The sequence below is a fragment of the Camelus ferus genome, chromosome X, assembly GCF_009834535.1.
Source record: "Camelus ferus isolate YT-003-E chromosome X, BCGSAC_Cfer_1.0, whole genome shotgun sequence".
Taxonomy (NCBI): Eukaryota; Metazoa; Chordata; class Mammalia; order Artiodactyla; family Camelidae; genus Camelus; species Camelus ferus.
Genome location: NC_045732.1, coordinates 73,629,166 through 73,701,254, shown reverse-complemented (window position 1 = coordinate 73,701,254; position 72,089 = coordinate 73,629,166). Strand labels below are relative to the sequence as shown.

At 35.2% G+C, this 72,089-nt stretch overlaps 1 protein-coding gene across 4 annotated transcripts; it reads left to right on the top strand.

Moving 5' to 3' along the window:
• The first annotated feature begins 20,141 nt into the window (after positions 1-20,141).
• Positions 20,142-66,505, top strand: IL13RA2 (interleukin 13 receptor subunit alpha 2). 4 transcript variants are annotated; one of them, XM_032474921.1, is made up of 11 exons: positions 20,142-20,183; positions 22,932-22,983; positions 52,422-52,548; positions 54,253-54,404; positions 55,424-55,577; positions 56,100-56,220; positions 59,075-59,259; positions 60,174-60,319; positions 61,724-61,868; positions 65,410-65,525; positions 66,268-66,505. In XM_032474921.1, exons 1-11 carry the CDS (start codon positions 20,176-20,178, stop codon positions 66,316-66,318), a joined length of 1,257 nt encoding a protein of 418 aa, XP_032330812.1. In that variant the 5' UTR covers positions 20,142-20,175; the 3' UTR covers positions 66,319-66,505. The 4 variants fall into 4 exon arrangements, with proteins under 4 accessions (XP_032330812.1, XP_032330813.1, XP_032330814.1 ...); XM_032474922.1 differs by lacking the exons at positions 20,142-20,183; positions 22,932-22,983 and adding an exon at positions 33,413-33,644; XM_032474923.1 differs by lacking the exons at positions 20,142-20,183; positions 22,932-22,983 and adding an exon at positions 45,924-45,942.
• Positions 66,506-72,089: the final 5,584 nt, after the last annotated feature.

The following is a 72,089-nucleotide window of genomic DNA, read 5'->3' as shown; positions in this document are numbered from 1 at the left end:
ATATGACTGAATTACCCTTAAACTGTTTCGTAAAAATTTAATCTTTCATTTTCAAGTAATTCTGATTTTTAAAACATTCACATGTTTTATTAAAATGACTGTTATTTATTCATGATTGTTATTTATCCTAAAAGTAGAGAAGTTATTTAGGTAATAATTAATAAAAGTAATATCACCTCTGTTTTCTACTTACTCACCCGAAAGTCTCAGATTTAAAGAAGTACTTAAGTAAATAAATATTTGGCATAAGTTGTTTGAAAATTATTCTAAGTTTATCACAGAATTTTGAATTGTCTTTAGATAATGGTACTGAGCTTGTTATTTGCTTTAGTAAATTTTTATATTCTACATGGAATGGTCATAAGGGTCTCAGGAATCTATTGCAGTGTCCGTAGCACTCTGAGAGACTAGGTTCCCCTTAATTCCTTACTGTATATTAGATTGATTTGGAAATGTCCAGATGGCTTCTGTTCCTTAAGGTGTAATCCTTTCTATTCATGTGTTTTAAGACATGAAAAAAAAAAAAATCCTTCTGCTTACGGTGTTTAAAGCTTAGATTTTCCACCACAAGTGTGTGTGTGTGTGTGTGTGTGTGTGTGTGTGTGTGTGTGTGTTTAATGCAAGGCTCCAGCTACTTTAGTGAAGGAGAGCCTTACTGTATTGGAAAACAAGAGTTTAGAAGCTATGAGAATTCTGGCATCAGTGTTAAGAATGGAAAACTGCCAGTTGAATCATTTGAAAGTTACCAAAACTTATAAAAGGGAAGATTCTTTAAAATGTGATCTTTTAAGAATTTTAAAGAAGTTATTGCATACTATATTTTGCATTCTCAAATATATAATTTTGATTACCCTGCCATTTATAGTTAGTAATAAATTCATTTTTACTGTACTCGACTATATGCATTAAGTACCTACCTAAATAGGTGAGACATGTATTAGTTATGTACATTATGTAAGTGCGGAGAAGTAGATTTTTCAGATAGCAAATTGAATTTTCCAGAACTTTGTTCAGATACCTCAATCACTTCTAATGCAAAGAAATATGAAGTAATGCTGTGTAATTTATAAAGTGGTAATTAAAATTATACCTTAGGGCAGTGACTCTTTTTATTATATATGTTTCAGGTGTACAGCATTATAATTCAACATTTATATATACACTACAAAGTGATCATTACCACAAGCCTAGTTACCATTCATCACCATACAGTTTACCCCCTTCACCTATTTTGCCCTTCCCCAGCCCTCTTTCCTTCTGGTAACCACTAATCTGATCTCTGTAACTATCAGATATTTGTGTTCTTTAGATAAATACCCAGAAGTGGAATAGCTGAGTCATAAGGTAGTCCTTAATTTTTTGAGGAATCTCCATACTGTTTTCCACAGTGGCTGCACCAATTTACAATCCCATCAACAGTGTACAAGGGTTCCCTTTTCTCCCCATTCTCTGAAGCATTTGTTGTTCTTGTCTTTTCAATAATAACCATTCTAACAGGCAGATGATACCTCATTGTAGTTTTGATATACATTTTCCTAATAATTTGTGATGTTGAACATCTTTTCATTTGCTTTTTGGCCATCCGTATGTCTTCTTTGGAAAAAATGTCTATTTAGATCCTCTGGCCATTTTTTAATCAGGTTGTTTTTCTACTGATGTTAAGATGTATGAATTCTTTATATATTTTGGGTGTTAACCTTTTATCAGATTTGGAAATACCTTCTCCCATTCAGTAGGTTGCCTTTTCATTTGGTAATGGTTTCCTTTGCTGTGTGGAAGCTTTTTAGTTTGATGTTGTCTCATTTATTTATTTTTGCTTTTGTTTCCCTTACCTTCGGATTCAGATCCACAAAAATATCACTAAGACTGATGTCAGTGAGGCTACTGTCTATTGAAATTTATCACTTTTCATGCTTATATTTTACAAGCTGTATTTTTAAAGTTTACCTCTCAGTACTACATTTGTCACTGAGTATTCATTTCTGCTAGCTGGACTCAACAGTCATGTTTCTTTGAAAAATCATTCTTTTTATTTTGAATGATTATATATTACATTTGCATAGAGAAAATTAACATATCTGTTCTGCAGATTTGTAAAATACTCTATATAGAAAACAATGTATTTCATTAAATTTTATATTTTATATTTTAGGAAATAATTTATTTCTAAAGCAGTTACCTTTGAAATCTTTCTCTGTGAAGTTTTAGACTATTTCATGTTAAATATAATGCTTTTATGTTTATGATTCTATTGTAGATATAACATTAATACAGCTTAGAAGCTCTGGTAATTTTTTTCTGTGGAAATGTTAATCAAAAGTATTTTTTAAAAACAAATTATAAAGTACTGGGAAATCTTTCACTATTTTCTATACTTGTTTCTTGGTGCTTTTGATATTTGAAAAATATATGGGTAAGATTTAATTGATCTTTTACTTTGACTTAGTTATTTCCAAATTCCTTTTCTTTGTATGGAGAAGTTTCAGGTGATAAATGCAAATGGAAATTTTTTCTTTCCCCTAGATCTTTTCATAAACCAAGGTCTCTTTTTAAAGTTGCTTTTGTACTTTTAGCCTGGTTAATCTGCAGGAATCAAAGAGGAGACTACCACAAATGATCTTGTTTTGCTCTGTGGCCTAGACCCAAGTGTTTTCCAGCCAGACTTGATAAAATAAGGTTTTGTTTACAAAGGGATGAGGTGGGACTCTAAATAGTAAGATCTAATATTTAGTGAGTTCTTATTATGTGTATATCATTGTACTGTATATTTTCAAGCATTATCTAATGTAATCCTCAGAATAACCATATGAGATGGGTACTGTAATTATCCCAGTTTTGCACATGAGGAAAATTTGACCAGAGGTTAAGTGATCTGCCTAAATTTTCCCATTTCATAGATGGGAAATCTAGGATTCTAAGTCTGTGCAACATCAAAGAATGTTGATTCTACTACATCATCTATAGGAAATATAGTTCTTTTTTCCTTCTAAGGAATTAATTGTTAGACATCCTTCATTTGCTTATTTTCGTAGTTTAAACAATATTTTCTCTGTGGCCTATGTGTACATTTCTTTTCTGTACTTACGTATTTGCATTTTAATTATTTTTCTTGTGTTGAGAAATTTGATGAGAAATTTGAAATAATAAACATAGGTACCATGGCATGTCTTAACACTTGAGTTGTAAAGCACTCATGAAATACTGAGTATCTATTACTTGCCAAGAATTGTGTCCTAGGTGCCTGGTATGCACTGGTCAATAAGACAGATATGTATACCCTGAAGGGGCTCACAATTATTGCACTATTCCATATAGAGTGCCTTGTTTAAGAGTTCTGCTTTCTCAGCCTTCTGTGACTCTTAAAAATGTTAAGTACTTTACAGAGTTTATCACTAACTATTTGATTTGTAACTCACCTACTCTTAAAAATAATAAGATGACTTGCAATAAAAGTAATCAATGAATTGTATTCAGTTGAACAAGAGCCAAGTAATGAATGGGATGGTGGAACAATTACAGCAGAAACTGAGACTCAAGTCAGTTACTACAGTTTTATTCAGAACTTAACTCTGAGTCTCCTGCGAGATAAGAATTACATTACTATATCAAGATCATTGTTTCCCTAGGCTTTGGAGATCATTTAGTATTACATTTACTGAACCTGGCCTCAAACACATTCATACCCATAGAAGTATAAATGTTAATATCCATTCAACTGCTTATGACAGGAAATAGCTAATCATCTTTGATTTTTTTAATGTTATTTTTCATGTTCAAGTCATTAATAAGACTTGTCACCTTTATTTTTAGAATACATATCAACTCTGTCTCATTCTTTCCACCTCCACTGCCAGGACGCCAACCCAAGCCACCATCATCTCTTGTCTGGACTGCTGCAGCAGACTCCTAACTGACCTTCCACACTTGCTTCTCCACTTCACACTCCACATGCCAAACTCAGGTGACCTATTAAAGCCATGAATTATTACGTCATCCCTGTACTTAAAATATCTCACTTATAATAGGCCTGGGCTTACCTCTCCAGTTCAACTCTACCTCTCTTCTTACATTTCACCATGGTCCAGCCACATAGGTCTCCTTTCTGTTCACTGATCTCACCAATGTATCAGGGCCTTTGTATGCTGCCTGAAATGCAATTCCCCCATGGCTGGCTTCTTATTATTCAGCCTGGAAGTCTTCTCCTCAGAAAGTTCCCCCCCTATTATTTTATAACTTAACACCCTGTTTATTTCTTTCATAGTACTTTTCAATGTGACATTTTATTTTATGTGTTTATAATACTGCCATACTAGATGGTAAGGTTCATTAGGGCAGGGATCTTAATATGTCTTGTTCATTACATACCTTCAGTCAGTAACACAGTGCCTGGCACCTAGTAGGAATTCAATACAAATATGAGTTATGAATAAGTCAATTTAATTAATATCCCCAGATAACTAAATGAACCTCTCCTCCCTTCTCACTGAACCTAACAAATCCCAAGTCATCATTTATGTTCAGGATTTCTTACAGCTCCCTTTGTCAACTGCCTCCCCTCACATTAGTTTAAGCTTCCTTTTACACCCTCTCATACACAATTTAAAAAATTATTTACCTAGTATTTGTTCAGTCAATGAACTATATATCAAAATAACCTAAGACTACATGAAGTTACTTAGAAATGTTAGAGATGGGGTCATTCCTACCTATTCCAGTTTTAAGATAGTGTTACAGTAAAGGCTGTGAAGAAATATTAAACCCTGGGAACTGTATGTAGATCATTTAGTGTAGTTCATAGATGGCTCCATTCTGTATATTCACAGATCAGAAGTTTTTCATCAAATTATGTAAAATTCTTATGTAGTTACTAAGTTCCCAATTGCATGAAAACAGAGAGGTAGTAGTCAAAAGGAGGCCATTTGTGTTCTTAACAGAGCATTTTTGAGAGGGAGAGAGGATGGAAGAGGAGAGGACAATTTAGAGGAAGTATTTAGAAAACTGATGAATTGTAATCTTGGAGAGAGAGGGCTTTGAGAAATGGGATGAACTGTACTGTGATTCCATCCTGCCTAAATTATGCCTCAGAATTTAGAGTAAAATGTTTTCCAAAGATTGGAATTTCCAATGATTTAGATAATTCTTATGACAGATCTTCCTTGGAGATTTTAAGCTTTGGCACAAAGTTTTAAAGGGTTCCAACTTTAAACTTAAAGTAGTTAATTAATAAATTAATTAATAAACTAATAAAATGAACTGTAACTGGTAGAATGATTAGTTTTCCAGTAGGACGGATTCTGGAATCTGTAAAACATGGGGCTCAGTCTACATTGTGCATTGGTCTTGTCACTGAATGGGATCAAGGGAAATGTAATTATAGTAATGATAAGTTGAGAAAGACTAATTACTAATAATTTTTTTCACTTGATTAAAAATGTGAGTGAGCGCCTATCTTGACCTGTTCCACAGATTATCATTTAACTAGATTAAGTTGTGATTAGATAGATATGACCAAGCATATGTCTACATGTCTCTAACTTGGAAGGTTGGTGAACCATCAAAGAAGTGTTTTGTTCACATCTCTTCATTAAGATAATTCATTCTACAAAGCAATTGTCAATAGATACTCTATTCAAAAATATTAGCCAGTGGTGGTAGATAGAGTTTGCAGGTGCTGCAAAAAAGGCTGTGAGATTGTAAAGGGGGCTGATTTCCTTATTGCAGAATGTGATGCCAAAGCAGAAATATTACTTGATCTTGTACTATAGTTGGTACAAGTTAGTACAAGTTTAAAATGCCTTATATTTATAACACTTTTAAAATGTGATCTGGGATATATTACTATATTTTTATAAAGGCAATTTATTCAGAAAAGGAAAGATTATTGGTCAAAGTAGAATTCTCAAACCTACTTTGATTACAAGGGTTTAGCAGAGATAACAGAAAACCAACCAAGACATGAAAAGACTGGATATTGGAAATAGTGGGCATAGAATATAAAATTAAAATTTAGAAAATGTTTAAAGAAATTAAAAATGGAAATTGACAGTTTGACAAAGGACTATAAAAAGGGCCAGGCAGATATTAAAAAAAATCATCAAAATGATCTACAAATTAAAGTTATAATCACTAAATTTAAAAACTCAGTGAACAGATTTTGGAACATATTGGAGATAGCTGAAGACAAAATGAAGAAGAAATTACCTGGAATTCATCATAGTGAGAAAAAGAGAAATTTAGACATGGAAGATAAACGGGAGAACATCTAATCTTTGTGTAATGGGATTTCCAAGAGGAGAGGTGAAAGAAAATGGGTGAGAGTGAACAGTTTAATAGATGAAACCTGAAATTTTCCAAAACGGAAGAAAGGTAACAATTCGTAGATTAAAGAGCCCAACAAATCTCAAGGAAAATAAATAGAGGCCACTATTTACAAACCTTGTGGTAAAATACAGAATACCAGAAGAAGGGAAAATGATAAACCACCTAGAGCGAAAAGAGCTACAAAGCATCAGTGATTATGCTGGTTGCTTATTTCTCCTAAAAAAATGAAAGTTAGAAGACAATAGGATAATATCCTCAGTATCTGATAGAAAATCATTATCAACCTAGGATTGTATAGTTAGAATACTTTTAAAAATTGAGGCCAAAATAGTATTTATAGACATGTAACAACTAAGATTGTTTACCACCCATAAAGTCACATTAATTAAAGTTTTAAAGGAAGAACTTTTGGCAGAAGGAAAATGACCTGAAATCGTCTGAGATTTAAGAACAAATGATAAATAGGGGTAAAGGTAAATATATAGGTAAATCAAAAGAAATACTGATTCAATTAAATAATAGCAACAATGGCTAAAGACTATATAGGATACAATTAAAATACCAGACCATATTTAACGTATCTTGGAATGAAGATGCGATTTCAGTTAATGTTCTATGATGCTTTTCTTTTCAGGAGGAGGTAAGGTTTTTTTTAACTTTCGACTTTAAACATGCATGAGAAAATACCTAGGGTAACAACTAAAAGATTAAAGAACAAGTATTTTAAAATAAGAGGGGGAAATTGCATGAGAAAAAAGTCAATTGAAATGGGAAGATGATGAGAGAAGCACTTTCATATTGATGGAGTGAGGACATCTGAAAATCCACTCCTTCACAGAAGAAATGGGAACACAGCAAAATTGTCGAAATTAACTTTTTCACAACTCTGAAAATTTACCAAAGGCTTGCGACAATCCAAGGAACACTTATTTATGAAAAACAGCTGAATGTCCGTAAAAAAAAATAGTGAGCACTGTCAAATTTTAACTTGCCCTATTCCCATCCTGTTTTCCTGAGCTCTGGGATAGCCTTGAAAATCAGCAGCCTCAGGACCATGTGTAAGCTGTAAATCACTGCAGCCTGGCAGACACAGAAGGGAACAGAATTGGTTTGGGGCTCCCAGATGAGCTTCCTCCCCAGAGAAATGTCACCATTTAACCTTATGGGCAGTTCCCTTGAAAATCCTCATTATCAGGACTGGCCTTTATTTGACCTGACTCTTGACTTGCTCAATGAGGAAAACCCTGTCTTCAGGACATTTTTCATTTAAAAAAAAATAAATAGAGGCAATTGTTTAACATCACATGTCCTGAGGGTGCAATAATATTTGGGGCAAACAGACAGAAGGCCAAAAAACTTAAAAATCTGGGGAACGAAATGTCCATAGGGGTCTTTGAAAAGTTCTGACATATTCCTAGGGATCTAGATGACCATGAATATGTGCACATCTGAGCATATACCCAAGAAAGAACTGCGAAGACCGCAGTCTCTTCTCTGGCTGACCTTAAAGCTCTGCAGAAGCAGGAAATAAAGGCTAAGGTGGGATTGTAAACTGCCAAAATATTGAAGGCATTTTTCAACAAATCATACCTCAGCAAAAGATCAGAGGCTTACTAGTTTGAGGTGTTTAAGGTAATCTCTGTTTAATCATTAGCTGACCACTAACGTATCTGAACAGAGACTTCAATGGCCACAAAAACCAAAGAATATAAACTCTAAAGAATTAGTTCAGAGAAGTCAGTAAACCAATAGCAACAACAAATGGTGGCAATAACAAATTCTGGGGAAGGAAGAACTGATTTCCAAGTTGCCACATTATATTATTTAAAACATCCAATTTTCAACAACAAAAATTTACAAGATGCAGAAAGAAACAGGAAAATATGGTACAGACATATAAAATGTAGTCAATACAAACTACCCCTGAGAAAGCCCAGAATTTTGATATACTACACAATGAATATAAATAAGCAATTATAAAAATGTTCCAAGAATAAAAGGAAACCATATCTCAAGAATTAAAGGAAGTTTGAGAATAGTGTTCACCAAATAGAAAATATCAATAAAGAGAATTTATAAAGTAGAACCAAGTATAAAGTTTGCAGTTGAAATGCGTGATTCATTAGGGGTAGGCTGAAAAGTACATTTGAGCTGGCAGAGATAATCAGCAATCTTGAAGATAGGACAATTGAGAGGTGAGGAACAGAAAAAAAGATGAAAAAATTAGTTGAAACCTGTGGGACACAATTAAGCATACTGACTTACACATAAAATTTCCCAAATTTGATGAAAACATTAGTCTACACATCCAAGAAGTTCAACAAACTCCAAGTAGGATAAACTCAGAGATCTACTCAAAGACAGATTATGGTCAAACTGTCAAAAGACAATAAGAGAAACTTGAAAACAGCAAGAGAAAAATGACTATGTACAAGGGGTCCTTAATAAGAGTAACAGCTAACTTCTCATCAGAAAGAATGGAAGCCAGAAGGCAGTGGGATGACAAAGTGCTAAAAGAAAGATTCAATTAAAAATAACTAGCAAAATTATTATTCCAAAGTGAAGGAAAATTAAGATTTTTCTGAGATAAAAATAGAATTTGTCACTAGCTGACCTGCCCTACAAGAAATACTAAGACCTGAAATGAAAGGACATTAGACAGGAGCTTGAATCCACATGGAGAAATAAAGAGCACCATTGAAGGTAACTACATAGATAAAAATAGAAGTCAGTATAAATGCAACTTTGTAACTCTTCTCTTACCTGACTTGAAAGACTTCTGCATAAAGCAATAATTAGAAAACTGCGCTGTTGGGCTTATAATGTATAAAGATGTAATTTGTATGACAATGATGGAACAAAGTATGGGAGGGACTGGGAAATATTGGGGCAAATTGAATACTATTGAAATTAAGTTGGTACTAATCTGAGACTACATTGGTTTAAGGTTAGATGTTAATTGTAACTCTCATGACAACCACTATGAAAATAAATAAAAATAGGTTAAAAGAAACTAGGGAATGAGAGTGGTACACTAGAAAATATCTATTTAAGAGAAAAGAAAGGCAGTAATTGAGGAACAGAGGAACCAAAAAGACACAAGATAAATAGAAAATATTACATTTACATTTGTAAATACAAAACCACAGTAAGATACCACTTCATGTCCACTGGGATGGCTATAATCAAAAGGACAGACAATAAGAAGTGTTAGTGCAGATGTGGAGAATTTGGAACCATTGTATATCGCTGGTGGGACTATAAAATGGTGCAGATGCTTTGGAAAACAGTCTGACAGTTCCTCAAATGGCTAAATATAGAATTACTATATGACCTAGCAATTCTAATATATGCCCAAGAGAAAGGAAAACATATATCCACACAAAACCTTGTACATGGATGTTTATAGTAGTATTATTTATAATAACCAAAAAGCAGAAACAACCCAGATTCATCTATTACATGATGAATGAATAAGCAGAGTTTTATATCCATACAATGGAAAGTTATTAGACAGTGAAAAGGAATGATAAACCTTGAAAACATGCCAAGAAGGCAGTCACAAAAGACCATACACCATATGAACTAACCATGAGTCAAATCTTCATTGAATGGAGGCATATTAGCAGGAATTGGTAGTTCCACAACCAAAGAAGGTGTGCTTAGAGCTGGATGGCATGAATCAAGGTTTTCACAGGCAACTAGATGTGTGAGGCTCTAAAAGTAGCATGAAATGAAGAGAACACTGGTCCTATCACTTACCCAGAGCTAAATTGGATGTGGGAGAAATAGCCTCTACTTGACAGTATGGCGAGAGAAGTATTATCCAGAGTTAAACCTGTTTAGATCCGAGAAGAAAATTGCAGTCAGTGAAGGAGCTTAAATTGTAGCACAGTCTGTTAAAATACAATGGAGATTTTAAAAGTATAATGGAGAGGTACTTTTCCCCTGACTGAATCTACCACTGATCTATCTTTATCTTTATGGTAGATTCGGTCAGGGGAAAAGTAACAGTTGTTAGAGGAAGAACAGACAGCTGAATGGGACTCGATGAAAGATGACAGGGATGTGTGAATTAAGCTGCTTGACAATTATAAGAAATCCTGGCTTTCCCCTAGTGGATAGTGTCAAACAAGTGTAGGTCCATTACACTTCTGAGAGGATTTGTGTCTTTGCTGGATCCAAGGGAGGGAGTTATTATTTGGCTTGAATTCTAAGAGGTCTGGCTCATAGCTCTAAAGATTCTGAGTAGATGTGGGGTTCTCATCACCTCTTTCTCATTTCATTAAGTCTTTTGAAGAATCCAGACTAGATGTTCTATGGAATGTCCTACATTCTGGATTTACCTTAATTTTTTTGTTATGATTAATTTCAGGTGAAACATATCTAGCAAGAAGATGACATGAGCAGTGTGTGTAATTCCCACATCATCATATTAGGAGGCACATTATGTCAAGCCATTCCATTATTGTTGAGGTTAAGCTTGACTACTTGATTAATGTGGTGACCACCAGTTCTGTCCATTGTAAAGCATTATTTCCCCTTTGGTTCAGTCAGCCATAGCTTGAGGGTGCACAGAGTCATTTGGTATAAACCATGGTAATATATACCGAGCAGGGATGTGAGAAACAGGCAATAAGCCATGTCTGGTGTATACATATAATCCATGTACAATATAAATTGATGAGCTGTAAGAGAATTGCTTATAGGAACATATACCAGGGAGTACTTATTTCTGTGTGCCTAGGGTGGGGATGGTGGCTGTGGAGGAAATAAGGGAAAGCTGTGGAGCAAAAGTAATATTTGAGAGTTGGATCTTCAAAGATGAGTTAGAGTTTATTAGTGGTTGGAAGTGGTGAGGGCATCCCAGACTGAAAGGAAAAGCATGAAGGGAAAAACAAAACAAAACAAAACAAAAATAGAGGCCTGAGATTACATGGTTCAGCTGGGAGGAAAAAGCATCTTGAGCATATAAGATGCATAGAAATGAGTGACTGGAGATGAGGTTGGAAATGTAGACTAGGATAGGTTATGAAAACCTCTGAATTCCATGCTAAGGAATTTAGCCATGATTCTGTAAGTAGTGAATGCTAACGAAGGTTTCTAAGCAAAGGGATCTTCATTTTGGGCTTTTAGAGAGATGTATGGATGGCAGTGTGGCAAAATAAGAGGGAAGATTGGCAAGAAGTCTGAGAGACAGGTTTTTGTGAGTAATGATGAGGGCACAGACTAGGTGAGTGGCAGTGGCTAGGAAAGGAAGGGACTGGTATGAGAGATTTTTTTAGGGATGAAGTCAGAAGTTGATCAGAGGCTACACGTAGGCACTGGGAGAGGAAGTCAAGAATATTCTAGGCTTTCTGACTTGAATCATTTTAATGGTGATGCCATTACCAATATAAGGAAGGTAGTAGAAGAAGCAGATTTGGGATAGGGGAGATAAGTTCTATGTATATTGTATTTGAGTTACCTAAAATGTACAATTATCTGTTGTAGTTTCATTTGATTTTTTCCTCTTTTTTATGAAGCTTTTTTTCCTCCATTTTATTACATATTTCTGTTTGGATCACAGGGAGTAAACTGGAGTGATGTGAACAACACAAATTTCAATTGGGCATGCAGAAAGCAAAATATTTTCTTTGACCAAAAGATAACCAGAAAGGAATCAATTGTTCCCTGGGCTATACATTGGCAATCTGATTTTTGTGATATCTGAACAAGCTTAGATTGTTCTCAAAGGATTTGTGTACCTGTTCATTGATGTGCTTTATGAAGTGACTTGAACCATTTAATCTCTCAGTCAAATGAGAAAATCAACCCACAGTTTAATACTTAACTTTTAAAAATTTGTAAGGCTTAATCAGATAAAATGTTTCCTTAGAAGCCACGGGTTTGTTATACTAGTCCCAAGCAAGATAAATCAAGTGTTTTTTCCTCAAATTTCTTTGTTTTTCTGACAAAGCTGTTTTTATTTATTATATCCAATTCCACTGAACTCTCTAATTCAATAGATGCTAAAAATAAATCCCCTAGAGGAGAAAGAAAATAATGAACAAAGAGAGAAAATAAGCCAGCAGTATGACATGGAGCTGCATGCACAGCTGGCTACACGCCGATAAACCACCTCCACGAAGACTGGGTTCTGAAGAACATTTCCTTAATTATGGTCACAATCTGTGCCTTCCAAGAATATGTGCAGGCTTTGAACAAAGAGAAGACGTTAGTAGCAAGGTCTTTATTTTTATTAGAATTTTTCAGGTCATGACATATAAAGATGTCTATCTTATATATTCCTAGGAGAGTAGGATAATAAATCTTTAAGCTGTAAATGGTTGATGATTTTGAAAATATTTTTAAATGGAAATGATAGATTTATGAATCTAAGTAAAACCTCAAGATTTTTTGGATGCTCAGGAGTTTCAAGGTGTGGGTGTTTCTCCCCCTTTTAATTCAATGCAAGTTCCTTCTTTTGGGAGTTCCACTGCCAATTTCCTCCTTGTTTAATTTAAGTTATATTGTGTAATTGACAGAGTTTATAACTCAAGCTTCCCAGATGTATTTTGTTTTAATGTTTACTCTGGACTATCTCCTAGTTTTTTCTAGTCTAAAGATTGTCTAATGTAATTGTGATTCTGAATGTTACTTGGGGTGAGAAAACAAAGATTGAAGCACTTTAATGGGTAAAAAAGAGCCATAATACTTGCTTGCCTGTGCTTAATATTTTCTTGCTTATAACTTAGCTTTCTACTCTTGTATACTTCCTCTGTTGTGCCCCAGAATTTCACAATGATTCTTTATCTTCCAATCTGCTAGGTCAACCTTGTCTGGATTAGGAATTAAAGAACAGAAATTAGGAAATGAAGTATAGAATGAAGAATCTGCAGGAAAAGCAAAGCAAAGGGGGAAGAACATCTGGTACCCTAAACAAACTAATGAAGCAGACAAACACGTATCTTTGGTACCTTCTATTTGCCTTGTTCAGCTTCTCTCCCCACCGCCACCATCCTACTCTTGCTCTTTCATCCCCTTCCTGCGTAGCCTGATCTTCCTTTCTAAAGGGCCTTGCCCTTTGCTGGTTTGCCAACTGTTTCCTCTATGATAGTAACAGACACATCTAAAAGTATCCTTCACACATGCATTTTCATTTTTCTAAGAGTATATTACTGAGTAGAATTCTTTCTAGGTCCAAGAATGCATTCCTAATGATTTAATGGAATTTGCTTCACCATTTGTATATGGGTGTACTTTGTGCTCCTAACTTTCATACTTCTTACTTTCATATTTCTTGCTTCCTTCCCGAACTCCATTCTTCCAGCTACCTAGTCTGACGAGGCTTTGTACATGTTCAATTCCCAGAAGATATTGCTACTTTCACCAGGATGGTCAAAGTGAAGTGTGGCAGATGGTATGAGGAGAGTGGACAGTACCTAAGCATACACACGCATACCTGCACACATACGTGTGCAGGGACGGGCTTTACTAAAAGTTACAATGCTGGTCTCTGAGGCATAAAGCCTTTTCCAGTCACTATGAATAACAACACAAGAACCTGTCTCACAGGGGATGACATCTGCTTGACCATTGCATTCAGGAAAAGAGTATCTTATTTTTTTCAGGAAACTCTTCTTGTATCTATTATTATTCTTGGATTGTTTTCGAGTAAAATATGACTATCAGATCTGTGAAACAGGCTTGAAAATAACCTTTTTTTAGTTACTCAGAAACTATTTAGCAAGTCTCCCTCAATCTTTCTCTCTCCTTCTCTCTCTCTCTGTATTCCCTCTGAATTAGCTTTTCTCCCCTTTTCCATGGCAACAGTATGTATTTGCAGGGATAGAAATTATTCCCTATTGCTTTAGGAAATGATAGGAACTAACTAAAATGGCCTTGGGGAATGTGGGAGGGAAAAGAGAATACATAGAGGCTTAATTCTTTTGAAGGCCGCTCTGATTATAAAGATGGACTGGGGGTAAAAAAAAGAGAAAAAAATTTTAAACTTGCCAGACCATGCGGTCATCATCTGCTTTAGTATGACGTTCATCTACAATCCCTTTGGGGAAAAAAGCAGCTTGAATGAATAAAGGTACAGATGAGATTATTACAGGCATACTTCGTTTTATTGTACTTTGCAGATACTGTGGTTTTTACAAATTTTGTTTGTGACAACCCATCACTGAGCAAGTCTATCTGTGACATTTTTCCAACAGCATGTGCGCCCTTCATGTCTCTGTGTTACATTTTCATAATTCTCAAAAATATTTCAAACTTTTTCATTACTGTATTTGTTATGGTAATCTGTAATCACTGATCTTTGATGTTACTATTGTAATTATTTGGGGGCACCATGAACCGCACCCATATAAAACAGTGAACTTAATCAATGTTGTGTTTGTTCTGACCGCTTCACCGACCTACAGTTCTCCCATCTCTCTCCTTCTCCTTGGGCCTCCCTATTCCCTGAGACACGATATTGAAATTCGGCCAATTAGTAACTGTGCAATGGCTCCTATGTGTTCAAGTGAAAGGAGGAGTCACATGTCTCTCAACTTTAAATTAAAAAACTAGAAATAATAAAGCTTAGCGAGGAAGGTGTATGTTGAAAGCTGAGATAGGTTAAAAGCTAGGCCTCTTGCACCCAACAGTTAACCACGTTGTGAATGCAAAGCAAAAGTTCTTGAAGGAAATTAAAAGTGCTACTCCAGTGAACACACAAATGATAAGGAAGTAAAACAGACTTATTGCTGATTTGGAGAAAGTTGTAGTGACCCAGATAGAAAATCAAACCAGTCACAACATCCCCATAAGCCAAAGCCTAATCCAGAGCAAGGCCCTAACTCCCTTCAATTCTGTGAAGGGTGAGAGAGGTGAGGAAGCTGCAGAAGAAAAGTTTGAAGCTAGCAGAGGTTGGTTCATGAGGCTTAAGGAAATAAGCCTTCTCCATAACATAAAGGTGCAAGGTGAAGCAGCAAGTTATCCAGACCATCTAGCTAAGATAATTAATAAAGGTGGTCACTCTAAACAAGAGATTTTCAATGTAGATGAAACAGCCTTCTGTTGGAAGAAGATGCCAACTTGGACTTTCATAGAGAGAAGTCAATACCTAGCTTCAAAGCTTCAAAGGACAGGCTGACACTCTTGTTAGGGGTAATGCAGCTGGTGGTTTTCAAATGAAGTCAGTGCTCATTCTGAAATTCCTAGAGCCCTTAAGAGTTATGCTAAATCTGCTTGTGCTTTATGAATGTAACAGCAAAGCCTGGATGACAGCTCATCTGTTTACAACACAGTTTACTGAATATTTTAAGCCCACTGTTGAGACTTATTGCTCGGAGAAAAAGATTCCTTTCAAAATATTCCAGTTCATTGAAAATGCACCTCATCACCCAGAAGATCTAACGAAGATGTACAGCAAGATTAATGTTGTCTTCATGCCTGCTAACACAACATTCATTCTGCAGCCTATGGATCAAGGAGTCATTTTGACTTTCAAGCCTTCTGATTTAAAAAATATATTTTATAAAGCTCTATAAAGCTATAGCTACCATACTGATTCTTCTGATGGTTCTGGGCAAAGTGAATTGAAGACCTGGAAAGGATTCACCATTCCAGATGCCATTGAGAACATTCCTGTCAGGAGAAGAGGTCAAAATATCAACATTAACAGGAATTTGGGTAAAGTTGATTCCACCCTCAGGGATGACTTTGGGGAGTTCAAGACTTCAGTGGAGGAAGTCACTGTAGATGTAATGGAAATAACAAGAGAACTAGAATTAGAAGTGGAGCCTGAAGATGTGACTGACTTGCTGCAATCTCAGGACAAAACTTTAATGGATGAGGAGTTGCTTCTTATGGATGAGAAAAGAAAGTTGTTTCTTGAGGTGGAATCTACTCCTAATGAAGATGCTGTTTAGATTGCTGAAATGACAACAAAGGATTTAGAATATTACATACACTTAGTTGATAAAGCAGTGGCAAGGTTTGAGAGGATTGACTCTAGTTTTGAAAGAAATTCTACTGTGGGTAAAATGCTGTCAAACAGCATTGTATGTGACAGAGAAATTGTTCATGAAAGGGAGTCAGTCGATGCAGCAAACTTCACTGTTGTCTTATTTTGTTTTTTTTAATTGAAGTATAGTCAGTTTACAATGTTGTGTCAATTTCTGGTGTACAGCATAATAGTTCAGTCATGCATATACATACATATACTCCTTTTCATATTCTTTTTCACTATAGGTTACTACAAGATATTTAATATAGTTCCCTGTAGTATACAGTATAAATTTGTTGTTTATCTATTTTATATATAGTAGTTAGTATCTGCAAATCTCAAACTCCCAATTTATCCATTCTCTTTGCCTCCTGGTAACCTTAAGTATGTTCTCTATGTCTGTGAGTCTGTTTTTGTTTTCTAAATAAGTTTATTTGTGTCTTTTTTTTTTTAGATTCCACATATAAGCAACATCATATGGTATTTTTCTTTCTCTTTCTGGCTTACCTCACTTAGAATGATGATCTCCAGGTCCATCCATGTTGCTGCAAATGACATTGTTTTATTCCTTTTTATAGCTGAATAGTATTCCATTGTATATGTATACCACATCTTATTTATCCACTTTTTTAAACTCTTTTTATTGAGTTATAGTCATTTTACAATGTTGTGTCAAATTCCAGAGTAGAGTACAATTTTTCAGTTATACATGAACATACATATATTCATTGTCACATTTTTTTTCACTGTGAGCTACTACAAGATCTTGTATATACTTCCCTGTACTATACAGTATAATCTTGTTTATCTATTCTGCATATGCCTGTCAGTATCTACAAATTTTGAACTCCCATTCTATCCCTTCCCATCTCCCTCCCCCTTGACAACCACAAGTTTGTATTCTATCTCTATGAGCCTGTTTCTGTTTTGTATTTATGTTCTTTTTTATTTTTAGATTCCACATATGAGCGGTCTCATATGGTATTTTCCTTTCTCTTTCTAGCTTACTTCACTTAGAATGACTGGATAAAGAAAATGTGTTATATTTATTAAATGGAATACTATTCAGCCATAAAAAACAACAACATAACGCCATTTGCAGCAACATGGATGTCCCTTCTTTATCCATTTTTCTGTCGATGGACCTTTAGGTTGTTTCCATGTCTTGGCTATTGTATATAGTGCTGCTATGTACATTGGGGTGCATATATCTTTTTGATTTAGAGTTTCCTCCAGATATATGCCCAGGAGTGGGATTGATGGATCATATGGTAAGTCTATTTTTAGTTTTTTGAGGAATCTCCATACTATTTTCCATAATGGCTGCACCAAACTACATTCCCACAAATAGTGTAGGAGGGTTCCCTTTTCTCCACACCCTCTCCAGCATTTATTGTTCATGGACTTTTGAATCATGGTCATTCTGACCAGTGTGAGGTGATACCTCATTGTAGTTTTGATTTGCATTTCTCTGATAATTAGCAATATTGAGCATTTTTTAATGTGCCTATTGGGCATTTGTATGTCTTCACTGGGGAATTGCTTGTTTAGGTCTTCTGCCTATTTTTGCATTGGATTTTTTGGCTTTTTGTTATTAAGTTGTATGAGCTGTTTACATATGCTTGAAGTTAAGCCTTTTTCAGTCACATCATTTGCAAATATTTTCTCCCATTCCATAGGTTGTCTTTTTGTTTTGCTTATGGTTTCCTTTGCTGTGCAAAAGCTTCTAAGTTTAATTAGGTCCCATTTGTTTATTTTTTCTTTTATTTCTATTGCCTGGGTAGACTGCCCTAGGAGAACATTGCTGAGATTTATGTCAGAGAATGTTTTGCCTATGTTTTCTTCTAAAAGGTTTATATTGTCTTATGTTTAAGTCTAAGCCATTTTGAGTTTACTACCATTATATTTTTGATATTCACCCATGGTAATACTTGTAACTCTTCTTTATTTTAACAATGATATATGATTACATAGTATGAATGTACACAATTTATTTCTTCTTTTACCTCTTCATGGATACTTAAATTGTTTACAGGTTTTCACTGTTTCAGACAAAGCTGCAATGGACATATTTTATTGACTATATGTGTAAGAGTTTGTCTAGGGCAGCAGTTCTCAAACTTTTTGGTTGTACTCTTAAAAATCATGGAGGACCCCAAAGAGCTTTTGTTTATGTGAGCTATGCCTATTTGTATTTATTATATTAGAAATTAAAACTGGAAAATTTAAAAATATTTAATTATGAATTCATTTGAAATGATAAATATCCATTACAAGTTAGCACAGTTATTTATTTTATTTAAAAAAAAACTATATTTTTCAAAACAACAAGACATTTGGTGAAAGAAGTAGCATTTGCATTTTTGCAAATCTCTTTACTGTCTGGTGTAATAGAAGAGAGCTGGATTCTCTTATCTGCTTTTGCATTTACCCTGCTGTGATGAGTTTTTCTTGTTGAAATATAGGAAGAAAATCATTTCTCACTCACATATGGAGTTGGAAAAGGCAAGAGTATCTTATTAGCCATTTCAGATAATTGTGGATATTCTTTGATAATACACCAAAATTTGACAAGTGTTAGTTTCTTAGAGGTTACTTCCAATATGGAATCTGAAACTGTGTCAGTGAATTTTTTGTGTTTTCATGCATGAAAAGTCCATCAGTATATCCTCACTTTGAATAGATTTTTTTTACCCATGCATGACTTTGTAACATCATGCATTGATCATCTGAAAAATATTGCTTCACTGAGTTACGCAGATCTTCCAAATATTGACATATTTCAGGATACAATATAAAAATATTACATTTGTTACTATAATCATTGATCTCATCAGGAAATTATTCATGTTTTGGAAAGCTGTCAAGCTCATGGTGGCAGATACAAGTTTTCTAAAATTCTCATTTTTACTTAAGAACTTGAATTTTATAATTGGGAAGAAATGCTGTCAGTTGTTTTCCTTGAAGTGATAAGCTCACTTTGTTAATTATAGAGAAAATGTCTGCCAAGAACCAAAGTCTGAATAATCAAAGTTTCTCTGTCGGTTTTTCTTTTATGTAAAAATGGTGTTTTATGGGTTATAATATAACCCCTTATCTTACTGTATTAGCAATATTTGTTTACATATCTGTTTTCTATACTAAATACTAATTTCCTTGAGGGGAGAGAGACTGGGTCTTATGTTTGTATCTAGAGTATGCAGCTCTTGGTTTTTCAGTGGTAGGTGCTCAATTAACATCTATTAAATAGAAATAGAAGAATACAGGAAGACAACCAACATAGACAATTTCAGGTCATGTGATCTTGAAAAATGCACTTTTATTTTCCTCATTTGGAATATGGGATGAATGCTTCCTATTCTGCCTGTCTCAGTGGTTTCTTACGAAACTCACATGTAAAAATAAATATAAAATGTAAAGTCATGTACAAATCTGATGTGTTCATACTGTTTTTCAAATATCAACTACTCTAGAAGCTTAGTACCATGAAAAACTAAGAAAATGACAGAGGAGAAAAATATTAATTATGTCATAAAAATTAAAATAAATACCTTTTAGTGTGTTTTGCCTTTGCAATGCTGACACCTTCCTCCAACTGTTCAAATTGTTTTAATGAACATACAGTAAATGTTACAGGGTTTTCTTGAAAAGGAAAAAGAGGGAAATGCAGATATTGCTTACCATTTCCAAATGCCTCCTATAGTCCAAGTGATGTCAGCATTCCCTTTGTTCTTGTTTTAGTCAATTCTACTTAAAAAGAACTCATTCAGAGATAAGAAATGGAAATGCAAAGCATAAAAGGGAAACTATTAGGGCAAGTTCCCCATTTGGTTTGAGACTCATTTCCTGAGCGTGTGAAGGCTTATAGTCACATGAGAAGGCAAGTGTAATAGTTCATTTCTATTTTGTTAACAAAGGTAACTGAATATTTTTGTTTGTTTGTTTGTTTGGTTGGTTTTTTTTGAGTGGGAGGAAACGTACTACAGTAGTTTAATGAAATCAGGTAGATGTAACACCTTGAGAGAAAGGAATTCGCTATTAAAATCTCAGGTTTGTAATGGGTAGGGATCCCAGGAACCAGAATATAAAAGGAGTGAGGTTTATGTGGAGTGAGGCTGACCTATCCTACCTGACTAAAGTTAAGTTTCACGAGAGATCCAGGGGAGATATTTCCTGATTATGTTCTGATATCACCTCTATATTTTTTCCTGAATTTTTATACTCTCTTCAGCTACCCACAAACTACTGACTATCCTCTCACTTCTCAAATCAGTCCATGATTGTCTCCATTTTATTTTCACTTTCCTTCTGCTATTCTCCTTTACTCCTTTCGCTTCTTCCATGTGTGCCCTTGTCTAAATGTTTATAGGTAATACATATGTGATTCTGTATGTGAATAGATATATCTATATAAATGATGAAGAGAAACTTGTAAGCACTATATAAATGTTTTGAAATAAATGAAAGCAACATCCAATAGTAATTTGCAGTTGGATAAATTATACTCGCTATTTCTGTTTTCAATTGATGATTTAACTGATGATTGATGCCTTCAATAATATATCAGTATAGAGCATGTCATAGTGCCAATCTGTATACAGGCTATTTCTCAGGGATTATTCAACTCATTCATTCATTTAGAACATACTTACTGAGTGCTTAATTGAGTGCTCAAGTACTGTTTTAGGTACTTGGGTGTCACCAGTGAACAAAATAGATAAAAATACCTGCTGTATAGTGCTTATGGTCTAGAAGAGGGAGACAGGCAATAAATGCCAAAATAGCCAATTCATTCATTCATTCATTCATTCATTCATTCACTAAATGATATTGTATATTAGAAGGAAATGCATGCTTTGAAAAATACAGGAATAGTGGATGTGCTCTGTGTGTGTGTGTGTGCGTGTGTGTGTTTGGTACAAGTTTCAATTCTAAACAGTGTGGACACAGTATAGGTCTTACTGAGAAGGAGACATTTGAGAACCCCAAAGGAGCAAGTCAGGTGCTGAACCAGACTGATCTTTTAAGGCCCCTCAAATCTCACTACAAAGGTTATACCTAGTTTGCCTATGTGTAGGGTTGGTCCCAATTGTAAGCCATGTCAGGGTTAAATCTAGAGAGCACCATTCCTTTCTCTTTCTGAGAGTCTGATTCAATAGAAGACAGAAGCCTCAGAAGGGCATTAGTTCTTGTACTATTGTGTAATATATAGGAAGACAACTTTTATATTGACAATACCTTCATACATTCCAAGAGTTGAAATTTCAAATATATAGCACATGGCAATTAGATCATAAAAATGCACCTTGGGATACACTACATAGTTCTCCAAAGAATCTAACTTCACAAAATGAAGTGGTCTGAAAATGAGGACGAGTATCTAGTGCTCAGCCAAAATATTTCTCTGGTGACATAAGAATTAGGGAGCCAAGAAATGCATCACCCACTCCAGATTTCTGGCTTCGCCCCAGGAGTCTAAACATTTCTTTCCTGAGAAATACCACTTGAATAATGTCTTGGCCTCTGGACAGGATACCACAAAACTGAAACTGTATTGTTCTTATTTCAAGCTGGAGTCAGGGCTTTTATATGTTTTAAATTTATAGGTTTTTTGCACTGTGGTAATACAGCTGTATTTTGGATAATCTGGGAAAATTCTGAAAGAGAAAATCTTACAGAAAGAGCAGAGACTATAGACCCCATGGAAATTGTAAATACATTCTAAAGAGTTATACGGTGTAAAAAATAAAAATAGAAACTCAAATCCAGGCATACCCTACTAGAATCCTGAAGCACAGCTATTAAAGCAAGACATTTACCTAGAGAAACAGAAAATAGGTCACAAGACATAAGAAATGTATTCTGAGGGAAATGCTGATGAACAATATTCATCAACCCAAAGAAGGGAAGTCTGAGGGCTAATCTAATAACTGTATTAAAATATCAATAAATCAGATGCAGAGGATAGTCAGTAAATAGTCTCTTTACTCTTAGATGATTAAATAGACTTAAGAAAGGGCATGGGAGTTTTTTGTTAGACCTTAAGGAGGAAACTTGATTGTGTAACACTGGAAATCAATCCTGAGGAAAGTTGTGGAATTTTCTCTCTAAAGAAGTTTATAAATAGGAGAAAGTCTGATCTGTCTATGATGGTTTGACTATAGCAGCAAGGCCTAGGAACCCTAAGGATTCCTCTGTAGTATTACATTTGGAATCATATTGTCTTTATATAATGTTGGAGTGTACTGGCATGATTTGCATTTAAATTATTGGTTAAGTGATTTTTTTAAAAAATACTGTTGTAAATAAATTATAAGCTTTAGTAATTTTTCTCTCATTTCAAAACATGATGATAATCTGAGTAATATCTCAATATGTTTCTTTACTGTGTTGGTAATAAATTTCATTGGTGATGATTCATATTAATATTACTAATTCTTGGAAGGAGGAAAAATAATGTGAACTATGCCAGTCCACACAAGTTCTGTTACTTTAAGCATTTTGTGAAAGCAAATGGTATTTATTTGAATAATGTTCTTTCCACAGATATCATCAAGAGGTTACCACATTTAATATTTTTTCCCTATAAGTTCATTTGCTTTTAACCCATATTACTCTTTCTACATAGGTCTTATAGAGACAATTCACAAGGAGTGGCTGGATCTCACACATTTGGAAAGGTAAGTTTTAATTTTCTTAAAATTTATAATAAACTTGTATAAAATAAATGTATTTGTAATAAAGCAAATTTTATTTTAAAGTTTTTTTTGAGGATTATTAGAACTGGATATGACTTTGTAGGTCATCAAGCTTATTTTACTGTTGAATAAATTGAGGTCCTGAGGAAGTGAAATTTGTAGCCAATTTAACAGTGATAGGATTAGGGCCAAAACTCAGATCCCCTAACTCACAGTCTAGTGCTCTTTACAATACACATCACTAAATCTTTCTCTGTTTTGGTGGTTATTTGTCTGGTGAGGTGTCATGAGTATGAGTATGTTTGTGAGGGCTAAGACTCTACTGGTCCATAGAAATGTGACAGGTATATGAAAGAGAAAGATGATTCGGAAGATCATGTTCTTTAAAATGAGGGACATAGTAAGGGTACCATAGCAGAGGGAGACTCACACAGAAGATATTACTTATGACTTTAGAGATGAACTTTTTCTTTTGGGACTCTTCTAGAATAAGGAGTGAGGAGGAGAAGGGAGAGATACTAACTTACCATGCATGGAAATGCAAAAAAAAAGAAGGTTGATATCATGGAAATTTGCCTCATTAAATATCATAGATGATAGTTAAGAAGTTAAATACGGCATACATTGGTCACAACAAATCCCGCCAAACCTTGCGAAAAAGAGTGTTCACAGCTATTGAATTTTTTTCTAAGGTGTTCATAGTAAGTAGCATCTATGTAGCTTGGAATTAGAGCCTGTCTGTGTCATTAAATATTTGAATGAAATAGCCAACGAGAATTGTCAAGCAGTGTGGCATTCTAAAAGACTCATGGTAATGTAGAAGGCCAATAACACTGATACAGTAAATGAAAGAAAAGGTGGATAGCTCAAATTTACACACAATCAAACTACCTTGTCCTAAATAAAAACTGTTTGCTAGACTCATCTCAAGTCCTCCCTTCCTAGACAACTCAAGTCCTCCCTCATATTTTTCTTGTGGGACCAGAGAGGATGGGTCAGAAGAAAGATAGGGAATACTTTCAGTAATCCAAGGAGAAGATAATGAGATCTCCTATTTATCATTTATTTCCTATTTCTCATTTAAAACTACTCAGACATCAGCCCCTTGCTGAAATCCATAGCCTGGGTTTCCATAGACCCATATGGAAAAAAGGTTTCCCTCCATTATAATATTTAGTAGATTGTATCATAATTGTTTCTTCACCTCTCTACATCCCTGGACTGGACTATGAGCTTCTTGAGGGAAGGAAATATATTTTTATGCCTTTCCTCTAATTTAGATTTTCCAACCTTTAGGAAGAAATGGAAATGATAACTGCTTTTCTACACTTGCTTCCTTACAATCCTTTATTCTATCTTCTGGGTCGCTGAGATTCTGCAGTCCACTCTGGCGTATGGAATTGATAAACAAGAGAAGGGATCTGGTCATTGTTATGTAACGTTTGGGACTTATAATTATCTGCGGGTGTTACATCCTGAGACACTCTGCTTCATTTTCTCCAAAGGAGGGGCCTCTTTTGTATCAACAGTGGAACTTGAGGGATTTCTGTTAAACATTTACAGAAAATTGTTCCTCTTAGTTAAAAAAAAAAATGTAGGAAGCACAGTTGCCAACTGTGGGAATGAGGTCTTTGGTGGCTTAGCAATCCCTACTTTCCCATGTCCCTCCCTTTCAATGTCTTTTCATTATGCTTATCTTCCTTCTTCTAGGATTTTGTTTTATTTCATTCATTCGTGCATCTATGTATTCGCAACTTCATTCTTTACACATCACTAAAATGTACCAGTCCTAGTCTCTCTATACTTTGCAAAATACTCAAGCTAAGAATGAGGCATACTGTGCAAATGTGAAAGACCAACACATACCTGCTTCCTTTCCACACAGACTTCTTGAGTACTTTATTTGAATATCAATGGGTTTTCAAGAGAAAATAATTCCTGTTTTGGGAGCTTGTCACAAAGGAGTGATACCGAATTGGGACTTGTAACCCTAGTAGGTGGCAAAGGGTAAATCTTAACAAGTAAATGGACAGATGGAGCTTCATTTTATTCAACCCCTGCCTACCCTTCTGATCAAAATCTTCTATCGGCTAATTCACACATAGGCTTACTGTGCACCAGACACATAGTAGGTGCTTTACACATATTCATTTAATTCTCACTACAATCCTGTGAAGTAAACCCTATTACTATCCCCATTTTAAAAGATGAGGAAACTGGGGCATAAAGATGTTTAGTACATTCTCTAGGTTGACACAACCAGTAAATGATGGTCCTGAGACTCAAACTCAGACAATATGAACTCCCAGATTTAATGTTCTTAGCTACTACACTAAGCTCTGAAACTGTTATGATTAAGTATGTATATCTGTATTTCTTTTAGCTATTCTGTGTCTTCTAAATGTGTGTCACGTGTATATGCTAGAGACCAGCTTCAGAACCAAGGAAAATGGTATGCAACTTTGCTGTCAACATTTAACTATAGTACAAAAGGATTAATGAGGAATCTACCAAAAAGATCAATTGAAACCAGTAGTTACAGAAAATCAGTGCAACAATTTTGTGACAGAGGAATGGAGGAAGATTTTTTAAAATTATTTTTGACACCTTAATGAGGTATAATTGATTTGCAAAGAACTGTATGTATTTAATGTGTACAATTTGATAAATTTGGAGGATTTTTTTTGAGATATCTTTTGAGCCCTGAAATTATGAGTCTTTGAACAACTTTCTCTTTGGGAAAATTTTCATTTATTGCCCTCTAGTTGTCACATGAGCACAAAAATTTTTTAATTGGTCTTCAAACTTGAATAGAAAAGAAAGAGAATGAGGTGTCTAAAAGTAAGAAAGTTTCATATTTCAATGCAGTAATGCCACCATCCAGGCAAGGAAAAGTTCTAGAAAGAGCTTTGTAAAAACGAGTCTTATAAATAAAAGACTGTGTGGCTTTTAGAAGCTTAGCGATTAGCAATGTAGTGTTAACATTGCTGAAACTTTGACTATTTAAAATAGAGTAAGTTAAAAGAAAGAAGATTGAGTTAGTTCTGACAGGTTATCCTGTGAGATAATAAGCTTTTGTAATTGAGAATAAAGGACAGAAAGATTAAAACCAATGAACATCATTTGCTTTATCTAGTGTATCCATGTACATATCATTAACTCTCAAATTTTATCTCTAGTACTGTACTATCCCCTACGTTCCAGGCTTATGTATCCAGCTGGCTACTCTGTATCTCTACTTGAAAGTTTAATGAGCAACTCAAAGTTATCATGTCCAAAACTGAATTCTTTATTCCCACAGCAAGCCTGCACCTCCCTCAGTGTGCCTCCTTTCAATACGTGGCACCGCGATTTATTAGAATCTTGGTGTCATTTTTGATTACCCTCTCTTTCACATCTAATCCTTTAGAAAATCACATGAGTCCTACCTTCAAAATATATTCAGAATAGGGCACTTCCCATCATCATGTGCAAGCTGTCATCATCTCTTTGTTAGAAACTTGCGAAAATGTATTGGCTAGAAAATTGCTAGAGAGCTACTTCCTTTTCATACCCATCCAGTTTATTGTCTACTCAGCAACTGGAGTTGTCTCTAAGACATAACTAATTTCATATACTCCCGGGTCAGAACCGTTTGATGGCTTTTCATCTCACTGAGAACAAAAGCCAAAGTCTGAAATGCCCTACTGGGCACAACACAAACTGTCCCCTCTTCGTGTGTGACATTTCCTTTTCCCACTTTCTTCCTTGCTTACTCTGCTCCAGCAACAGAGGCTTCCTTGTCAAAACCCACTAGTCTTCAGGGCCATTGCACTTGCTATTCCATCTGCCTGAAATACTCTCTATTTGGTTATCTTCCTAACTGCCTCCATCCTTTTATCCAGATCCTTCCTCAGTGAGGGCCTTACTGATCATCCTTTCTAAAACAGCCTTGTTTCCTTACTCCACCCGTCACTGTTTAGCCTCTTATCCTGCCTCTTTTTTATGGCATTTATCATTACCTAATACTTTTGCTTGTTTATTTATTATGGTCTATCTCCATTACTGGAATGTAAGTTCAGTGAGGGCAGGAATTTGTTCATTCACTGCTGTATCCTGATTGCCTAGAACAGAACTCAATTATTTGTTGAGTACAAGACTGAGTGACTGAACGAATCAATCACTAAATGGCAGTAATCTAGGGAGAAAGTAGGTCATAGTCTGAGGAAAGAAAGAAAACATCTCTTCAAAGATATGCTACCAATCTAAAATATAGTTCACAAGACCATCTCAATATTGGTGTAAAAGATCCAGCTGTTCTCTGTTTAGGTGATACAGCCACTTGGAAGTCAAATGTTAATATGCAGTAAATCTGATCCATAAAATCTGTGGTTTTCTTCTAAATTAAATGCAAAGATTAATAGATGAGATGGTTTTGAAACTGAGTGTAACAACTGTTTAATCATTTTAAAACCCACACACCACTAATAGAATGACAACTTGAGAGAATTACTATGCATTGTTGATCTTTATTTCTGCTAAAATGATGCTGTACCCTGGCTGTTAGGAATTTTCTGCTGTTTATCCAGTCTCCAGCTGGGACTTAACTTCCTAATTTTATTAAGGCTCAATCCAAGGATACACATGTGTATGCTCTGGTTTCCTGTTAATAGTTCATTAACAACTTCATTACGTGTTTGTTCCTGTCTCAGTATTATCAAGAGACAAATCAGGAAAGATTGTGATGTTATGGTGAAATTCTATATGATTGTTTCTATGAACTCTTTTGATTGAAAAACTGTTTATTGTATAACACATTTAGATGTTAAAGGAGATATGGGAGAGTTGTTTTGTAACTTGTATTCCTAGAAAAAAATTTAGGTAGAAAAGACTCATCTGGAGAATGGCCTAGTCTGCTTTAATACATTTATGGAAAAAAGGCTTTTTACCATGTTTAATCAATTATTTTTCAAAAGATTCAAATAAATTAAAGAGTATTTAATACTAAATAGCAGTGTGATATAGTGGGAACTGATTTTTATATAGGCTGTTACTAAATGACCTTGATTAGATCATCCCTGCTTTCAGGGCCTTGGTTTACTTGGCTGTAAGAGGGAAATAGGCTAGAATTTTTAGATTTGTTTCAGCACTTCAGCAGTGAACATGATAACGTGAACAGGATACTTTCTTATCCTTGAGAGTAGGAATATCAGTTCTCATGATATGATTAATAAAAATTTTATCTTGATAATTGTTGAATCTAGATAATGGGTAAATGCAATTTCATTGTACTATTTCTACTTTTATGTATATTTGAATATTCTTAAACAATAAGAAATTTAGAAATAATTGATGAATAAAATGCTTGAGAGCAGATAATATACTATATTCAAACTGATCTTGTGAAGTCTATTTCATGTCTATGCTGTTTCCTTCCAGTGTTCTCTATAACATTTATATAAAATAGCAATCTCTCTTATGATCATTTCAAAAGCAGTTTTCTTCAGCTTTTGGGGACTGTGCCAAGGTTCAGACCAGATTAAAAATATCCCCATGTACAGATTTTCAATGTGAGGGTGTTCATTTATCAGAAAACCAACAAGAGTTTCTCACAAGCATGATATAATTTATATTGACTTGGCAACTCATAACATGTACTTTAGATTGGCTTAATTATCTGTACCTCATTCTTAAATCCAAGTTGATTTTTTCCCCCTTGCCACCCTATACATTGCCAGGTCATTCCTGGAAGATAATATGGCAGACTACATTGCAGTAAGAAAGTGTCTTTTGAAGTTGAGCAATCCTGGGTTCAAATCCCTATTTCAACTGTTTCCTAAATGTGAGACCTTGGAAAAGTTTTTTAACTTCTCTGAGCCTCAGTTATCTTTTCTATAAAATGGGAATATCAGTAGTAGTATATACATCATGGGGTTATTATGAGGACCAAAGAACATAATCATTAAACATACTTCCTGACCAGCAATTTAAATCAACATCATCAAACTGTTCTGTCATTATTATTTTTGTCGCTTAGTTATTTGCATTAGTAGAATAAAGCTGTGTGGAAGAATTTTTTTTTAAGGGAGGAAATATGGCTATTTTGGTTACCTTCGTTAGAAGTAGTCAGGACATATCTATTGAACATCTGCAATACTCTAGGAACTGGATTTATAGAGGCAAGTAAGGCACACTTCCTGCTATTAAGGAAATCACATACTAAGGGGAGAAACTAGACATGTGAAAGCTTAAGAGTCAGGGCTAAACTTAAAGGAATAACAGAGTAGGCAATTGTTGGCATGCTGAGATTTAAAGGGAGATAAAAACAAAATAAAATCAAGACCAGAAACCTCTGTCCTATCACTATATCTGAAACAGCAATAACATCTTTTTCTTTGGAATTTATACATTCTTTGATTTTTGGATTCCATGTGCAAATGCCTTTGGGAAGAATAACACATTAAGTAATATCAATTATACTTTAAAAAAATTGAAGTATACACACACACCCCAGAAACTAACATTATAAATCAACTGTACTTTAATTTTATACACACACACACACACATATATATGTACATATATATATTTTGGAAGTCTTGTTACTAAGGCATGATTGATTAAATCATTGGTGATGTGCTAGGAACTGGGACAAAGACCAAATGTATCAAGAGTGGCAGTGGCTCCCCGACCCATCTCTGCCTGAAGATACCTTTTTCACTACAGCACAGGTAGAATGAGTTGTTCTCTCCTCTGAGCAACCTTAGCTGCCAATGATTCTATCATAGTGTACTGTTCTTATCACACGGTATTGTAATTACCAATAGTTTCTAGTTTCTATCCCTCTAACTAGAATGTGAGCTACATGAGATAGTACCTAACTCACCTTTGTACCGCCAGCATCTAGTGCAGTGCTTGGCACATGATTGCTCTATAAAACCTTTGAATGAATGTGAGTGAGTAGAAAGCAGAGGCTGGCCCCGCTTGCCTTCGACAGTCCGTGGGTCTGTGTTTAAGTGTGTTTGGTGTTAGTCTGGGGACTGGATCGTGGATCATGATGTTGCTAACTGTATTTCCCAACTCATGTGGATTTCCTGAGAATCTCAGCTCTGGTGTCCTGCTGTTGAATCTGTGGTCATCTGGAGGGGAATTCAGAGTTCATAAATTTAAAATTGGATTTGGAGGAACGCAGGCAGTCTAGATGTCCTCTGTCTTACGGCGTGTGTTCTTTATAGGACACTGCTTTTCTGAATATACGTCAACTCTACAAAATAACTTTTGAAATCAATTTTCTGTAATGTTAAGACTTTCAAAAATCCCCACAACACCAAGTAAGTTTGACATTTGCCTGAAAGTTTAAAAACTGTTCTCAAATTCAGAGAATTTTTTAAAGTACCATGTGTATACATATAAACTAAATAGTCAATGGTTATTTTTATTTATTTAAAAAATATTTTTCCTGTTCATGGTTATTTAATGTCTTTTAACATTACAAAGGAAATAACACTTTGGGACATTAGATAATGCCTTTGCTGATTACCTCACTTGAACAGCAGTTCAGTAATACCCATTTCCTGTTTTGATAGTTAACAGCTTTACACAATGAAAGAGATATCTCAGTCCCTGCCAGTCAACTATTTTACCTGTTGAGATATCAGGAAGAACCCCAGCAGTAGTGTGACTCTTCAGGAAGAGCTCTGCACGAGGTGTCTGGTCTACCTAGGTTTTAGTTCTTTTGAATTTTTGACTTCTGGAAAGTAATTCAACCTATTGAAACTTGAGTGATATCCATTTGTAAAACTGAAATATCTACTTAGCTATCTCAGGAGGATAATGGATAAAATAAAGTAAAATATATGTTCCTGCTAAAGAGCCCAGGGATAGTACTTGTCTACCTTAGGCCCATCATGGCTTCACTTCTCGGTGTCAGCCTAAGTCTCAGTTCTGACATAGCTCTGGCCCAATGAAAATCATTCTTTTTTAGCAGGTGGAAGTCTGGAAATAGCCTAGTGTGTGCTATGCCTCTGAAATTGATCTGGGCCCCTGGGAAAGTTTGTAAGCATCAGGCTTTAGCTTTTATCTCTTACCCTACCCTCTGCTATTGGCTCTTTCATTGGACTTGGGATGCAGTCTGGAAGCTCAGTTCTTCCTCTGTGTCTCTGTTGAAATTGGGGCCCAGGCCTTAATTTTTTGCCTAGTTTCTGCTGGCCCTCTTCCAGGGACTGACTGTTGATTGCTTGCAGAATCATATGTATCATCTTGCCCAATTATCTCAGAAGAACATGACCTCAACTGTTCTTAGAAACTTCCCTAGCCTGAGGCTTGATGAACCTCTTCATTTCATGTCCCTTGGGTCACACTGACCCTGGCCTGCATCAGTGTGGGTTTATACCCTTTCTTGATTTTGGCGTAGACGAGCTTCCAGCTAGGGGGAGACTCTAACTAGTTTTTTCCAGTCTCCTTTCTCTACACCAATCAGGTTTACTCCCAAATTCTCTTTTTCTTAGCAGTTGCGACATGCCTTATATCTGGGGTAGAGTAATGAGTACTAAGGTACAAGCACACAGATATCACTGGCAACTTCTATTGATGTCACTAGAAAGCCATCAAATAGGACTTCCGGTATATTAAAATGAGTTGTCTTTTTAGTGTCTTTCTCTTCACACCAAGGACAAATCTAAGCCTATGGTTTCACTGATTAAGCTATCAAGTCAAAGTAGCAGTTCATGTCTAATCAACTTAAACATCTGAGACATGGTACATTATTGTTTCCAACTGCATTTTATTAACTATGCAGTCAGCCCTCCGTATCTGTGGGTTCTGCATCCACTGATAAGGAGGGCCGACTTACTACACCATTTTATATAAGGAACTTGAGCATCCATGGATTTTGGTATCGGTGGGGGGAGCCTGGATCTAATCCCCCACAGGAACCAGGGGATACTACTGTATTTAATTTATCGTTTGCATGTCTACAAATAAATGCACTGTGTTATTCCAAGATATTATTATACTTCTATTTCTTTGAACTGTACTCCATTATACTATAAAGTATAGTATAATAAAATATTTGTAAGGACCAGAAGATTTGGAGGAAACAGGAAGCTTGGAGAAAACTTTCTGGACAGTTTTTTTTTTTTTTTTAAATAGAAGAAGATAAATGAGTTAATTGTAACTGTAATCACAGGGGAAGGAAAGAAGATTTTGAATCTAGATCTCATTTTTCTTAACATCATGTCAGCAAATTCTGATTATAAAATTCCTCACGTAGGCCTGATAAATAATTTCTGACAACAGTGATTGTGAAAAAGCCAAACTAGCTGACATCTGAAAAGCAGATACCAAACTCTAAACAATTCTCAGTTTCTTCACACCTTCAAACTTCAATTTAGGGGAGAGGCATTAACTATGCAAATAAATAAAAAGGCAAAAAAAAAAAAAAAAAACCTTTGATAAAACATAAAGTTAATAGTGGAGAGAATACCATAATCCATGATCCCCTCTGAATTCAGACTCTTTGCTTTTTGTTTATTCATACATTTAGTGTGAAATATATCTTTGGTATCTGAGAGAAGTTAAGTCTGAACCTGTGTTTCAAAGCAAGGAAAATATTTTTTACCCATTGGAATGTTAGATGGTATATAGACTGGATCCAGTCTCAATTCATTCTTATTTTTAAATAAATCACTGTCATCATTTCATCTACTTTAGAAAAGCATCAAAAGTATCCTGGCTTCTTATGGCTTTGCATAGCTCCAGGTCATGGAGATTAAATCAGGGGTGGATTAAAAATTCCGGAGACTTAAAAGATAAGGGACAATTTGGTGATGATCTGAGTTTCTTTCTTTAATTTTATCTGAGCCAAAATAAAATTTTGTTTGGTTATGTAAAGAACCATTTGATAAACTTTCAACAGGAAAAAATATAAATGACACTTACTGAATTTTAATTACAACACCAAGGGCTTTAGAAATCAGGGAAACCTTAGACATCATCTAGTTCTAACTGCTAATTTTACAGATGAGAAACTGACCATTTCTGAAGGAAAATGCAGAATCGATTTTTGCTTGGAATTGAAAGTTAGACTAGATGACTTCTGAGGTTCCATTCAATAAATTTTTTTAAACTGAGGCCCAAAGAAGTTAAGGAAATTGCCGATGATCACCTCACTGTGGGAAGGAGAGCCTAGGGTAGATTCCAGGTTTCTGGATTCCTTGTCTATTTTTGGCTCTTTTCATACTGTAAGGTATTTGAAACTCAAGACAGTGACGTGCTTTAGATATTGCACTCTGAGGGAACAACATAGTTCTGGCAACACATACTTACCTTTGGATTATCTTCTGATTCCTGATGTGGTGAGTCACATAGTAAAATAACATTAGCAGACTGAAATGCCCTATCAGGAATTAATTAAAAGGGAAAGAACATCACTCAGATGAACTTTGTGATTTCCTCTGAATCTTCTGAAATGCTGACCTGTTTCGAATGCAAATTTCCTCCTGCTGGTATGTTCGGTGGATAAAACAGAGCCCCTCCTATGTAAACTAAAGACTTCAGTTCTAAGGCCATTTAAAATCCATTAAGCTAAGAAGCTGTTCATTGAGACAGATTTCACTGTTATTCAAGAAGAATTTGATTATGACTGGACACATTATTCACTTATAGTAAGTCTGGAACTTAAATTTGCAGGAGAGAGTTTTAGGGATTGGAGCTAAGTAGTTTTGAATAATTATTTGTTTCACTTTCTTCACCTCTTTTCAAATGGGCTCATAGATCTCTTTTGTGGCAAAAATTGTGTGAATTGACATAATTTGGGGAAATATTGCAACTTTTTGCATGAAGCTAATTAATAGGTGTTGGATAATCACTGTAAGTAACATTATTGATTTTAAATTTTATTGTTGTTTTCTTATTAGCCTGTATTTTCTGTAAAAATCATACCTCTTATAAGCAAAACTGGTCCTATAGAAATGGTAAGGATAGTTGCATTTTAGAGTTAAGAGGTTTTCTGAGACTATTGTTTATGTGATTTTTTTTTCTATAAATGAGAATCTTCCACTTTGCAGTAACTTTCTCTCTTAAGCTCAGAAATAACCATATAGCTTCTCTAAAATGAATGATTTACGTATATATATATATATATATATATATATATATACACATACATATATTATATATATGATGTTTTGATTTAATTTATAGAACATGCATACCTCTATATATGGTGATTCCATTTATTTGTCTATTATAGTTACACATATAGGAGGGTTTTTTAAATAAAAATTCCAACTTTCACTGTTTTTACTCTGAAATGAACTAGCATTTTATACATTTGATGCTTATTTTCCTTTGAGAGATTACATAGTTAACAGTTAAATCTGACCATCACTTTTATATACTGCACTCATTTTGGATGCTTCTACATTTAGTTTTCTTTTTTTAATATATAAAAGGAGGATATATAAAACCAGAACGTGAATACAGGGTATTTATTAGCTGTTTTTGACCGAACTTTTATTAAAATATAGAATTTTTATAAAATTCAAGTCTTAAGTAAATTGCATGGATTTTTTTTAAATTATTGTTATTTTATTATTACTGAATAATAAACTAATGACTAAGAGATCTGGTTTTCAGTTCTACATCTTCTCGCTATAACCCTGTGACCTAGGGTTGGACATCCCACTGTGAAGGAAAAACCGGGCTGGTCTGACAAGATAACTCATAAGTCTAGGAATGTGAAGGAGAGGCTGGGCTGGGCTAACAAGTCTAAGTATTGGAATACTGATCTGAGTTCTGCTAGACTAACTTGTAAATCTAGGTTAATTAGTGTTGGTTTGCTGTTTATGTGCTTTTGCTAGCCAGCTGGATTTTCAAAGATACATATCTGGCTTTGGAATGTTGGTTTGCTGCCTCCCGCCTCCACTTTTGTGATGATGATGCTGCTAAAGCTGTTCCATGCCTATTGGCCGAATACCCCAAGCTTGTACTTTACCCTATAAAACCTCATGTGCACATCTTGAAGGTGCTCAGAGCTTCGGAGCAGAAGCCCCTCTGAGCCCGCCGGCGTAATACATCTGAGTACTCCAACCCTCCGAGTGGTGCTTGTTTCTTGACTGGCCTGTCGTTTCCGTAACACCACCTCCTCTCCATCTTAATTTCCTCATCTGTAAAATAAGCCAGATGTCCTGACTCTGCCTAATGTGAAAAGCAATAGAAATGTTAAAAATGATTAATCAGTAGGATTAAACAACTATGGGATTCTTGTCTTTTTCTTTTCTTTTCTTTTTTTTTTTTTTAAGTACCAAGACCTTGCTTGTAAACAAAAAGCTGCTTTGAGGGGGTATTTTTTGAAAACTAGAGAAATATCACCTGTATTTTGCTACAACTGGAAGAGTGGGCATGGGTAGGTTGCTAGTTCCTTTTGATGTATTTTTCAGAGTGTCTTCAAAGAATTAATAGGAGGTGGCTCCTGGATATGGGAGAAGCGGAAGGCAGCTAATAACAATTGGGTTATTTTGCCACTATACTGCAGACATTTAATGTGCACTATCCCACTGAATCATTCCCTAGACCCCAAGTATTACTGCCTTCGTTTTATAGATAAGAAAATTAAGGTACAGAGAGGCGAAGTGTCTTGCCCAGATCTGTGTGGCTGCAATGTCTGTGCTCTTTCCATTATTTCATGCTGCTTTTATGGTCTTGTGGAGGCAATGCTGAGAAGGTTTGAATTATGTCTTCCATTCTCACTATGGGACCAAGACTTATACTGAGAAGATGGATTATGTACAGAGTCATAGAGTAGGTAGGCAGCTGCCTACATCGTATGATTTTGAGAAACCATTGACAGGTGCCTGCCCACAAATATCACCTTCAATGGCTTGTCACAGTCATTTTGCGTGATATTTTACCACTAAAATCATTACTTTGCTTCTTTTGTTTTTCTTTTCCAGTGAGGAGGTTGGGAGGACTTTCAAATGCACATAACCTTAGGAGGGTTCATGTGTTAAATCTTCTATTATTTAATACCTTAGCAGGCAGTATGGAATTGGAGAAAGAGCTCAGATTTAGGACCCAGGAAGACCTGGATTTGAATTCTGATTCTACCATGTCCTAGCTGTTTAATTTGCATGTGATACTTAATCTCTCAGAGCTTCACTTTCTTCTTGAGTAAAACAGAGATAATAATGCATATTCAGAGCCCCTTATTACAATAATAATAATATATTAAGCAGCTACTATGGGTAGTTGTGGTAAAGAGGGAAGAACATTGGAGTGGAAGTCAGGAAGTCAGGAGACTTGGTGTCCTGCCTTATCAGTTCCATTCATCTAGGTAAGTATTGAGCATCCACTATGCGTCATTCACTGTGCTAGGCACTGAGGGTCCAACAGTGAACAATTTGAAGTTCCTGCTTTCTTATAGCTTAAATTCTAGTTTTGTGCTAACCTAACTATATCCATATCCTAGTCATGTAAAGAAGGATTAATGTTCTTCACATTTTAGAGGTGGGAACTGATGGTGAAAGGATACAGTGGTGAGCAATAATCCCTGACCTCACTGAGTTTATAGTCTAATAGAGTAGAAATTAATCAGGTAATCTCACAAATTAATATAAGTTTAAAACCATTATAAGTCTTTAAAGGAAAGGTGATCAGTGCTCTGAGAGGCTTCACTTCAGCTTCTCTGAGCAAGTGACATCTGAGCGGAGATCTGAAAAATGAATAGGAGCTAACCAGGTCATCCTTCTACATGTCCTTATTCAGGTTCTTCTGGATTTCCTTCAGCTCTTTTATACCCACTTGGTTGGCTTTTGCAAACTTTCTCCTCTCTTTTTAAGCCTCCTACTCAGCTACTACACATTTATTCTCAGGAGGTGGATTTGCCTCCTATTTCACATGGAAAATAAGAGCCATCAGGTGTGTCTGAACCTCTTCTCCACCTACCTCACCATCTTTTGTGCACACATTGATTTGTATCTTTACCTATGCTTTTGGCCTGTCTCAGAGGAAAAAGTAGCCCTCTGTCAATCCAAGTTCAATCTCCCCACCTTTGTTTTAGATTCCATGCCTTCCTCTTGCTTTTTCAGGGATAACTTTTTACATAATTATCAACTTTCTCTTCTGTATTTTTAACCTCTTCCTCTCTATGAGTTCTTTTCTCAGCAAAGGGAAAAAAAAAAAAAAGACCTTTTTCTTCACCCTTCCTTGTACAATCAAACTTCAGTAAAAAGTGGGTCCACACATATATTTACCATTTACATTTACCATTTACCACATACATTTACCAAGGCCACCAATTACTTGTTATTTCCAAGTGCAACAGATACATTTCAGTTCTTGCTTTACTCCTCCGTATGCTTTCCCTTGTTTGGCATGTGAGGCACTTGGCTTTTGAATACTTTTTCCTTGAAATCTTCTGCTTCACTAGTTTCCATGATATGTCTTCCTCCTGTCAGTATCATTTATTACCCTCAGGTTTAAGATCTGGAGGTAGGAGATGAGACTGAAAGTGTTGGTAAGGTCCAGATAATAAAAAGTGTTGATTGCTATGTTAGAGTTTGTACTTTATTTTATGGGAGGCAATACTGCACAGAGGTTAGGGCACAAACTCTGGAGCAATGCTTGCCTGGCTCTGAATCTGGTTCCATCACTTACTGCCTGTGGGACCCTGGGATAATCATTTAGCTTTTCTTTGCCTCAGTTTCCTTATTGGTAAAACAGGATGACATAGTACCTATCTCATAATGCTGTGGTGAGGATTAAGTGAATCAATACAGTGAAGTGTATATAAAAGCACATGGCCCACTGTAAGCATACTGAATTGTGAGCTATTATAAATTATCCTGTAGAGCAATGAGAAACCAGTGAAGGAGTTTGAATGGACATATTTGTGTTTTGAAAAGGTCACACTGGCTACAACATTGAAAATGGCCTGCATCTGACTTATTGTAAGGTGGAAAATGCATCAGGAGGTCATTGTAGTTCATCAGTCAAGAGATGGTGATGATTAGGATTAGGGTCATGACAGTGAAGATGAAGTGATATGGATGGATCACCAAGGTATTTAGAGAAGGGAATCCGTGATGTATGTGGGTATGAAATGATGGTTGAAGATAAATAAGAGAAAGGAATCTAGGATGACTCATCTGTTTCTGGTTTAGGACACTGCTTTGGAAATCATGCTACCGTTTGGTACTGGAAATAGAAGAAAGGGAGATGATGATAAGTCACATTAATGTTCTGAATATTAGTAATCCCCATGTGTATTCATATTCTTTGAAACAAAACTGAATTACATCAGTCATCAGTGTTTTGAAATCATGTATTGAAAGATTACATAGATATTTTAAGAAAATTTGTATAAATGGAATTTGTCACTGTTCTAGGGAAGATATACTTTCTTCTCCAGGCCTTTCTTTGATAAGTACAGATTTATTATTTACATAGCTTAAAAATATTATTGGTGACTGATATTGTGGAATTATCAAGATACCAAGATAATACCAAGATGATGGAGCACTGGTAACTTTGTTTTGAATCAGGGGTCTGTCAGCTTTCCAAAATGAGAAGATTTCTGGAAATAACTCATTCAGAGTCTTAAAGTCATGCCAGTTTATTCATTCATTCATCAGACATTTATTGCCTACTCTGTGACAGACATTATAATAACACAAAAGCAGAGGCCATTTCTGCTCTCATGAACCTTACAATTAACCAAAGTTGATGGATATTATTCAAATAATAACAATGATAAATGTATAACTTTAAATTCTAACTACTTTGAACGGAAGTTTCCAGGGGCAGTATATTATGAGCTAAAAGCAAAGGTTCTAGAATCAGACTGATTGGGCTGGAATACTGCTTCCTCCTCCTTACTGTCTGTGTGATCTTGGGTCAGTTATTTAACCTTTTCGTGTCTCAGTTTCTTGCATAAAATGGAGAAAATAAAATGAGGAGAAGTGAACTTGTCAAAGGGGGATAGAAAGATATACGAATATTCCAGGAAGATGGAACAGCACGTGCACAGGCTCTGTGGTAAGTTTACAGGGCACAAAATAGGAGAATGTAGAAAAAGCATCTGTGGAAGTAGTCAGGTGCCACAATACTTAGGGCCTTGAGAACCAAGTCAAACATTTTTATCTTTATCCCAGCATAAAAAGGAAGCCATGAAGAATTTTTAGTAGGGAAGTTGCATAATCATATTTGCATTTGGAAAACAGAAGGAAAGCACTCTGCCTGCAGTGTGGAAATTGAGTAGGGCCAGGGTAAATTCAGACACATGTATCAAGAAACTATTGCAATCGTCCAGGCAAATTATGATGGTGATTTGAACTGGCATGGGAGGGGAGACAGATATAAGGAGTTTCATGGGATGTACTTAAAAACATTAAAACAAACAATCAAACAAACATAAGCTAGAATGAAAGGAGATGATGGGAAAATCTGTTTTCTCATCTGTATATAAGCCATGGTGATAGATGGTAGAAGCCAAGTATATTTTGTGTTTGTATACGTTTTGTATACGTTTATACATGTATCTCATTGTCTTTTGGTAGTAAGTATCAAGAGAATCAGGAGGGCCTAGGAGTTCCTGAAGAGCATCCTGCCCACTTCTATGGAACGAAGCAGGGTTGGACGGTAGGAAGTATTAGTCATTCTAACTCTCCCATGGATGCTCACAGGAAGACAAAGCCATGCTTCCATAGGTGTGATTCTATACAAGTAGTTCTCTTTTATCTAGGCATGTTTGACTTTGCTTATCCAGCACTGATTAGTCTCTAACTATGGAATCAGCCATCTCCTTTATCTGGAGCTTTTGCAGGAAGAACAGTGTACATTATTTATGGAATTAGTACTGATTCATTGAGAGGAAACTTAAACCCTAGGGCATTCTGATAATATCCAAAGCATGTAGGATGAGCTGTCAACATATGGAAAATGTGGAGCAGCCTAAGACTGAAAATATGTAAGTGCACCATCAGAAAGAACGTCATTCAGAAAACTGTGGCAGCAGCTCATGGTGGTAGAAAAAGTGCTGTGGTACCTGAGAGCGGCTCATATTAGCAGAATCTCCAGATGGCCAGAGAGAGTTCTCTAGCACTTATTTGGGACAGTAAGGACTTTGAAGTATCAAAGGGGGACGTTGAATTGTTGTCACACTGTATTTTGTCGCTGTGAAAAGTTTCCACTTTAGCAGTTTGTGGTTATAGTATTTAGAAGTGGGATGGTTCAGCATGATTTTTTTCCCCTTAGGTTGGAGGCTTTAACCAAGGAAGTGCTACATAGCTTAAATGTAACCCTTGGAAGGAATGAACTTCTGACTCAAAGGCTATGTAGAAAATGAGAGGTTGTACTGTATAAGCAAAGTGCATACTTTGATTACTTGGAAATTTGGGCTTAAAAGATTACGAATTTTTAAAGGATTTTATACACAATGCTAAATACTGTTCTAATTAGGTTTCAGGCTCTCCTTGAGTTAGAAAGTGGTTTATTTTGCTGTCATATAACTGTCTGGAGGTAGCTAATCCAGGGCTGCAGGAAGAGTATGCAGCTTTACTGCATGAGGTCAAAGGTCCTGGACTACTCCAGACTCATTCTGCCATACGTAGAGTGTTTCTCTCATCTGCTTGATCACAGGTGGCTCACTGCCAGGACTATGTTCTAAGCAGCAGGATAGAGAAAGGGGAAACGGGGAAGAGGAGAAATGATCCATTCTCTTTAAAGGCATGACCCAGAGACTGGAGATAATACTTCTGTTTATATCTTAGGCAAGAACTTAATCACATATCACAGTAGCCTTCATTTTGTGTGGCCATGTGCCCAGCTAAAACATGAGGGTTTCATTACCACTGAAGGAGAGGAGAATGAATATTAGGGGACAGCTAGTAATCTCAGCCAGACCACCTCCAAAAAAGATCTTACCAATTCACATTTCTGCCAGTAGCCTAAGAGAAGGTTCACATTTTATAGTAACTATTTTGTCTATTAATTTTTGCTTAGATTATAATTAATTTAGCTGTAAGTTTATATAATTTGATTTTTAAAGGTTTTAGTTTCTGAAGTAGTTTTAGGTTCTTAGCAAAATTAAGAGGAAGGTACAGAGATTTTCCATATACTTCCTGCCCCCACACATGCATAGTCACCCCTATTATCAATGTCCTCCATCAGAGCGGTACATTTGTTACAAGTGATGAATCTACATTGACACACCATAATCACACAAAGTCCATAGTTTCCATTAGGGTTCATTCTTGGTGTTGTATAGTCTATGGGTTTGGGCAAATGTATAATGACGTGTATGCATGATTATAATATCATACAGAGTGTTGTCACTGCCCTAAAAATCCTCGGTGCTCTGCCTAGTCATCCCTCTGCCTCAACTGATGTTTTTACTCTCCCCAGAGTTTTGCCTTTTCCATGATGTCATATAGTTGGAATCATAATGTATATTGCCTTTCCAGATTGACTTCTTTTACCTAGTAATATGTACTTAAGTTTCCTCGACATCTTTCCATGGCTTGATAGCTCATTTCTTTTTAGTACTGAATACTGTTCTATTGTCTGGATGTACCACAGTTTATTTATCCACTCACCTACTGAGGGACATCTTGGTTGCTTCTAAGTTTTGGCAGTCATGGATAAAGCTGCTATAAACATTTGTGTGCATATTTTTGTGTGAGCATAAATTTTCAACTCCTTTAGGTAAATAATTTAAGGAGTATGGTTGCTGGATCACATGGTAAAAGTAGGCTTAGTCTTGTAAGAAACCACCAAACTTTCTTCCATAGTGGCTGTACCATTTTGCATCTTACCAGCAATGAATGAGAATTTCTGTTGCTCCACATCCTTGTCATCATTTGTTGTTGTCAGTGTCCTGGATTTTGGCCATCCTAATAGATACGTAGTGAGTAACTTCTTTTTCTTTTCTTTTTTTTTTTTTGCTGCTCCTTCAGTAAACTTGAGGGCAGGGTACTCTGTGTCTTGCTTGTTTTCGTATCTGCAGCCTTGAGTGCAAAATGGATGCTCAGGAAACGTCTGTGAAATGAAGATTTGGATGGATGCCTATGTCAGCGTAGGATGGATGGATGTCCATCCATGGATGGATGTCAGCACCAATAAAGCAATCAAAAGCACCAGCCATAAAAATAGAGACTCTGAGGTTCTATTTTGATAAGAAGATTCTGAAGTCATTTAGGAAACGTTATCTAACCCAGGCTCAAAAGCAGCTATCAAAAACAGTGAGAAAGAGGGTGAGAAGGCAGATTTACCACTTAAGATTATGAAGTGGATTTAGAGCTTTTAAGCAAATAATTATAAAGAACCAGTTCCCTTAAAGCAGGAAATTCATTTTTATGAAGGACAATCACTCAAGTGAAAAATAATAAAGCTCTGCCCACATACAAGTAAAAAAATTTTTTTGTCATAAGCACTTTTAAAAAGTAAACTTAAAAGGTTACAAAACTGGTCTAACCTTCAAGTGACACATGGAAAATATTCTGAAGCCAAAGAACTAATTAAAATGTATTGAAAAGAGAGAATGCTAAGGTATTTTAAAAATAAGGACAGCCAGTGATCCTAAAATATATTTATTTCCACTTAATGGAAAAGTGAAAACATCAGTAAGAAAGAGGAAGAGAGGGAGAAAATGGAAAAAGAAAAGTAGAGAGAATAAAAAAAGAAGAGGGGGCCGAGAGAGAGGGACATGAGGGAATAAGAGCCTGAAGGATGAAATAGGACCCTCCACTGTCTGAGTCTCAAATAGGCTACCTATCTAAGCCAGAATACAAATCATCCTGCCTAGAGGTATGTACTTACTGGAACCCTTTGGGAGCATGTGCAGTTATATTGTTTGATCCCTCAGTTTCCAAGTTTTCAAAATACAATCAAGGCTTTTTTTCCCATTCTGTATTTTGAAATTGGGACTAGAACCAGAAATTCTGGTATCCCTTGATTCAGTTCTTCAATTGTGTTTCTATACCAACAGCCAGATTTTTAAAATGCTTTATAGAAATACAGCTAAAGTTGTTTCTGATGACTTTTGCTACAGAAGACAAATTTAGAAGAAAAAATGAAATCTCAGATTGCACATAAAAAGTAAAGATGTTCTACAGTCTGGGGAAATGGCAGGTTTTTTAAAAAATAATATTTCTTTGGAAATGTGAGAAGATGGAGATAACTTTACAAAACAATTTGAGCAGATGGAAAGTATTTACCGGTGAAACTAAACTTTGATAGTTTCTAATTGTCTCAGAAATATATTCTACATTGGTATGGTACCCTTTGATAAGTACAATCCTAAAATACTCTGGCCTGCATCCCTCAAATAAGAACACTCACTGTTACTAAACAGGTGTAACAGAAGTCCAAGGAACAGCATGGTCAAGCCTTTATGTGAGATGTTCTTCATTCATGTTATCACGATGGAAGAAACGAGTGGTTTTCTCCTAGCAAGAGTACCTTATGTCCCTTCGTAGCAGACTTCTCAAAAGAGTTATTCATATTCATTGTCTCCAGTTTTCACCCTTCCATTCTTTCCTGAACCCACTTCAATCTGAGTTTTGCTTCAGACTTTCCACTTACTCCCTTATCAACATCACCGATTATCTCCAGTTTGCCAAATTCAGTAGACCATCCTCAGGCCTCATCATACTTGGCCTAACAGCGGCTTTTGGCATTGTCTAGCACTTGAAACATTAATTTTTTTTTACTAGAAATAGTTGTTTCTTTTTAATCAGCTATTGATGGTGTAATAAAATAAATTTAAATGGCACCTAATTTAAACATTTAAAATAGTTCATTGAAGGTTAATCTACAGCACAGTATGTTAATCCTAATTGTCAAAGTAACGCCCTTTTTCAAGAAAGATGAAATAGAGGCATGATCAAAATTATGACCAACAATTTGGGTTCATCTGGACATTTATAGATGACTATCCTGGCAGGCACAATGTTGAAAAATCAGTCCATTTGACTTAGAAATAATGTTTAAGATAAAAAAGAAACACTATGTACATTTCAGAATTGACACCTGAAATTAAAGAAAAATATCCACCAAATATCACAACAGATCTTTTAATGACTATTTTTTTTTAACATTAAGATTGTTGTTCTAGGGGACACTTTGTCTCTTTGAACATTTAACTAAATGTTCAATGTGTTAAATAATTTACAGGGAGAAATAAGTTTTGTGTTCTGTACAAATTAAAGGACCCAAGAATATAACCCCCTCCCACCACCCAAGCTCAAATTTGCAATAGTCTCAGCAGAAAATAAACAGTTCACAATTTAAACAGAATTTATAGCATTACAAAAATTTACAGGACTCCAGATTACAGTGGCAGAATTGAATGATCAGAATGTAAAAATATTTGTGCAAAACTGCTTTTATTGTTCTTACCATTTAATAGAGATAAAACCTATGAACACACAATGCAATAATGTAGAAAAACAACATTGAAAATAATTCTATCCTTGAAACATTTTCCTCACTTGGTTTCTAGGACACTACAAACTCTGGGTATTTTTACCTCCTTGGCCTCTCCTTAGTGTCCTTTGTTGCTACCTTCTCATCTCTTTGGCCTCCATATATTGGAGGGTCCCACATCTCAGTCCTTGGTCATCTTTTCTTTATGTTACCTACACTATACCCCAGGTGACTTTAACTCTGTAGCTTTAAATATTATCTATATGCTGATGACTCTCAAATATGTATCTATAGCTCTGGTCTCCCCCTAATCTCCAGAGTCAAGAGTCAAGTGTCCAGCTGCCTACTCATCTTCTTTCCTTGGATGTTTAGTTATGCAGTTCAAACTAAACCACCCAAAACTGAACTCTTGTCCATCATCCCAAGGCCCCATAAACAGTTATTCAGTTGCCCATGACAAAACTGGAAGCATCATTCTCTGCTGCTCCACGCTCAATCCATCAGTAAAATCCTATCAGCATCTTCACTGCTGTCACCTTGGTCCAAGTCACCATCAGCTCTAACCTGGATTATTGCTTCTACCGTTTCCTTCCATACAGAGTAGCTTTTCAAATCTAGGTTATATCACGTCACTCTACTCACAACTATCCAATTGCTTCACATTTTAGTATAAATAAATCGGAAATTCACTACCATGACCCACAGTCAGCCTATCTTTGTGACATTATCTAACCTTCTCTGTTTCCTATTCTACTGGTCTTGCTATTCCTGGCACTGCTAAGCTGATTCCCTCCCCAGGGCTTTTAAATGTGCTGTATCTTCTACCTGGAACCTTCTTCACCTGTATCGTTACCTTGTTCACCCCCTCACTTCGTTGAGGTCCTCAAGGTTACTTTTTCAGAGAGGCATTCCCTGACCACCCTATCTAAAATGAACCCTCATTACTCTCTTTCATATTATCCTGCTTTATTTTTCTTTATGCAACCTTGGATTATCTGATAGGTTTATTATCTGTCTCCCACACCAGAAAGTTAGTTCCAAGAAAGGAGGTTCTTTGTCTTGTTCACTGCTTTATCCCCAGTGACTGGAACAGTACGTGGCATGTAGTAAGGTTTCCAGAAATAATCGTTGAATAATGATAGAAATATTTATGTTTTTATTAACATTCTTTCCCATAACTGATGGCACTATATATTACCTAATACCATATTTTCACGTATTTACAGTTTATACCTTATGGACATTAAAGAACGTACTGGTAGAATAACCTTGAAGCAATGTAAAATCTGCTATTGCACATTTTCTATTGCTTTTACTTAGTATGGAGGGGGTAGGGCACACTCTATTATTTACTTTTAAAGTTGTTATGCAAAGTGAATGCTTTGGGTACACAGTGTTTGCTTGCTAACAAGTATTTGGGAGCATCTGGAAATAAGGAGAAGGGTGTTGAACAAAAGAGATTGTTTTGCTAGTTTCAGAGCACTGGTGCCTTTCAAGATACTGCGTTGCTCTTCAGCTGCGACTTCATTTGAATCGAATGTAAGGTATATTAAATAATAACAATTTGACCTGTTTTAAGAAATTGATGACTGGGGGATTTTTTTTTAAAGGGTTGTAAAAGCTTGTTGTTGGTTTATTGGATGGGATTATAAACTAAAAAACTCTGATCTGCCCAGATTAGAAGCAGATTCTGAAATGTGTAAACTGATTCATGAACTTACGCTATAAACCTGTCATTTGCTATGGTAGCTCAAAACCAAATTTTGTAGCTTTCACAGTGCTTCAGGATACTTGCTAGCTGAATGAACTCAGGATGTCATACAGGAAATGATTAAAAAAAAAGAATTAGGAAATAAGATGATTACTTATGTTTTATGAGATTTATTGAATGTATTTCATAAACATCAAGAAACAATGTTAGTGTGTAATGTTGGCAGGATGCAAATATAATCATGATACGTATAAATGGGTGTTAAAGTGGTATTTGTGAGAAAGACGTTCTATCTGTACTTCATTTGTCTATGGTGATTTTCATCATTCAGCATGTGCCTAACTTCTTTGTGTTTTTGTGGTAGGAAATGACTTACTCTTGACTAGTGCGTCTTGTCTGATGAATAGTCCTTTTATGTTTGAAAGTACACAAAGTGATCTTCAGCATTCTTTGTAAACTACTCCACTGCAGGAAATATTATTTACTAGTTATTATCTAAACTTGATTCAACTCGCCAACAGTTCATAGGCTGATTGTACTATTATTGAGCTATGTACTGATCTCAGCATGTTGTCAGATCTCAAGATCCGACAGGTTCTAGACGTGCTCATTGTGATGCTGAGTCCTGGCTATTCTCTAAAAACTATGATTAGGCATTTGCATATGTTGGGTGGTCTCCTTGGAACAAGATTAGTTATTCTGGAAGCCAGTGCTTTTGAGTCACATCCTGAAACCATGGATGGATACACAGCAGATTAACCGATGAAACAAAATGATATCCCAGGGATAACTTGTATAAGAGGAAATTCCGCTGCACTAAAGTGAGATTGAAACATAGTATCATATGTTAAAAAGAGCATAGTCTTTAGAATCAGACATACACATCTTTTTTTGCTTAAATTGTATGAACTTGAGTAATTTACTTAAATTTTCTGAGCCTCAAGCAACTCATTTGTAATATTGAGATAATAATAGTAGTAACTATCAACATTTGTAAGACTTAAATGAGCTAATCCATATCAAGTATCTGACACAGAGTTTGATGCCTGGTAAGTGCTTAATAAACTATATTCCCTATTATTATTATTTTCTAAATTCCCTGCCAAAATTAGTGCTAGAGCCCAGAGCTCCTAGTCAATGCCTTCTCACGTAAGACCATAGAAATTTATCATTTCACCCATAGACAACATTTAAGTCTTTGCGATCACCCTGCTTTTCCATTTTTCTCTTCTCAAGCATTACTTCTCTTCTGTTTTCCCATTTTTTCTCCTAGTCCTATTCTAATTGCTTTCACTGATTTTTTTTTTTTAGATATTTTAAGTAATGTAAACAGAAAGTATCACATTTTATAACACTGATTTTTTTCCCCTATCCAATGGCAAAAGAAATAACACGGCCATACTTCTTTTAGGTGTTGTTTTTTTAAGAAACCACTTTAGTGACATTGCAAAATTCCATTTGTCATTTTCTAATAGATAATTGTTTGTCTTTGCAACTTGGTCACTGCCTTTATGAACAAAACAAGAACCTGTTGTCATTTCAGATTCTTTGGAAAAATCTTTTTTTTTCTTTGTCGAGGTAGAGAAGGAACTTTTCTACAAAACCATATTATGTAAGTTACTGAGTTATTAGCCTTAAAACATATTTCTGCTCCTTACTTCTTTTACCTTCCCTTTCACTTTGGGTTGTGCCAGCAAGTGGGGTCTTGTGCCCGTTGTCAAAAGATCCAATTTTACTGATTGTAAATATGTAATACCAACCTTTTACACCTGCAGATTTGTTAAAATAATTCAACACATTCTTTGTAAACTATAAAAAGGAAACAAGTGTAAGAAATTATTATTACTAGGACAAAAATCAGTAAAGGTAGCTAATGGATCAACAAGGGTGTTGGAATCTAGAGGTTAATAATAAGTGCCTAGTTATGAACTGTGCACAGGTCCATTTTGCTGGATTAGTTAGAGCAAATGTGTAGGCTGGAGCAAGTCGTTTTCAAGTTTTTGCTTAGAAGTAAACCCCTCTCAAGTACATAAAGCAATTTTTTATCCTCTTTCACTTTCACATACATTACCTCATTTAGTCTTAAACATAAAACTGCCAGACTGGTGTCATTACCTCCATTTTATAGATGGAAATTGAGTTTTAATTTACCTCCAAGCACATTAGTGGTTGAAGCAGGACTGAAATCCAGGTTGATATTTATACTATTATGCCTGTATTATAGAAAGCTCCTCGGCTTTATATCTATTGGTTTACTCGAAGATTAGTTCTGTCAGCTTTTACAACACCGTACTATGATTCAAAATTTGCTTTTAGCTTTTAGTTCCACCCATAACCTCTCCTGTCTTGCAACTTGTAGAATCTGTATCCTGACCCACTGGCTGTTTCAGGAATACCTATCTTTTTTTTTTTAAACATTTTTTATTGATTTATAATCATTTTACAATGTTGTATCAAATTTCAGTGTATAGCACAATTTTTCAGTTATACATGAACATATATATAACTCATTGTCACATTTTTTTCTCTGAGAGCTACCATAAGATCTTGTATATATTTCCCTGTGCTAGACAGTATAATCTTGTTTATCTATTCTACATTTTGAAATCCCAGTCTAACCCTTCCCACCCCCCGCCCTCTTGGCAACCACAAGTTTGTATTCTATGTCTATGAGTCTGTTTCTGTTTTGTATTTATGTTTTGTTTGTTTGGTTGTTTGGTTTTTTTAAGATTCCACATATGAGCGATCTCATATGGTATTTTTCTTTCTCTTTCTGGCTTAATTCACTTAGAATGACATTCTCCAGGAGCATCCATGTTGCTGCAAATGGCATTATGTTGTCAGTTTCCTATCTTTTTTTAGTGTACTTGATTATCAGACAGAAAGGGAAGTGTTAGAGATTTTAATTAATGTCTTTAAAGTGGAGAGGAGAAAAAAAGAGGAGCTGTGATAATTGCCTATGATAGTCCATTTCTTGAGAAACCATATTATTGGTAAGTACCTGGAGTTTCTCCAATAATGCAAGGATTATCCCAGCCAGCTCTTAGAATGAAGGGATTATGTAACATGGCTTTGAAGAGGTGGGCAAGTGAGGCTGAAAACAGGAAATAGTTTTAGGCTTGCCACTTCAAAGGATATTCTTAATGGGAAACTGTCTAAGCAAAAGTGTTGTGTGAAACTGAGTGCGTAGAAACAGGAAGCTACTTTCTACATTGATCTTAGGTATGGAGAATGCCTCATATAGTGGTTATCATCAAAGGCCCTGGCACTAGACTGTCTGGATTCAAATCCAGATTTCACCACTTATGGCCTGTAGTGACTTGCAGGAAGTTGTTAAATTTCTCCTTGTTTCAGTTTCTGGTCTCTAAAGAGGGAATAAAAATAGTACATACACCCAAGGCTGTCTGTGAGTATTATATGAGGTTATGCATGTTAAGTGCTTGGCACAAGTCAGTGCCTGGGATGCTGGGAATGCTAACTAAATGGTAGAAGGTATTATTATTATTATTATTATTATTATTATTATTATTATTATTATTATTACAGATATTATGACTCATCACTTGGACCTTGTATCTTGGACAAGATTTAGCTGGAATAGTATTTGGCAAAAAAAAAAAAAAAAGGTGCTCAGTGAAGGTTTATTGAATTATTACTCTGCCAAAAATGTCATGATGATAAACTGTGTGGTGGTGTTAATGATGTGGGTGATGACAGAAAGTTGAGGAAGGTTTGTGGGGAGACTTCTGGTAGGATAGGTGTTGGACAGGCTCCTTATAACAAGAAGATTTATTTGCTAGTCAGTGGAAAGGGCTCAAGAGAGCTGGTTTTCAGTCCTAGCTCTGCCACCAGTAAGTTGTGTGAGTTTGGACAACTCACATTCCTCTTTGGGTATTTCCTCATTTTAAAAAATAAGGAGTTAAGACCAGATGAGTGGTTGTTAACTGTGGGCTAGGGGTGGGAGGATATCAGAAACTTTCGAATTTTGTATGTCTGAGTTTCCATTCCTCATCTTCCCTTTGTCTTTAAGTCCTTTCCCCTCTTGTGAAAAACTCTATCATTCCTAGTAACCATATAGTATATAAAGCACCTCATTGTTCTAGTGACAATCCTTTAACCCAGAAGCCAAGGAAATAATTATCTTCAGTTTCCTTTGGGTAAGAAAGTCTAGGTGGGGCACTAAGTGTATTTCAGGAACTCCTTTTTTGGGTTTGTAGATAAGTGACTCAGAAAGTCAGCTATCTCATTTCCTGCCTTTGCTTAAATGTGTTGGGCTGATCCAGGAAATGCTATTTGATAGCCTGAGTCAAATTTCAGTAGCCTATAAATAGACTAGAAGTGAGGTATTTTTATCTCTTTACTTGGCATTTATGCTGTACGTGACACAGGACTATGAGATATTTGAGGACAGATTGATAGTGGAGAGAGAACTTTAAGATCTCTCTGAGAGCATTTTAAGGGAAGCCTGATTGTCTTAGTCCTTACAGGTAATAAGAAAGGATTTCTCTTTGTCAGACCTATTCCCTTGGATCCAAAAGTACCCCATGTGTTCATCTCAATCTGTAAGATGAGCTCTATGGCAGAAATGTGGTCTTCTGTTGAACAAACCTACTTACTACTTACAGATGCCTAGGAAGGCAGCAATGAGCTGGTGATGGGGAGGAAGGAATAGAGGAGAGAAATTCATTGGACTTTAGTAAGAGAAAAGGCATCCTCTTAGGATTTTATGGCACATAAGAAAAGAAATACCATGGTATTGACTCGGCCTGGATAGCTAGTTGAAGGAAGTCTTAGATGCTGGAGTCCCACAGGAAAAGCTTTCATAATCTTTAGTCAAACATGTGGGATCCAGCATAGTAGTATGGAAGTGCACGGGACTGGGAATCATGTTTGTCCTACTTCCAGCTCTATTACTAACTCTGATACTAGTTGTATAATCTTGGGCAAATCTTTTACTTCCCAATATATAAAGGGGGACTGGACTAACATTGCCTCCAGTATACTTGCTGGCTCTAGAAGTTTGATTCCAAGATTCTATTATGTAATTATTGAAGCCTACCAACATGAGAACATGACATATGGGCCAGGTAAGATGAAGAGGGTGGGCAGGGAGAGAGGGTCACTCCTGGTTAATTAATTTATGTAGGAAAAAAGAAAGGCAGTCCCTGACTGTTAGGGTAAGTGACCTTTAATCCTTAATTTCCTGCGAAATTGTTGGTTTTAGGAATATAGACTGAAAGATAAGCATGGAACTGGAAATAGTGATTTTTCATTGAAAGGAGAGTATTTTTTGATTGAGTATTTGGAGACATGAATCCTTTAATTTTGAACATTAAACAATATTCTTCAATAATAAAAAAGATAATTAAACTGTATTCTGTGGCAGTGAAGTGCTGTTTTAAGAAAGAGGTGATAAATTCTGATTTATCCTTTAAAAGAGTCATTCTTACTGTATGTGGTATGAAGTGTGGTTTGGAGGCAGGGAAGACCAAACGAGGAGGTCCCTGATGATGAGATCCTCAATTTAGGAAGGGGTAGTGATAATGGAGAGATTGGTTGGGAGAGGGAGGAGTTGAGGAAGACTCTCAGCTTTCCAGTTTGGGCAACTGGGAAGATAATGGTGCCATTTACTGACATACAGAATACAGGGAAGAGTAGAACAGATAGAAGAGCAGATGATGATGATTTAATATTTATGAAGAAATGAAGCAAAGTTCTGAGTTATCTGAGGCTTTGCCATAGATTTGGAGCCTTCTCAATATTCAGATAACTTTCAAATACTTTTTTAATCTCAGAAATGAGTATATGTATGTATTAGTGTGTCTTCCTTGTTGCTAGGGGAGGGGATTGCTATGGACACTAATGATATCATCATTCATAATTCCCCTTGTCAATCAATAAGAACACTTAAGTAGGTCTGGCTCAGTCTTCAGGCTGGAAGCTTTTTGAAGTCATCTTATCCATGGCATGTGATGTATAGAAAGTATGTGTGTGGGGGATGTGGTTGTTGGGGGTGGGGGTGGGTGAAGGGATATGTTTGTTTCTTTTGCTTTGTTTTTGCTCTTATAAGAAGGATGAAACTAAAATTCTCCCTTTCCAATTATGTTGGTTCGAAACTTGTTTTTTGTTTTGTTTCTATGGTTCAGAGGGGCCCAGTTTTCCCCACTCTTGATAGAAAGCACACAGACAGTTTCCAAATGTATTTTAATCACATTTAGTCCTTTCTGAAGTACAATAAAGTTAAATTTTATACTTATATTTTAAGTAAAAAACATTTAAAATATATGTTATATTTTTCTCTTCTTAGATTAGAAATTTCAAGATATTAAATTTTGGAGAAATGGCTTTCGTTCATTTGGATATCAGATGCTTATATACCCTTCTTATTTGCACAGCATTTGGCTCTACTTTGTCTTCAAATGCCGAGATAAAAGGTAAACAAACAATGGAATAGTTTCAAAATTAGGGATATTAACTGTCTTTTCAACCTACTCTATAAAAGTGTATACCAAATAGGTGGATTGTTATTGGAAATATTTCAAGAAGTCCATACACAAAAGATATGCTCTTACTAGTTGGCCTTATGTATAAGGTAACTGATGATAACAAACATTTTGTGGGATAAAAGCCAAACTAAAAGACTTTCCATACCATTTCTAACAAATAGGTTAATTATCTGAAACTTCATTGCGGAGGCCCCAACTAACTGAAAACTTTTCTAAACTACTATCCTTAACTTTTAAGACAATTACATAAATTTTAGACATACAGAGATTTAAATAAAATTGAAAGATAATTACAGAATTATTAAATCATGTCTAATAAACTTTCTTCATTGTGTAAGGTAATTAGAACAATGCATTCAACAAAGATTTCTCATCCTGAGTTGAAACAGAATTGTCATTTCATCCTGAATCGAGAACTTTATTGGTTCGTGGGGGTCCCATTTCAAATCATTATTTGTGCCACCAGTTCATCTGTGGATTGTTTTCCTCACTCAATAAGTAATATTAAGGGAAGTATTAAAATGAATAATAGGGCAGGAATGAGAGGAAATTATTAGCAGATAGGCAACATGAGGACAGTACTATAGTACTACTAGATTTGCTAGTAGGAAAGTTTATAATTTGTTTGTTTTAAATCACCAGATGGGACAGCCATTGCCTCCCACTGCCCCCTCCCTCAAAAGAAAAAGGGGCTGTTTCCTGATGTCATTCTACTCGGCTGCCTGCCACTTTTTCTTGAGTCTTTCCAAAGACTGGCTCTGGTTTGCAATACTCTAGTTGGCTAGAGGATTCAATTATCCAGAATGCATCAAAAAGATCTTCCAGTTCTCCTAATTCTTAAGGCACTTAACCATAGTAGCCATATTTTATATTTTCTATCCCTTTTGTGTGTGTGCCATGATATATGCATATAGTAAACAATGGATTAATACTGACTGATTCTTGCTATTAGAGAGAGTTATATAATAGAGTCTTCCCATCTAGACCACATTCTGGTCTATATGCCCACAGAGATAACTCCATGTTTAATTTCTTGTTTCCATGAAAACTTAGTACCTAGCTAGGTTAAGTCACATTTTGCATATGTGATTTCTTAAATAAGGGACAACTATATAGCAGTAATCTAGATTTTTAAAAACAGCTTTATTGAAATATAATTTACAAAACATAAAACTCACCCTTTTAAACTGTACTATTTAGTGATTTTTAGTATATTCACCAACTTGTATAACAGCACAATTATCAAATTCCAGAATATTTACATCACTCCTAAATGCATTCAGCAATCACATCTCATTTTCTTCTCCCTCTAGCCCCTAGCAATCACTAAGTGATTTTCTGTCTCTATGGATCTGCCTATTCTGATATTTCACATAAATGGAATCATACAATATGTGGTCTTTTGTGATTGGCTTCTTTCAGTTAGCTTAATATTTTCAAGGTTCGTTCATGTTGTAGCATGTACCAGTATTTCATTCTTTCTTATGGCTAGATAATATTCCATTGTATGGATGTATCACAGTTTATTTATCCATTCACCACTTGATGGACATATGAAAGTAATCTAGATTTAGCAATGTTTGTCATGAGATATACGAAAAAAGTAAAAATATTTTATTGATTTTATTTCAGTTAATCCTCCTCAGGATTTTGAAATAGTGGATCCTGGATATTTAGGTTATCTCTGTTTGCAGTGGCAACCTCCGCTGTCTCTGGATAATTTTAAGGAATGCACAATAGAATATGAATTAAAATACCGAAACATTGATAGTGAAAGTTGGAAGGTAAGCAAAGCAGGCACTCAAGATGTTAGAGAGATTATTAGTTTTCTTGTGATTCCTGATGTCAGTATCTACCTTTATTCCTGTATCTCAGTAGCTATTCCTGCTGCTATCTCCTGTGCATCCTGCCACGTATATTTTCACCCCACCCAGGTACATTGGAAATACAGGAAAAAAGAAAACTTGGTCCCATGGAATATGGACTTGAAGAGTACTTACACATTTTACCATCTTCTGAAGTTACTTACATACCTATATATGGGTCTTATATTTGCTACTGAGCTATGTGAACTTTTTCTCTGTAGGAATCAAGCCATATTATCTTTGTACTCTCTCCATAGAACACAGCATGGTTCTTTGCATATATTGCAGTAAGTGCTCAATGAAAGTTTACTGAAATATTAACTATATACAAAGTCAATAAGCACGTTCATTCAAAGATTTCTGTTGTAGAAGGCATTCTGTTATCTTCCTAATTCAGCTAGGTAGTTTCAAGGGACGATTCAAACCAAACGTTCATTGAGCAACTTTTTGTGCCAGGCACTCTGCTAGCTAGGTATCAGGAATAGAAGGATAAATGATATATGATTTTAGACCTTCAGGAGGTCACACACTTTGTCTGGTTTTCTCCAGTTACTTCCAAGATTTTATGTGATTCCTGAAGAGTTCATATGATATTTGAAAGGTGATGAATTATTTGTCTTGTAATATGCATGTGGTATGTGAAAATTATCTTTTGATTTCAAGATGGTTATAGCTCAAGTTCCTGCCATAGAGCCATTTTTCTTGGTTTTTGGGGGAGAATGAGATGTTAATATTCAAATGATCTCATCAAATGATATAATATGTATAAGTGAGCTCTGCCAGAAATATATCTGGGACATTTTATCAGATAATCATCAGAAATTTCTTAGCTATTAGGAACTCTCCAGGATATTAATGACTTCTTAGCCTTGTTAATGTGGCTCCTGATGCCATTATTGTTTCTAAGCTTGACTTTGTCTCATCTTTTTATCAAACAGACGATCATTACTAAGAATCTGTATTATAAAGACGGATTTGATCTTAACAAAGGTGTTGAAGCAAAGATACACACACTTCTGACAGGGCAGTGCACAAACGGTTCAGAAGTTCAAAGCTCATGGTCAGAAGCTACTTATTGGACATCAACACAAGGTTAAAACAAAGCTTTCTTTTTATGTTTAATAATGTCAGAACAGTCTATGTAGGAAGTAGTCCCTTAACCGTGATACACCAGATTGTATGTACAATTGAGAATGTGGCACAAAAAAGAATCCTTAGGAGTGGGTGACTGGCCTTTGTGAATTCTTTAAATCAGCAAACACATTTGGCAAAACCTACATCTTGTTAGGCTGATATAGTTCCCAGTTTGGGCCTCATATTAGTAAAATGGATATGAGTATTTACACAATAGCTCAGAGCATCTTAGAATTATTAATTTAGTACTTTGCCTGTGCTTACACTAGTACCAGTAAATGAGCCCTCAAAAATTTTTGATTTTGCACACTCCACTTACAGTGAAGTGATTTCCAACAACTTCCTTCTGGGGTATTCCTGATTATGTTGATTGCTAAGTGAAATGGAGAGGTCCAAGGAAATGAAATACAATTGCATAATGGTTTTCCAAATGATTCATCACCATGTCTTTCAAGCATTCACAGTTTATTCATTTCTTAGGAAATCTGGAAACTAAAATTCAGGATATGGATTGTGTATATTACAACTGGCAATATTTACTATGCTCTTGGAAACCTGGCATGGGTGTCCATTTTGATACCAATTACAGCTTGTTTTACTGGTAAGTATTTTTAACAATAAGAATTCCATATTAGGAAGATATCTGTCAAAATTAATCCACAGTATGAGTAACTGTATTTTCACTAAATTAAATGATATTTTTTCAGAGTTGTATTTATGATGAGGTTATTTAAAATTGTTTGGGGTTTTCAATGGGAGTAAGTAGGTTTAGGCTGTAGCTAATAGAATGCACTCTATGGGTGATAAAAGGAATGCAATAATTGTTTCTGTACTGGATTAAATTTTGTATCTTTTAGATAGATGGAGTTATAACCTAAAAAATTTTGGCATATTTCATATTCTTGCCTTTTAAAAAAAGCTATTAAAACTGGATCCTTTTTCTGACTTTTCTACTTTTGTTAACTGTCACGGAGGCTTTATACTTAAAGCCATCTTGAATCTTCTATCTCCTTCATTCCTTAATTGTTTCATGGTAACACTGATCACCATGATCAACACTGACGCTCCTTTGCAAGGTCTCACATCTGTTCTTTACTTCACATCTCTACTGTAAGTACTCTTCTTTAGACTTACCTCATTCCACACCTGGATTATTGCCATAGCCTCCCAAATTTATTATATTTTTAATTGAGGTACAGTCAGTTACAATGTGTCAATTTCTGGTGTACAGCACAATGTCCCAGTCATGCATGTATATACATATATTTGTTTTCGTATTCTTTTTCATTAAAGGTTATTACAAGGTATTGAACATAGTTCCCTGTGCTATACAGAAGAAAATTTTTTTAAAAATCTACTTTTATATGTAGTCATAGCCTCCCAAATGATGATCTTTCTGCTTCTAGTCTCTCCTATTTGTTCTGCACACTGTAGCCGGATTTATCTCCCTATTCTGCTATTTTCATATGCCATTCATTTGCTCAAAAACCTCCAGTGGCTATTCATTGCCTCCAGTAAAATCCAGGCTGCCACTCATCTCTGCCTCACTATATCACTGCCTTTCCAACATTACCTTCTACTATCAGAATGTTAGTATGAATGAATGTTAGCAAAATGAATGTTCCACTCCATTTAGATCCATCTCTACATTTTTTTCTCACCCATATTATGATCTTTTATGCCTTTGTGTGCACTGCTATCTAGAATACCATCTGGCTGTCTCTGTCACTAACTTATCCATCCAAGGCCCATCTGGTACTCAATTTCGTTAACTCTTTACTGATCACATTAGTTTCTGTTCAGTTTTTCTCTGAACTATTACTTATTATAGCTCTTACTCATTGTCCAGATGACCTTTAAATTTTTGTCATACATGTATGTTTTGTCACCTCTCTTAAATTTTTAAGAGATTGATAGGCACGGCCAATTTCTTATATTTCTCTTGACTATCTCTGCTGTGCTATGCCCATAGTAGATTATCACTAAATATTCATTAAATGAATATACCAAATGATAATAGCATTGATAAGTTGATAGATAAGTATCAGAACTTACACATTTTTAAATACCAGAAAAAACAAAAGAGGACAAAGTGGTACTCTTTGTGAGTTTCAGGCCCAAATTATGGTGTTTTTCTTTAGAAAATCGTAATATATAAGCAATAAGGTATAAGCTATTAACAGTCCTGAGTACTGGTTTCTAATCTATGCACTGGCATCATTCAACTTAATGGTCTTGAGTAAGCAATTTCCCTTTTGAGGGGGTCTCAGTTTCCTCATCTGGAATTGGATGGGTCAATTTTTAAGGTCTAGCTAATTTGTCCATTAATTCAACAAATGTTAAACAATTATTAAATGCCAGACATTGTTCTAGGTAAAGAGAATAAAAGTGTAAATAGGACAAAATCTCTGTCCTCTTGTACATCGTAGCTCATGTTTAACATAACTTTATCCTCAGTAAAGTAGTGAAAGATAGATATTAACATTTTAGAGACTGGAAAATAAGGGTACTATGAGGCTTTCCACTGGCATAAAGTAAATCTGTGTATCAAGCCTAGAACACAAGTCTCCCAAACTCTAATCAGGTAAACTAACTCAGAGACTACAATTCTGCAGACTTGACCTAAAGTAAATACTTGGCATAATGTGAATTCAGTAGAGTCCAGATATTGGTACCAGGACCTTATGAGCTGCTAGATTGGCCTCATTTCAAAAAAAGATTTTGGCTGCTTTTACAGACAATATCACATTTTGCATTGTAAGCTATTCTTTAGGAAAATAAACCAGGCATTTGTTCCTTTGGAATTCAGTAGGGAAATTCCCCCTAATTCCCATTAGATTTGTTACTGGAAAGAGGTTAACTTGCAATGATATGGCACATTTCTTGCCTAGGAGAGTGGGGAATTAAATATTTACTTGCCAAACAGCTCTTCTTTTTCTTTTTGAGCCCATGTTGGCTTTTCTGAGGTTTATCTCTTCATGGATATTAAATCCTCAGAGGATTTTCATTCATTTTATTAAACATAAGAATATTTTGTAAGTCTGCTTTTAAATATGCTTTCTTCTAATAAGTTCTCCAGTACAATGTAAGAAAAGCAGTATCATCCAGGATTATCAATATAAACCCCACATTTTCTTAACAGGAATCTTATTCTTTGATTCACAAATTCTGTTGGTGAGTCAACGTAACCTAACTATAAGAGTAAGAATTTTTGCTTTATCTTTGAGATTTTGTAAGACTCCCACCAGATTGTAAATTCTGTCGCCTATGTCTGTTTTCCTTACTGTTGTAACCTTAGCGTTTATTATAGGATATGGCACATAGTTGGTCCTCAATAAATATTGCAAGTTATTAAATGATTTTTTATTTACCTGGTATCTTAAAATAATTGAAAATAGAACACCATGCTACTAGAAGATACTAGTAAACAACTCTTACAACATTTCTTTTTATAGGTATGAGGGCTTGGACCATGCAGTACAGTGTGCAGATTACATCAAGGCTAATGGAAAAAATATTGGATGCAGGTTTCCTTATTTGGAGTCATCAGACTATAAAGATTTCTACATCTGTGTTAATGGATCATCAGAATCTCAGGCTATCACTCCGAGCTATTTCATTTTTCAGCTTCAAAATATAGGTGAAGTAAACAAACAACTTCAAAATGTTTCTAGTTTTAGATCATTTATAACCATGTTAAAGAGAGAGAGATACCTACAGAAATGCTAAGCCAGAAAAATGGGGGCCAACAGAGCATAAAAGGAAGCACTGATTAAATATAAAAGTATGGAAGATAAGGAATTGAATGAATGTAAAGTATCATTTTTATTTAGAACTCACAATTTGTTTCCCAGCTTCAGAATCTGTCTGCTATACAGTATTTTTGTCTAGTATTAGTGATGGAGTAATTAGGGAAGCACTTATTCCCAAGCCTCAATAGGCAAATGATTGGATATTGTCTGAATCTGTGTTCTGAGTCCTAACAGTTACAAGAATGACAGGTTCTACAGTCAGCCATATCTGGGTCTGAATCTTGAATTTACCACTTTCTAAACGTATGACTTTGGACGAGTTACTTTAAACATGCTTCAATTTCCCTGTCAGTAAAATGAAGACAATAGAGGACCACCTCATAGATTTATTGTGAGACATGAATAGTTTATGACATAACTTTTTTAGTTGTGTGTCTGACACATCATAAGCTCTAAATAAGAATTAGCTGTTAATAAAAATAGTAGTAATTGTTGTGGTAGTTGTTTCTAATGCTGTAAAATGGAAACAATAACTGTAATGATTTGGATCTTCTAACTTTTGTACTTAAATATTTGCCAATATGTGACTTATCAAAAAGTAGTCCCCCAAATAACCAAGTTTCTTAATAAACTAATCTTGGTTGGCAAGCAGCTTTGGTTTTAATTCACATTATGGAGGATAGTCTTAAGCCACCTGATTTATCCTGGAGACTTTTGTCAGTAGATATCCCTAGCTTTTGATAAGAGCTACTGCTAAACTTTAATAACCTCCATGTTGAAATGGTCTCCTTTTAATTTTCAGTTAAACCTTTGCCACCAGACGACCTTAGTTTTTCTGTGAAGAATTCAAAGGAAATTAACTTGAAATGGAGCATCCCCAGAGGACCTATTCCAGCAAAGTGTTTCATTTATGAAATTGAGTTTAAAGAAGATGATACTGCCTGGGTGGTATGGACATTGTGATTACTTGGGAAAATCATGAAGTTAGCCTATTAAATAAAATAGCAAACAATAAGAACCAAAATCAGTTGCTATCAGTATGAGGAATAGAACATGGCATATACTTTTAATTTCCAGAAAACCAAATAATCTAGGGGATGAAAGAAAGATTCTTGCTGTCTGAAAGTTTAATCAATCATACCGATTTTAAAGCTACACAGGCCCTTAGAGATAATCTCGTCACTTCTTTCCAATATTGTGTCAAAAAATTAAAGTTGTCAAGCACATGCATAAGATGGATTGTGAAGAGGCCTCAAGTAACAAGAAACTGAAACAAAAAGCACAAAGAAACATAAAAACCACTTCTTGGGGAACAACCATCAGGTCCAAATTACCGTAGAGTCTGGCAGGGCTACTGGAGAATTGCTTGTAGCAGGGAAGAGGGGTAAATTGTGGAAGTAGGCAATGGTTGCAAGACTAATTACCCCTCAGCACTAATAATGTGGTGATGCCTTTAGCCCACGTTGTTATATATTAATTTTATTCATCGGTTTTTAATTTAGGGAGTGGTGGAGACAAGTAGATGAGCCACTATTTCTAATCAATTTGTTTCATATACAGATGAGAAAACTGGAAGTTGAATTGATTTATAAATCCCAAGGAAGTGAAGTGACTTAAAATCAAATTGCACAGCTAGAACGAGAATCCAAATCTTATTCCCAGTCCACTTTCACCTACACTGTATTATGCTGGTTCCCAAGAAAAAATATAACAAAAGGAAAGCTGTAATTTTGGATAAGAAAAATTCTTCAGCTCTTTGAAATACAAAATTGAAGTAATCACTTCAGTGATTTTTTTTTTTTTCCTTTTGAGCTCATTCAGCCTATTTATATTCATATCAGAAGGGGTAGTTTCATGTCAAGCCCTGAGCATTGTTGCACTGATCTTATGATGGTTAAGCAAAATAAGAGTAAGGGAAAAAAGAACCTTTGTGTTTATGAACTCTATAATCTCCATAGAAATCACATTCACGTGATGACTCTTTTTGCTAACTCAGTATATATAGCATTTTCCAGTTTATAGGATCTGGGGAATTTGACACTAATCCAAATACTGGGTGTCATAAACACCAAAACACCAAAACTACCTAGGAATTTTGTCCTGTCACACCTGTCCTTTACTACTAGAGATCCATTACCAGTACAGAAAAATTTAAAAATATAGATAAGGAAGAGAAAAATGAAAAACAAAACAAAAAAAACACCATACAGAGAGATAATCATGAAATATACCTTTCTAGTCATTTGATGCCTATATTTCACATAGCAAAACTCACTTTGAAAATGACAAATCAAATGGAATCTGGGTACCTGCTATTAGTTAATGGCATCTTATTTTTTTCTTGACTTTCAGACTACTACGATTGAAAATGAAATATACTTCACAAGAACATCAAATGAAAGCCACCGATTATGCTTTTTAGTAAGAAGCAAAGTGAATATTTATTGCTCAGATGATGGAATATGGAGTGAGTGGGGTGATGAACAATGCTGGAAAGGTATGAGATTAAAACAACAACAACAACAAAAAAACCCAAAAAAACCAGTGACTAGAGTATTTCTAGCATTATTTGAAGAAGAAGATGCCTTACTGGATGCCATAGGTCACTACAGTTCAGTGACACTGGTTATCCAAATGATAGGATCAACTCTTCTTCATTATTTTTTAAATTAAAGTGTAGGGTGTAGTTGATGTACAATATTATATAAGTTACAAGTCTACAATTTAGCAATTCACAATTTCTAAAGATTACTCCATTTATAGTTATTATAGAATATTGGCTACATTCCCTATTTTTATGTGTATAACATTGATTGAGCTTTTCCGCATTGCAAGACTTAATCGATTCTGTTTGATTTTTCCTACTTTCATTTGACAAGCTAATCTTACCTGTTTTGCTTTCATTTTACTAGTGGATTATTTCCAATGATACTCTTAGCTCCAAAGTATGGTGGCAATATTCTTGAGCTTCTTACATACTAACTAGATAGATGTTAACCACACTCTCAATTGTAGTCGTACAATTACTCTGAAGTTTTACTTACAAGCATATATGTATTTTATGAGAACCTTGACATTATTATGTGCCTTCTTTATGTGGTTTGGAAAACTGTATGCTCATTATTCAAGTTTCTTATAGTCTATGCCTCTTCCCCATTAAGATTTAAAGGAATCCATTCATATAATGTTAGAAAGAAGGAACAATTGTAAAATATGTTGATATAGTTACTGAAGAAAATATACTGATAAAAGAACAGTACTAAATAACTGGAGCTATTTGCTAGCAAAATTAATTTTCTTTTAGTGTATTTTGTAATCATGTAAGTCAAGATGCTCTTGTGAATCGTCTATAAACAGAGAAGATAAATTAGCAGCAAGCCCCTCAAGTGAATATAGATTTATGGAAAATCTAATGTTCAGTTTTCACTAGTTTAACTAAGAGTCTGTTATAGTTCTATTATCGACATTCTTGTCTTTCTGACTGACAGTAAAGAGAATATGCTAGTTCTTTTGAGGGGAAGTCTGTTTTAATTACTATTTTCCTATGCTTTCAATTTTCAAGGGAACAGAAATCTTAAAGCAAGGATAGGTAGCATACATTCGTTTTTGAGTGTCTGGTACTGTGCCTAATGGATATTTTTCTAATTGATATGTCACCATGAGCAAAATGCACATTCCATTCACTTTCAATAGTGATTTAAAGTGACTTGAGATAAAAACATGTATTTAAATTAAATAGCAATATAAAATAAAAGCCTTGAGAGTGAGGGAAAATGTTATTGTACTTTACAGTATACTAGCTTTATCAATAGAAACTGTTAATAGTTGTTTGAAATTGCAGGAAATTAATTCAGCATTGATCTTTCACATAAAGATAAGTAAATACATATACAGGTATAGATACAGACATATAATGGCATTTGTATCAATCATTCATCTCCTTTCATGTTATTCCATTATAATAGAATCCCTGTATGACTATTATCTCCCTATTAATATAGTGGTATCATTGTTCTTTTTCAAACATCAAATATTTATTAAACATGCAGTTATCAGACTTTTTCAGGCATTGGAAATACAGCAGTAAAAAAAAACCCTCATGGAATTTGTATTTTATTCCCAAGTTGAGTAGAGATAAGCAATAAAGAAGCCAAATATATCATATAATCATTAAGGGCAATGGAGAAAAAAATAGACAGAGAAGGGGAGAACTTAGTTAATTAAGAGATATATGGAATCAGAAAGAACACTTACTGGTTTGACGTTTTTCATTTTTGTCACTACTATAAGAAACCTGGAGACGCTGTGGAACTGACATTGAGAAAGTCATGCCCTGAAAGATATCTTGTTATTAATGCATAGTTTAAAATGGATATGGTGGGGTTTTAGCTACCCCCTCAAAAAATACACCCTGTTATGTATTTTATATGTTATCTTAACCATGATGTTGATGACAGATTTCTTTTGCTCTGATGGATATCTCTTGGTAGTCTTAATAACTTTGAGATTAGGAACAAAGACTTTCCTGAGATGCATGTGGTCTTAGTTCTTTTGGACATTTCTTATTGGATGTTTTAACTTAAAGAAAAATAGCACAATATTTTTTTTTGAAATGATAATACATCTTCTTCAGGATTAACTCTATGTGTAGGGAAAACAACTGAAACTTCATGAAAGAAGCCTGCTTTCCCACTGTTAATTTTGCATGCCAAAAAACTTCCATTATTAGTCATCTCTCTCATTATACCCTTGCAATTCTTAACTGAACTGAGCCTACGAATTTGACTGGTAATTTTCTAGTAGAAAATAAGATCCTAAGGGAATAGGACAAAGAAAAAGGTGGGGTTGGGGGAAGGTTTGAGTGTAGGTATCGGCCTAGGATTCATTCCATGGTACTTCAAAACCAGTGGGAGATACTAGTTTTGGAAGGATAGACTTTGTGTACTTTTTAAGTTTGTCTAGTGATTACTCATTTCTTGCTATGCAGAAGAACTATTAAAACTTCATCCCTGAAAAAAAAAAAAAGCCTCATCTCTTTAGTCGCCAAAATGTGAGACAACTTTAGAAACATGACCTTTAAAAACTAGTTCCGTTATTCACATAGAGATTTTTATTGAAGACCTGCTCACTCACTACAGCATTGTATAATTTAATAGAAACACTTGACTTACTGAGAGTTAAGAGATACACAACAAATGTTTATCTAATCACTTGGCTAATATTTTATCATTTTGTTGTTATGGAAAATTCACAAGGTCAAATTTTAAACAAAATCATATAAGAAAATAAGAATTGGACTTTAGGGAGTAATTTTTGTAAGCAAAATGAAGAGCTTTCACAGTTAAGTAAAGTAGTTCTATTAAAAAAAAGCACACAAATGAAAGGAATGCTATAATCAATCATAATTATAGTATCTGTCGACTGAAATAAATGCGCAGCTTAAAAGTTGAGAGTTGTTTTATTTGGCGGAAGGACTCGAGCTGGGATGACAGACTCTCAGATGGCTCTGAGGGACTGCTCCAAAGGGGCAGGGGAGGAGCCAGGATATATAGGAGCTTTACAACAAAGACCAGGTAGTTGGAACATTAAAAGATTACTTGTTATCTAAAGAAAAGCAGGCATCTCAAGTTAAAGAATTTAGCGCTTTTCTATGTATGGGAGGGAGCAAACATTTGGGCTCACTGAATTCATTCCTTTGACAAGCACCTAGCTATCTAGGGCCAGTAGCCTGCCCTTTCTTATTCTGAGTCCCCTCAGGGTGCACCATTGTGAGTGGCTGCAGAGGCTGGGCTGCAGGCTTGTCTTCACTAGGGGGCGGCGGCAGCCGCTGTTGACTTGATGACTTTAGCATTCTTTGTTTACTGATACGGTTTGCAGTATTTTTCGTTCACATATCTATGTATTGGCAAATATGGCAGAAGTTGCCAAGTTTAACTCAGTTCTTCACCATTTACTAGTTTATTTATAAAATATTTCAGTTTAAAAAATAATTGTAAACTTCTAACCCTTCCCCTTTTTTTGGTGATTTTTAATCCTAGGTGACATACGGATGGAAACATTGGTGTTTTTCTTGATACCATTTGCTTTTGTCTCATTATTTCTTTTGCTAATAACTTGTCTGCTTTTGTATAAGCAAAAAAATTTACTGAAAATGGTAAGTTGTGTAACATTACAACGTTTAGTTTGAGATAGTAGATAAAAATATTTTGCATTTAGAACTGATGGGCCTACATTTATAATTTTGCCTATACACCGTGAGGGTACAGTTGATGTTGTATGGATTATGGTGTCTTCAGAAAGTGCAGTAATTTAAGAAATTAACCCTAAAAAACTACATTTTGGGGTGGATTTACTTTTGATAAGATATAAGAATAATGTTTTAGAACATGAAACACTATTTACCTCTAGATTAGGGGAAAATACAAGAGTTACAGGAGAAAAGCAGGATTGGGAGAAAGGAAAGAGTGACTTAAAATGGACATAGACTGAGATATATTACTAGTGTGTCACAGGCAAAAGATCACAAAAATTAAAAAACTTGGTGCCTATATACTCCAAGAGCTCATACACTAGTTGGAGGAGATAGAATCTGTACAAAAAATAAAACCTGCATTACAAGCTGATTTTAGCTGATTGCTATTTGAGTTGTACAGATGATGCTATAGAATTTCAGAAGATGGAGGGATCACTATGGGTTGGTGGGCTTTAAGGAGGAAGTATGACTTGGAGAAAAATATCTTAATGCCAAGTCTTTTAACAATAAAGAGAAATGTGAATGTTGCTTTATTTCTCTGCTGAATGCTTTTTTGTCTATTTCTCTGAGTTCTTAATCTAAGTGAAATAGTTTGTGTTATTAATGACTATTTCTTAATAATGGAGTTCTTTCTTGATTTCAGATTTTTCAAAAAAAAAAAGAAGTCTTTTCTCATCAAGAGACACTCTGTTGACTCAATAAATTCATCTCACGGCCAGATGTTAAATAGGAGCCTTATTAAACTGAATTTTTCTCCAAATGGTCAATAAATCTTATTTTAAAAGCATTGTTGTATTTAAATAGGCTTTGGAACACTCAAACTGTCAACTAATAGTAAATTTTCTGGATTCTATTAAGAGCTTTTTTTTCTTGTTAAAAAACGGAGTTCAGTCAATTAAATTTGAAGATCTACTTGGTTTTATTAGGCAATTCATGAATCAAGCTGCATCCCATCTAGCAACTAGAAGGGTAGCCTGAGGGATTGTACAAAATAGAAGATTTTTATAGGAAGAAGGATGGGGCAAGGGACCTATTAGCAAAAGAAAAGGAAGGATTATTTTTAGGCCAAGACGTCTCCTTTTTTTGGTGGTGGGGGGAGTATGGGGGAGGAAAGGCAAGGGTTCTATCATGCAGATTGCCTCTTCTTCCTCTGGGTGCCATATAGAGGGTCCATGTGGCAGATGATCTCATTGGTGCTGACCAGAAAACTCCAGACTGGTTGATTAAGATTATATTTCCAGTGAAGGTTGAAACTGCAATTAGGTTAGGTGTTAAATCTAGGTTTGGTATTGTGGGCTTTAGCACAAGTTATGCCATTTTGGACCTGTGGTTTTTCTCTTTAACATTCCTCAGTCCATGATGAGAGTGCTGCATGTACAGAAGTCCAGGCATGGGTCAGAATCCCTTTGTGATGTATTAATAAAACAATGTGATTTTGCAGCTTGTGCTAAGCCATAGAGATATTGTCACATCTTGGAAGATCAGAGTCTAGTTTTTTAAAAATTACACTTGGGATGAAAGTATTTACCAAAAATAAGGTTGTTTGGCTTTAAAAATAACCTGTGGAGAGGATTCATACGAAGCAAGAAATTTTAAACACATTCATATCCTAAATGTGTGCTTCGCATTTCATGAAAAGTTGGGAAGAATGCAGTGCTTAAAAGGCTGAAGATAATGAAATGACTAGAGATCATATTTGAAATATTCAGATGTCACAAACTATGCATGAAAGCTTGAGAGTTTCCCATATTAGTTGGCAGCATTTCCTACTTTCTAATAGTGTGATTTTTATTTTTTATTAGTTCAGAGACCAAAAAGCACAAGCCTCTGAAGTCAGAAGCTTTTAAAAAGTACATCCAATCTTCAGACAAATTGGCAGTTGACTTCTAGGAGGAAATGTGGCAACCTAGGTATAGACAGTTACTTTAAGATTTAGAGAGTAATGACCTCCAGATGACAATCAAGAGCCAAGTTTTAATTTGGATCGATATCTGTTTAATATTATTCAGAGTGGTTCTACTCTCTGCCCCACAGATCAATAGAATGGGAATTTATTAGAAGAAATGCAGAATCTCAGACCCCAGCCCAGACTTACTCAATTTAGCAATCTGCATTTTAACAGCATCCCCAGGTAATTCATTTGCACATTCAATTTGAAAAACAATATAGCAGTATTCTAGAATGAAAAAGACTAAAGTAATATAATGGAGGGATAAGCCCATGGGCAGGGTAACTACAGCTTTGACTATCATTGGCACTGATCATCTATCTCTAAAAGGGGAAAAAGTACTAAAACTGAGGTGTGAACCAGAATACCATCCTCTATTATCACTTGTAATCAATGATAGAATGCACCACCACTGTTTCTTAACTAGACCTATCCTTATTAAACATTTAAACTCCTACAGTAGTATGAATTAGGATATAATATGTTTGGCAGATTACTCTCAAACCAGGGCTTACTCGAGTTGTTCTTAGTGTATTGAGGGATTTTGAGGAGGAAAGAGGAATGTGGAGGGGAGAGGTCAAGTCTAGGCAGGGAAATGGCAGGCAACTTCATCCTTGGAGGCTGAATGGGTCTTGAGGACCTAGGATTTCAATTCTCCTGTTCAGAACATGCATAACAAGATCTACTAATCAAAGATTTCAGAAATCCCTGATTAAACTTAGAAGTCTCTACCAGATTTGCCCTAATAGACTGGCTATAACAACCATGTGGCACCAAATCTGGACAGAGTAGGACCCCTGGAAATCCTGGCCTATTAGCTATATAGGTTTATTAACCTCTAAATAATGTGACTCCCAAATTTTCTGAAATTGAATTTTTTGAAATCTCCCTCTCTACATTATGATAGAGTTTTAAGGTATTGAATATTTCTTAAATGCTTGGTACATACACAGTGCCTTAAGCCATGGTCCCCCTCTTTTCCATCTATCTTCTGCCACCTAGGGCTGTCCTAGCCCCTCACTTTGAACTCCCTCCCTTAGGACCTGCCAGCAACTAAGGAATAACACCTTTCACAGCAGGAGTTCCCTAGGATCCTACTCTGAGGCAAAAGAATGAGGATGGCTTCATGGGTATGTGCCCTGTGCAAGTACACAGGGCCCTATTCTTGGATACTTGAAAGGGCCTCAAATATGGTTAAATGATCTGCTATCACCATCTTGAAATTCTTAATCATTTTTGAAGAAAGGGCCCCATATTTTATTCTTTACTGTGCCCTGTTAATTTTGTAGCCACTCCTTACAGCCAGCATCAGTTCTGATTAGTCTGCTCAAGATGTACCATTAAAACATTTTGAATATCACCTCTGGTTTTTTATATTCATAGTCATACCACATTCCAGACACTGTGATAGTCACAAACAATAACTATCCAGCCTGAGGCAGTCATTTGCTTGAAAGAGGGAGAAATGACATTTATTGAGTGTCTCCTGTAAGTGAACTTCTATGCTAGGTGCTTTATATAACACTATATCGATAATTTTTTCAATCCTCAACACATTCTGAGAGGTATATAAGGTGCCCGTATTATAAATGAAGAAAAACTTAAGTTGAATAATACATTTAAATTGTTTAATTCAAAAAATGTCTCTAGGGATAGAGAAGGACATTTTTAAATGATCAAAGGGTGACTCCATTAGGAAGACATAACAATTATATATGCACCTAACAAGACAGCCCAAAAATACATGGAGAAAAAAACTGATACATTGAAGAGAGAAATAGACAATTCAACAATAATAGTTAGACTTCAATAAACCCACTTTCAATAGGGGGTAGAAGAACTAGGCAGAATATCAACTATGAAATAGAGAACTTGAATAATATAAACCAGCTAGACCTAACAGATATCTATACAACAATTTATTAGACAGAAGCAGGATACCCATTCTTCTTAAGAGCACATGAAACATTCTCCAGGATACCCCATATGCTAGGACATAAGACAAACCTAAATAAACAATCTAAATAAATTAAAAGGATTGAAACCACATAAAGTATGTTCTCTGAATATAATGTAATGAAATTAGAAAACAAAAAATTGAGAAACATAAATATTTAGAAATTAAACAACATACTCCTAAGTAATCTAAGGATCAAAGAAGGAATCACGGGAGACAGTAAAAAAATATACTTGATCCTTGAACAATGCAGAGGTTAGGGGACACAGACCCTTCCTGCAGTTGAAAATTTGTGTATAACTTACAGTTGGCCTTCTGTATACATGGTTCCTCCACATCCACAGTTCCACCTCTGCAGATTCAGCCAACTGCAGACTGGGTAGCACTGTAGTATTTACTATTCAAAAAAATCTTTGTGTAAGTGGACATGCCTAGTTCATACTTGTGTTGTTCAAGGATCAACTGTACTTTGAGTAGAATTAAAACAAAAACATACCATACCTAGCTTATGGGATGCAGGCAAAGCAGTGCTTGGCAGTAAATTTATAGCTATAAGTTCATATATTAAAAAAGAAGGAAAAAAATCAATAACTTAACCCTCCTCAAGACACTGGAAAAAGAAGAGCAAACTAAGCTCAAAGTAAGCATACATAATAAACAATAAATATTAGAGCAAAACAAAATAGAGAACAGAAAAACAACAGATATTCAACATCAAAAGTTGGTTGTTTGGAAAGATCAAAAAATTGATAAAACTTTAGCTGTATTGATCAAAGAGAGGGAGAAAACTCAAATTACTAAAATTAGGAATGAAAAAGGAGAAATTACTACCAACTTTAGAGAAATGAAAATAATTGTAAGGGAATACTATGCCACAAACTAGAAAACTTAGATGAAATGGACAAATTTCTGGAAGGACATAAATGACTGAAATTGAATCAAGAAGAAATTAAAAATCTGAATAGTAAAGAGATAGAATTAGTAATTTTTAAACTTCTCTGCCCACCCCCCTCAAAAAACAAAACAAACAAACAAAAAAAGAAAACCTTAGGCCCAGATAGCCTCACTGGTGAATTCTACCCAGTATTTAAACAAGAATACATGCCAATTCTCCACAAACTCATTCTAAATGTAGAATAGAAAGAAACATTTCCCAACTTATTCCACAGGGACAGTATTACCCAGATGCCAAAACTAAGGCCAGATATTTTGCAGAATTCTCCTCAGTTTTGATTCATACAGTATTTCCTCATGATTAGTTTTATGTTAGCCATCTTTGACAGGAACATCACAGAAGTGATGCTGTGTTCATATCACTGCATTCTATCAGATGGAGCATGATTTCAGCGTGTCCCATTATTGATGATGTTCGCATGGATCACTTGATTAAAGTGGTTGCTATCAAACTTCTTCACTGTAAAATTATTCTCCCTCTACCTTGTAATTAATAACTATTTTGTATTTTAAACTATGTAAATATTCTATTTCTCATCAAATTTAGAGTTATTTATTTATATCTGTTTGATTAATAGTTTCTTATTTTATTCAATAGCTTTATGAAGAATTTCTCAGCAAGAGAAAGAAGGGGAAGGAGGAGGAGGGCCTTGAATTGAATTTTGAGGGACAAGTGGGCATTGCCAGTCAAAGACAGATAAAGGGCATTTCGGGTAGAAAACTTACATGTGAATTATGGAATTATACTTAGCATGCAGGATTTTGGGGGAGGAGGACCACAGAGGTGGGCCCTTTTCATCACCTGATATCAAGGGTACATACTATCAACATGACTTGTCCCTATTAATGTTCTAACTTCTAAGAAATAGGGAGTTACATATGACCTCCCTGAGGGAAGAATTATTTATATAAATTATCTGAAATTCTTCTGCATGGGAAATTGGTCTATTCTCTCACATTTGCTTATTTATTCAATCATTTATTTATATCAGTATGGACTCATAGATATTTATTTTATACTTTGGAGTATAATCCAATATTACTTTATTTATTATGTTATTCCTATTGTTACAGCTCTGGCCACTGGGCACTCTTTCCTGTCTTCTTTGACATACCCCATCACTGTGGGGCTTTTTAATTTTTTAGCATTTTCTTACTTTTTTGACTTATCTCCTAAATTTCCTCTCTGAGCCCTAGGATCAGTTATTCCTCCAAGGAACCTGGTTCCTTTTATTGGAAACTGGTATTAGGAATCCACATCTGTGCTTATTGCTACCTAGCTGTTACAGATTTCTAGAGTGTCATTTCTTTTAGGCCCTTTCAGGTAACAAAGAAATATATGTGTGTATACTCATATCTCATAATCATACCATATATGCATATAATATTAGTATATATACATATCTATAAATATTTCTATATGCACCATCTGTATAAAAATTAAATATGAATTAATACTGATGTATCCAACAGTAATATGTTACCACATGAATCACTTTGCTTATCTACAATTTCCCACTCCAACAATGGGAAATCTGTCTCCCACCATCTGCCGTCTATTTAATCAATTGTTCAATTCAAGTCTACCTGTAAACAGTATCAAGAC

Bases quoted from the DNA above. Each gene is read 5' to 3' on its own strand.
- IL13RA2 (XM_032474921.1), top strand. The intron at 59,260-60,173 runs GTGAAGTAAACA...TTTAATTTTCAG, and splicing joins TTTTCAGCTTCAAAATATAG to TTAAACCTTTGCCACCAGAC. The intron at 61,869-65,409 runs GTATGAGATTAA...TTTTAATCCTAG, and splicing joins TGATGAACAATGCTGGAAAG to GTGACATACGGATGGAAACA.